The sequence below is a fragment of the Mustela nivalis genome, assembly GCF_964662115.1.
Source record: "Mustela nivalis genome assembly, chromosome: 8".
Lineage (NCBI taxonomy): Eukaryota > Metazoa > Chordata > Mammalia > Carnivora > Mustelidae > Mustela > Mustela nivalis.
In genome coordinates, this window is record NC_139027.1 from 138,654,400 (window position 1) to 138,722,720 (window position 68,321).

The 68,321-nt window shown below is 55.3% G+C and overlaps 2 protein-coding genes and 1 long non-coding RNA gene across 8 annotated transcripts; all 3 read left to right on the forward strand.

Annotated features, from left to right (window-relative positions):
• Positions 1 to 5,190: 5,190 nt before the first annotated feature.
• Positions 5,191 to 25,494, forward strand: RAE1 (ribonucleic acid export 1). 4 transcript variants are annotated; one of them, XM_082742946.1, is made up of 12 exons: positions 5,191 to 5,401; positions 8,107 to 8,203; positions 8,766 to 8,870; positions 11,141 to 11,233; positions 16,037 to 16,123; positions 17,034 to 17,120; positions 17,245 to 17,316; positions 18,152 to 18,259; positions 21,285 to 21,391; positions 21,474 to 21,549; positions 22,093 to 22,287; positions 25,045 to 25,494. In XM_082742946.1, the coding sequence occupies exons 2-12, from the start codon at positions 8,114 to 8,116 to the stop codon at positions 25,129 to 25,131; spliced, it is 1,107 nt and encodes a 368-aa protein (XP_082599072.1). In that variant the 5' UTR covers positions 5,191 to 5,401; positions 8,107 to 8,113; the 3' UTR covers positions 25,132 to 25,494. The 4 variants fall into 4 exon arrangements, with proteins under 4 accessions (XP_082599072.1, XP_082599071.1, XP_082599070.1 ...); XM_082742945.1 differs by lacking the exon at positions 5,191 to 5,401 and adding an exon at positions 5,725 to 5,988; XM_082742944.1 differs by lacking the exon at positions 5,191 to 5,401 and adding an exon at positions 5,725 to 5,943.
• A 12,256-nt stretch (positions 25,495 to 37,750) lies between these two features.
• Positions 37,751 to 60,604, forward strand: RBM38 (RNA binding motif protein 38). Of its 3 annotated transcripts, XM_082742951.1 has the most exons (5): positions 37,751 to 38,187; positions 38,961 to 39,084; positions 39,577 to 39,631; positions 51,386 to 52,455; positions 52,585 to 53,162. In XM_082742951.1, exons 1-4 carry the CDS (start codon positions 37,951 to 37,953, stop codon positions 51,684 to 51,686), a joined length of 717 nt encoding a protein of 238 aa, XP_082599077.1. In that variant the 5' UTR covers positions 37,751 to 37,950; the 3' UTR covers positions 51,687 to 52,455; positions 52,585 to 53,162. The 3 variants fall into 3 exon arrangements, with proteins under 3 accessions (XP_082599077.1, XP_082599078.1, XP_082599079.1); XM_082742952.1 differs by lacking the exon at positions 52,585 to 53,162 and having other exon boundaries at positions 37,764 to 38,187; positions 51,386 to 52,242; XM_082742953.1 differs by lacking the exons at positions 51,386 to 52,455; positions 52,585 to 53,162 and adding an exon at positions 60,401 to 60,604 and having other exon boundaries at positions 37,765 to 38,187.
• LOC309870582 lies at positions 44,721 to 51,384 on the forward strand. The gene is made up of 2 exons (XR_014314714.1): positions 44,721 to 45,949; positions 46,286 to 51,384. It is a non-coding gene; the product is annotated as an uncharacterized lncRNA (long non-coding RNA).
• Positions 60,605 to 68,321: the final 7,717 nt, after the last annotated feature.

Below are 68,321 nucleotides of genomic sequence, written 5' to 3' on the forward strand. Positions count from 1 at the left end.
CACAGATACAACAACAAAGGTACAGAGCTGCTCAGAAACTTGACCCAAGGTCACATAAGTACTAGGCAGTGGAGCTGGGACTCACCCCCAGAGCCTGGCTCCACACCTCGTGCTTTAGCCACGACACTGGTACTTGAGAAGCGTGTTACATGTGGCCAAGGCGGCACACTGCTCCAGAACGGTCTACAGATCTTACTGTTGGCTAGCAGTCAAATCAGGTCCTCCCGATGCCAAGCCTGCAACGTCAACAATGCTGTTACTTCCCCTGGTCACGTCAAAACCAAGTATTTCATTTTGAGAATATTCTGTGAGACTCTCAAATTGACTTGTGAGACTATCCCAAATTGTAAAGACATTTTTATACATCACAAGTGTTTCTTTTTTTGTTGTTTTTTAAAAAGATTATTTGTTTATTTGACAGAAATCACAAGTAGGCGGAGAGGCAGGCAGAGAGAGAGGAGGAAGCAGGCTCCCTGCTGAGCAGAGAGCCCGATGCTGGGCTCAATCCCAGGACCCTGGGATCATGACCTGAGCCAAAGACAGAGGCTTAACCCACTAAGCCACCCAGGTGCCCCCCACAAGTGTTTCTTTAAATTTATACCTTCCTTAACATCTAATATCACTGAGCTTTGACAAGTGAAGGAAAATATCACTAACCCAGAAATACATGGCCAAGCTGCAAGGTGTCTGGATGAGGACATCCTGTCAAAATGGAAAGCAATGAAAAATCTACAGTAGTCACTACGTTTTGAAAATAAATCAAAAATTTTTTGAAAGAAAATTTGAAAGGGGCTTGCAGATACATTCAATTTAGATAAGTACATTCATTTCAAGTTTATGATGGAAACTTCCTTAAAATGATTTTCATTTATTTGGGAAAAGGAAATCGGAGAGCAAAATGCACTGTGTTTTGGCTTTGCTGCCTATCTTTGATGCAGATGAAAACCTAACATTAGTAGCTATTGGGAACCATATAGAATTCTAATTCTCAAGAGTTCTTTCTGAAAAGGATTACTGTAAAATAGATGGCCGTTTAACATGGTAGCTGACAACAGATATCCCCTTGGCCATCATCTACTGTGTTTATTTTTCATATTTTCATAATTTCAATTAAGCAAGAACATTGGTATTGGAATTTGGAATTTTATAATGAAAGTGAATAAAAACTAGTACAACAAAAAGATGATCAGAGAATCTTATTTTTTCCTTAAGAGCTCTTGTAGTATTCCTAGGTTTCTGTCATCACTGATGGTGCTGAGTGACGAGACGTCATGATTTCATGGGGGGAAAAAAAAAAACATTGCAGTTTCTACAAAAAAAAGGCAAAAACATCCCAGGCTTGCCATCTATGACTTCTTTAACTGGAGCATCTTGGTTGAACTGTTTGACAGAGGTACCTGTTTATTGATACTCAAAAGAATGGATGGATGCTAAGATAGACTCTGTCAAAGCTAAACCACACGCACATGTGCACGAAAAAATATTGGCAGCAAAGTGTTTTTGTAGCAAAGTGTTGAGAAACATTACTTCTGTTTGGACTTGGGTTTACCCTTATAAAAGTCTATAACCCAAGGAAACGAATCTTGTAAACGCGAGCCAAAGGCGCCCTCTGCTGGCAAAAGCTCTATTGGTCTCCCAAATCTTCCCACTATTGGGTGGGATTTCTCTCTCTCTCTCTCCCTCTCTCTTAAGATTGATTGACTGATTGATTGATTGATTGATTGATTTATATACATATTTATTTGTCGGGCAGGGGTAGGGGCAGAAGGAGAGAGGGAGCCCTGAAGCAGACTCCCTGCTGAGCGTGGAGCTGGACGTGGGGCTTGATCCCAGAGCCCCAGGTCACGACCTGAGCAGAAATCAGGAGTCGGACACCTAACTGATTGAGCCACCAAGGTCCCTGGGTGGATATTTCTTTAAAATATTTTCAAGTCATTGCTTTTAGGAATGGGGTAGAAGAGTCTGAGACATAGAAAAAGTAGTTGGGTAAAACCATGAGGATTCCTGCGTGGAGCTGAGTATTACTTCTGGACAAAAATCCATTCCTTATCATCAGCTTTGGATTCGCCCAAGCCCTCGTAAAGCTGCACTTCGTGTATGCTTCTTGGCAACCAAGCTCTTTATAAAACCTTAACATAGTAGGACTTTTTAATTAAAACTTCAAAATTAAAAATCACTTTAAATGAAAGATGTATACTAAGCTTACAAGTGTATTTAGTTTCTATTCACCTAGAAATGGAATATAAATATTGCAGAAGTGTTTGCCAATGCAAATGACAGATATATCCGAATTTTAGTTATTTATTTTATATATATTTTTTAAAGATTTTATTTATTTATTTGACAGACAGATCACAAGTAGGCAGAGAGGCAGGCAGAGAGAGAGGAGGAAGCAGGTTCCCTGCTGAGCAGAGAGCCCGATGCGGGGCTCGATCCCAGGGCCCTGGGATCACGACCTGAGCTGAAGGCAGAGGCTTCAATCCACTGAGCCACCCAGGCGCCCCTATTTATTTTATATTTTTTAAGATTTTATTTGAGAGAGACCAGAAGCAAGAGACCAGAAGCAGAAGGAGAGGGAGAAGCAGGCTCCCCCCTAAGCAGGGAGCTAGATGCAGGGATCAATCCCAGGATCCTGACCCAGGCTAAAGGCAGTGGCTTGACAGACTGAGCCACCCAGGCACCCCTAAATATTTTTTATTTTTGCTAATTTTTTGCTTATACTTTTATGGCTTGATAATTCTACCCATGCATACAGATGATTTTGATTCTGTCTTCTTGTTTCTAGAGGGAAGAAGTGGGGAGACTTGCCGCAGCCTGCCATCTGTGGGTGTGGAGTCAGATTGCGGGGGGCGGCTACATGCATCGAGTTCCCCTCTACTCACTGACTCTGTGACTGGAACAAGTTACGACCTGGCCTCGGTTTTGTCCACTGTAAGATGGAAATAACAATAATAATGCCCCCATAGTGTCATTGTGAGGATTAGATGAGATAATCCATGGAAGTGTTTGACTAACTCTGTTCAGGAAAAGTCAAGGAGTGTTAGTTTTTGTTATATATGGCTGCCCATGCTGCTGCTCTCCTTCCCCTGACGGTAAATGCAAAAGGAGCTTGTCCGTTACATGTCCCTCGACGGCAGAAAGATTATTCTAAAGTATGCTGGATAACCAGTATTATATGAGAATCTGTATCATAATAGAGGTTTCTGGAATATTCCTCAGGCATGGAAAATATAACTCAACAAATACTGATCTAACAGCATATGTGTGTAAGAGACACTGTGCTTGGTGCTGCAAAGGGTATGCATAGGAGTAAGGCATAATGTCTAGGAAGCTAGACAAGGTAAATACTTGCATTGTTTTATGAGACGGAATATGATAAGCACTGAGGGGGCTTTGAGAGGTTAAAGAAGAGATCATATGAGATCGTCCATCTGGGAAAGAATGAGAAAAGGTGTCCGTGAGGAGGGAGTACTTGTCAGAGAGGATTCCAAGATTATGCTGGTGGAGATAGGTACCAGATGGACTTCTCTGGCTCTGCGATTTAACAATTAACAGCTAAATCTGTGATTTAACTGACAGGTATGTTATCTCTCTCCACTGAGTTTTCCTTCTTATAAAATGGAGATGACAGGGGTGCCTGAGTGGCCCAGTGGGTTAAGCCTCTGCCTTCAGCCCAGATCATGATCTGGGGGTCCTGGGATCGAGTCCCGCATCGGGCTCTCTGCTGGGTGGGGCGCCTGCTTCCTCTCTCTCTCTCTCTCTCTCTCTCTCTGCCTGCCTCTCTGCCTATTTGTGATCTCTCTCTGTCAAATAAAGAATTGGTCAGCTTCATAAAATAATTTTTTAAAAAATGGAGATGACAGTACCTACTTGATAGGGCTGCCCTGGCTATGACAGGAGGTGGAACATCTAGTGCTCAAGAGAGCTAATATGGGGTGCCTGGATGGCTCAGTGGGTTAAAGCCTCTGCCTTCAGCTCAGGTCATGATCCTGGCGTCCTGGGATCGAGCCCCCGAGTAGAGCTCTCTGCTCAGCGCCCTCTCTGCCTGCCTCTGTGCCTACTTGTGATCTCTGTCAAATAAATAAATAAAATCTTAAAAAAAAAAAGAGAGAGAGCCATTATTACTATCACAACCTGGACTAGAGGTTCTCAGTCTCGTCTACATCTTAGGAGCACTTGGGGGAGCTTATGAAAAACGACTCAGAAACCTCCCTGATCCCAGGCAACAGGGCTTTAAGGAAGTTCCCCCAAATGGTTCCAAATACCTCTAGATTCTTGGGTGGTCTGCTGCCCCGTATGGCGAAGCAAGCTCAGTTGGGAATCTGCTAGAAATGTGGATTCTCGGCCCCTCCCCCGACCTTCTGAATCTGCATTTTTTTTTTAATTTTTAAATTTTATTTATTTGACAGAGATCACAAGTAGGCAGAGAGGGACGCGGTGGGGTGGGGGTGGGGGAGCAGGATCTCAATCTGAGACCTTGGGATCATGACCTACCCACGTGCCCCTGAATCTGCATTTTATACCAAGGCCCTGCGGGTCTGAAAGCTCCCTGCGGATGCCAAGACTCCCGGTTCGCAGACCACACCGACTAGCCAAGAAGATTCAGCGGACCCCTGCCTCTTTTTTTCCTTCAGAAATCCAGCCATCAGCTGAAATATTTGGAGCGGGCACGTGTGTCTGTGTCTGAACAGCCCCTCCCCAGTCTTACGGACTTGGACTTCGCGAGGTCTTTCGCGTATGTGGCTTCACTTGAACCTAACTAAGAAGTCCCCTCGAAGTCAGGCACCATGATGCCAATTTCACGAGGGAAACCGGGGCCCAGGGAGCCCCGGATGGCTTAGGACGCCTCAATCTGCAAACACGAGGTCGGGGTGGGGGCCGGGACCCAGGCTGGCCGACTTCTCCGCCGACCGAGCCAGCGTTCCGTCGGCTTCTCCGAGGATGGCTTCGGACTTAGGTTGGCGGGAATCAGAAATACGCTAGACTTTTCATTCTCAAGAGAAAATACTAACGACCCTCCCTCAGCTGGCTGCGAATGTAGCAAAACGGTTGCTTGGCAACAAGGAGGCGGCCCCACCAACTTTCGACCAATCGGCAAATTGCTGGCTCGGGGACTCCTCGGCGTCACTGGCGCTTCTGCGCATGTGCTGTCGCCTCGTGGGCGGGGGAAGCAGCGTTCTTACCTGCCTTCCGGGCGACACAGGAAGTGGCTCCGAGGCGCCTGCGCGGTGCTTCCGCGGTAATTGGGGGAGTTTCCTCCACCGGCGTGAGGGTATTTCGGCCCTTCGGGTTTCTGTGCCCAGCACCTCGTCTTCTCCTCCTCGGTTCTCCAGCGGTTTCGCAGGCTCCCGAGTCCTCCCCGCTGCCCGTCACCGGCTCTCCGCCGCGGCGTGACTCCCAGGTAGGCCCCGCGCCGCCTTCCTCGCTCCCCGCAGCCATGGCGCTTCCAACGCCGCCCGCCCCCCCTCGGGGGAGTGGGCCGCGCGGCGAGGCACCTGGGCGCGAGCCGGCCGGTTAGCGAGCTTCCTTACTGGCCCCTGGGAGGGGCTCTGGGGTCACCCCGGGTCTAACCCCCTCGTCCTTCTCTTGGGGAAACTGAGGCACCGGGAGGGTCACAGTTGATGGCAGCGTCTGTCGTCTGCGCTCTTCCCGTTAACACGTCTGTCTCCTCGGACGCATGCTCCCACCTCCTCCGAGAAGCCTCCCTTGACCGGTCTTGCGCTAATCTTCGTTGCACTTTCCTCTGAAACCGTTCTGTTGCTTTGTTTCTGCCCTCCTCCGCCAAGTCCTGCCCCCCGCCGCCCCCGTCCGGGGTCTGTTAAATACCAGCCGCCTTGGCCCAGGCGCCTGCCAAGGGCCGGGCGTATCTTAGGAGTCCAGACCGCCCTCTGTTCCTGGAGCTGACGTTTTCCCGGGGAAGAGGTTGATGGCACACAATTCCAGGTCGTGACCGGCGCTACGAAGAAAACAGGGTGGTGGTATGGCAGGGTGGGTATGTTAAATCAGGAAGGCAGGGGAGCCTCTGAGCAGGTGACCTTTTGGAAAAGGTAGGTCTAACAGCTTTATTCACGTACAGCTTACCTGCTGTCACCCACTTAAAACTGGGCCTTTTGATGTGTTTGGGAAGTTGAATACAGTTACGTGAACATCACCCTCAGAGTTTGAGAACATCTCCATCCCTGCCCCCATCCCCCCAGCGTTCTCAGGAGACAACTTTTTGTTGTTGTTGTTAAAGATTTTACTCATTTGACAGACAGAGATCACAAGTAGGCAGAGAGGCAGGCAGAGAGAGGGGGAAGCAGGCTCCCCGCTGAGCAGAGAGCCCGATGCGGGGCTCGATCCCAGGACTCTGGGACCATGACCTGAGCCGAAGGCAGAGGCTTAACCACTGAGCCACCCAGGCGCCCCAGGAGACAACTTCTGAATTGGGATCTGAAGATTCCAACTGAGGCAGCTGGAGGTTTGGGGGAGGGCGAATCATCCAAAGTCATAGGACCAGATAGTAGGAATCCTGCAGGGCAGGGCTGACTTTGCTGTGGTCACAGGCAGAAAGGGTGCCCCCAGAGCAGTAGGGCTGGAATGCAGCAAGCGGGGCAGATTGCTTGGAGATGTCCTCTGAACTTCTTGAGGGTTCCCCATGCCCTGTATAGTGTGTGGTCCACATAGGCTGACTAACACTTGAATGACCCTTGCTCTTTCCCTAAATTCATCCCCAAAAGGGACAGAAGAAAGAATTTTCGGGCACCGGGTGTGCGACTGATCTCACTTGGTTTTCATAATTCCTTGAACCGGATGTCAGAGACTCTTTTTATGGATGAGAAAATCAAGGCTAAATAACCTTCCCAAAGCCACATAGCTAGTTCCTAGACTCTGACTGTCCAAGCCCAGTTATTCCTCTGTTCACTCATGCAGTTAACCAGTGCTTCAAGTGCAGGTTCACATTTGAGGCACAAGTAGCTGTCACATACCACTTCCTCTCACAGAGTTGCTTTCCAAGATACTAACATGCTCAGAGCTGTTGCTTTGGCCAGGATATCAGCACTCATTTTGTTCCTGAAGTTGGGAATCCCAAGTGCATTTCCAAAATCCCTAGCAATTTCCCCATTCTGTGTTGCCCAGAACGTAATACCAGACCTTTTGGTACCCAGTCACACCAGAGTGGATTACTTCTTAAAACTCCTCCTACAGAGAAATCGCTGAATCTTTGCCAGGACCGTTTGGTTTTCTTAGTAACATCATGCAGAGATATTGGCCTAAGCCAGAGTATAGAAATTATTAAGAAGAACGTGAACTCGGGGCGCCTGGGTGGCTCAGTGGATTAAGCCGCTGCCTTCGGCTCAGGTCATGATCTCAGGGTCCTGGGATCGGGTCCCGCGTCGGGCTCTTTGCTCGGCAGGGAGCTTGCTTCCCTCTCTCTCTCTCTCTCTGGCTGCCTCTCTGTCTACTTGTGATTTCTAAAAAAAAAAAAAAAAAGAAGAACGTGAACTCTCACTGAGCGGAGACCTGGAGGAGTGGGGCCTTCTGTGGTTTATTGTTACATTCCTGGTACAAAGCTCAGTGTCTCAAATTATGTAAGAAAGGGGTGAATTTATCTTCTAGCTGGTGATTGAAAAGTACTTTGCTGTAATGTATTGGTTTACTAATGGTGACAAATGTAAAAAGAAAATAAGGAAACGGTATGGGGGTGTATGGGAACTCTATCTGTACAATTTTCTATATGTCAAAAACTCTTCTAAAAGAGTACATATTTAAAAAGCACTTTCTGCATTTCTTTTAATGATTTTATTAATTATTCGACATAGAGAGAGATGGCGTAAGTATGCAGCTGCAGGGAGAGGGAGAAGCAAGCTCCCCACTGAGCAGAGAGCCTCATGTGGGATTCGCTCCCAGGGTCCTGACCTGAGCTGAAGGCAGATGTTTAACCGACTGAGCCACCCAGGTGCTCTGGTGATCATTATTTAGATCACTTTGGAAGAGAAAAACCTGACATCAAGTCATTTAGAGTCTTTTTTTCCCTTCTGTGACCTAATTGGCTTTATATTAGCTCTCAGTGATATTGATTATGGAAGAAAAGACCTATCCTTAACATTTTCTATTATTTTTTAGGGCCAAAATGAGTCTGTTTGGGACAACCTCGGGTTTTGGAACTAGTGGGACCAGCATGTTTGGCAGCACAAGCACAGATAACCACAACCCTATGAAGGTACCTCATGAAGCTTCATGGGACTTGTATGAAATTACAGGCCAGGGTTTCCCACAATGAGAGAGATCCAGATAGCTTGGGAGCCTTCTTTGGGGCAAAAGCTCTGAATCTTTGTCTAGGCCACTTTCTCAAACTTGGAGCACAGAAACAGTGTCTCTTGTGCTAGTGTCCTATCCCCCCGACTTTCTTCACCACTTAAGTTAGCAGGGTGCTTATTAAAATTGTGGATTCCCAGGGCCCGGCCCACAACTGTTAAATCAGAATTTCCTCTGGGGTGGGGTCAGGCCATGACGCTGATTGAACACTTTAGGGCCAGAGTGAACCAGTGGGCCAGCACGTGGAAATCATCCTGGCCATTCATTGAGAGTCGGCTTCCGGTCCCAGCAGTGCTAGCCCTTCCACTAGCTTCTTTATTACTCCTATTTTGGATCAAAGCAAGAGAGGTCTAACTCACTGAGTTCTTAGCACAAGGAAAATCCGCCATGAGTGTTCAGTGAGAAGGAAAACAATTTTGAATGAAATCGATGATGCGTACATTGTAACGTTGACTTTTCCCCCCCAGGATATTGAAGTAACATCCTCTCCTGATGACAGCATTGGTTGTCTGTCTTTTAGCCCACCAACCTTGCCTGGGAACTTCCTTATTGCAGGATCATGGGCTAACGATGTAAGTCTTCCTTACACGCATGTTCTAGAAGACTTATTTCTTTGTATGGGTGAGGTTAGCTTTCCATTTGACTTCATTCTTTCCCAAGTGAATGAAGCAAAGGTAAAGCTTATTCACGGCCATTCTAAAGAAATCAGTTAGAGGGAGTGGCCCTTCTGAGCAGGCGACGTTGCCTGTCACACTGACGTCTGTTATGAAAGCGTGGTCATATGGTCATAGGCCTCACTCAGAACTCCTGCCCTAGTTCAGTGACTTGGCATGGATTTCCAAGTCACATGTAGTGGCATTGAGAATGACTGTTCTCCATGGTGCTATACATAAACTTCCAGGTATCCTGCAAATGTTCTTTAGGTAGATATTAAAGTTTTGCAACTTTGGATATGGCACAAATCCTGCAAAGACGTTACACTTAACCTACTGTGTACAAAAAAGGACAAGAAATCACAGTGCACAGAAGGAAAGATAAAAACTCTGGTAGGGGAAGAAAAAAAAAACCCTGGTGGGAAAGTCAGCAGACATGAAGAGGCACTTCGCAGGAGTGCAGGTGGCCTGTTAGCGTGAACTTGAACCATTCAGCCACACTCATAAGCAGGTAAACTCAGACTTCTGTGATGGACTCTACCAAGTTAACAAAATGAAAAGTTAAAAAAAATAACACTTGGTCCCAGCAAAGAAAAGCTTAGACCTTCCATGTACCGCTGGTAGGTGTGGAAGCACAGCTCTTCTGAAGGTCAGTTGGCAGTATCGATCAGAAATCCTTAAGTTTATACCCTGCCTCTGAGTGCTTCTCCTCTGAGGCAGTATTGTACCTCTCTGGGGTGAAGTATTGTACTTCACGTGCATAACTGAATTAATCTCTTGACAGCGAAAGCACTGTGATCCTGTTGTCCTCTCTTCTGATGCTGAATGTGGAGCTTAGGGTTGTAGAGTAGCTGGCCCAGCTCCTGCATCTGAGGGACTGGCCGTCAGGCTGCGGACCTGGCAGTGTGGGCCCGGATCTGTATTCCTAGCCACTGTCTGCTACTACTTCATTGTATTGCATTGTCTTCCTATTTTATTTAAAAGATTTTATTTATTTGTCAGCGCACACAAGCAAGGGCAGCGGCAGGCAGAGGGAGAAGCAGGCTTCCTGCCACCACTGAGCAAGAGCCCAATGTGGGACTTGATTCCAAGACTCTGGGGTCATGACCCGAGCTGAAGGCTGATGCTTTACTGACTGAGCCACCTGGGTGTCCCAACCTCATTTTAAAAAGTCTTCATGCTAGTGGAAGTTTTGAAAGTTATAATATCAAATAATGTATTTTATGGTATGTTTGTGTGCTGGACTAGCATTTTTAAAATTTTGGGAGATTTTTCTGCAACAGAGGGGCAGTGAGGGGATTGAGGAAAGAACAGCAGGAGAGGAAGGTAGTCATGGTTGAGCAGGTTTGGCTTCTACATGTAGTTCTGGAAAGACTCCACTTGATTTATTGCTGAAAAACATGAATTGTTTATTGGCAATTCATAATGCAAGGGAGGAAAGTTTCAGTTAAAAGAGTGAAGGTACTCTATAATCTAGGTTTTTGATGAAAATATGTGTGTATAGAAACATTGAAAGCGCAACAAACTATTAACTATAGTCTGGTAGGATTAAGGTGATTTTTTAATTTTCTTGTTATATTTACAAAATCTCTTAAGTAAAATGCGTTATGTTTATAATCAGGAAAAACTGTAAAAAACCAGTGTATTCAAAAAAGAAAGGTAAGTTTCCCCTTTGGTCTTGATTCTCTGAATGGTAATGGATGACATTCTCCTTTAGAAGACAAATACATCTCATAAATGTGATAAATTTATCTGCAGTTTTAGGTGTAAGCAAAAGAATTTGTATATTTTGATGGCTTGGAAATACAGGAAAATAGCCACTGGAGTAGACTGTTCAGTTGCTTCATTATTATTATTTTTTTAAGTTTATTTACTTTAGAGAGGGAGCAAGAGCAGGAGGGGCAGAGGGAGGGAGTCTCAAGCAGACTTCGAGATGACAGCGCAGGAGCCCAGCGCAGGGCTGGGTCCCACGATCCTGAGATCGTGACCTGAGCCGAAACCATGAGGCGGACGCTTGATTGACTGTGCCACCCAGGCGGCCCTCAGTAGCTTTATTCTTCAAGTTAGATAATTAGGTTGATATGAGAAGTTTGTGTATATTTAAGTCGCACCCATTAGTTATTAGGTGTTCTGTGCATGTAAGAGGTCACGAGGTGCTGTGTTTGCATTAATTTTTCATGTCACTCTAGGTTCGCTGCTGGGAAGTTCAAGATAGTGGACAGACTATTCCAAAAGCCCAGCAGATGCACACAGGGCCTGTCTTAGATGTCTGCTGGAGCGATGTAAGTGTCATCCCATTTTTCATATTTTCTACAACATAAAATCCCATGTTATCTGGGAGTATGTATATATTTCTACTTTAATATAACCTGAACCATGAATTTTGTGTATTTATACACATTGTTGGAATTCTAAGTTTCTGATTTTCAGTATAATAATGTATTGATATTCGTGATACAGTCAGTTAATGTTAGCATTGGTTTTTTTGAAAGTTCTTCTTGCATAAAAAGCTCATTGTTTTATTGACACATTATCTTAAGCGAATAATTGAATAATTTCTGGAAGCCATTCCTACCTTTCTGCCGTGAATTTATGTCATTTTAAAATGAAAAGTTTTAGTATCCCCAAAAATAAATCCCAGAGGAAAAAAGAATCATTTTCTGTTAATAGGCATTTGAAGTCTTTTGGGTTTTTGGGATTCTCTTTTTCCTCCCAAATCCTGAGCATCAGTAATGTAAACAAATATGTTCAAGTTTATCTGGCTCTGAGCTTTTGTCGTTGATTGGGGAGACTGTAAGGAAGGGACCGTTCACAAGGGGGCAGCAGCAGGGAAGGTGAGTGGGGAGCCACAGCAGGAGGCTGTAAAGGGGCCCATCGCCTTCCTAAAGGAGGAGGCAACATGGTGACAGCCCAGCCTTCCTCCTGCCACCGCGGCCCAGCGGCTGAACCCAGCAGAGGCAAGAAAACGGGCAGACAGATGTACGTTCGTGCTGAGGAAGCTAAGCCTCCAGGCCCCTGTCAGGCCTTCTGTGTAATTTTAGTCAGGTTCATTAGATAAGAATTGCAGACAATAAAATTGAACCTTTTTAGTGCATAATTCTGTCATTTTGAAGAAACACGGAGAGTTGTCACAATACAGAACACCAGCCGCGGATTCCTTCCTGCCCTTCTGTCACATGCTCCTCAGTTCTAGCCGCTGGAAACCACCGATGTGTTTTCTGTCCCTGTGGTTCTGCCTGTCCCAGAGTGTCACGTGAACAGTCCTCTACTGCGTCCCCTTGGCGTCTGGCTTCTTGCGCTCTGCACAGCACGCATGGGACCCACGCAGGTCGTTCTGTCAGTCAGTAGTTTGTCCTTCATGCTGAGCGGTGGCCCGTTGTGTGGCTGTGTCACCGTTTGTTCGCCCAGCCACCAGGAGAAGGACATTTGGACTGATTCCCATTTTGGTCATTACGAATAACACCATTATAAACCGTTGTGTGCTGGGTTTTCTGTGAACAAAAGTTTTCATTTCTCTTGGGTGAATATCTCCTAAAGGGATTGCTGTGTCCTATGTCGATTTTATGTATAACTTTGTGAGAAATTGCCAGACTCCTCTTAGTTTATGTTGTCATTTTCAAATGACACCATTCATTTATGTGATCTTATTTAATTTATAATTAAGAAATTATTTTCCTGTTAATGTTTTGAGGTGGTTTAGGAGCCAGAATTGGTTCCTGTTTTTTTGTTTTGTTTTGTTTAGAATTTATTTGACAGACAGAGCTCACAAGTTGATAGAGAGGCAGACAGAGGGGGGAAGCAGGCTCCCTTCCGAGCAGAGAGCCCGAAGGGGGGCTTGATCCCAGGACCCTGAGATCACAACCTGAGCTGAAGGCAGACACTTAACCCACTGAGCCACCCAGGCGCCCCTAGAATTGGCTCCTGTTTTCATCATGAGCTGTGATATGCTTCTCCGAGCATTTTTGTCATCTGCAAAATGTTTGCTTGACCTATCGGATTGGGTTATTATGAGACTAATAATAGATCTGTGAAAACAGTTTGAAAAGTGATGCATTTATTGCAGATACAACTTGAGCTCCTGGGTGGTTCAGTGGGTTAAAGCCTCTGCCTTTGGCTCAGGTCATGATCCCAGGGTCCTGGGATCAAGCCCACATCGGGCTCTCCGCTCAGTGGGGAGCCTGCTTCCTCCTCTCTCTGCCTGCCTCTCTGCCTACTTGGGATCTCTGTCTGTCAAATAAATAAATAAAAATCTTAAAAAAAGAAGAAGAAGAAGAAGGCCGTGTGCCTGTAACTCTTCGGGCTTTGTGTCATCCAGCCCAGGCCCACGTTCAGATTGGGGCTCCAGCTTCCTGGCATTTTAACTTTGTCAGGTTACTTAATCTCCCTGTATTTGTCTCCTCCTTTGTAAATGAAGATAATAATAATTACGGCAGATGGTATTTAATTACGGAGGTAATTATCAGGCCCTTCTAGGGCGCTAAAGCCCTGGGGATATAGTGAAAAGGGAAGTTGGCAAGGTGGGTGTATACCAACCACATTCATGGAACTCCTGGTCTGTCAGGACAGACAGACAGAACCGCAGATGGTAGAACTCTGTGGCAGCGAGACTGCATCTACATAAAGTGACTGGCACAGGCTTAGTTGACAGACTTGTCGGAGGGAGCGTGGTGAATGTCTGAGTCTAGGCCCAGACCCAGACCTTCCTGGCTCCAGAGCCCAGGTGCTGGACCGCCTCCCTCAGAGGCTTCCAGGAAAGGGAGTGGGCTGGCGTGGGAGGTGGGAAGAGCGGTCGGGAGAGGAAGCTACACCTGTGACAATAGCACAGAAGCACAGAAGAGCCAGATACCTTTGAGGCATAAAACCCAAACTTGGTGGAGATGATTTCTTGGGCGCTGTAGGGACATGGCTTGCTGTGTAGCCGTAGCAAAGGGGCGGGGAGCAGCTGGCTGGAGAGCGCTTGCAAGTACCGTTTCTCTGCCCTGGCCCTTTGACAGATGAGCCTCGGTGTCTGCACCGCCGCGGATCAGGCACGCTGCTGCTCCGTAGTGCCCACTGCGGCTGGTAGGATGGGCATTTTATAATGACATCGAGAGCCAGTGTGTCGCTCAGTCTCAGGGTAGCCCACGACGTACATGGGTATCCTAAGCATTTATGGAGTCAATCCTTACAACTCCCCTGATCAAAAAGCAGATTTTGGGCGCCTGGATGGCTCAGTGGGTTAAGCCGCTGCCTTCAGCTCAGGTCATGATCTAAGGGTCCTGGAATCGAGTCCCACATCGGGCTCTCTGCTCAGCGGGGAGCCTGCTTCCTTCTCTCTCTCTCTGCCTGCCTCTCTGTCTACTTGTGATCTCTATCTGTCAAATAAACAAATCTTAAAAAAACAGATTTTAGCTTTTCTTTTAGTTGGAGAACTGATGAGTTTTATGGGAAGACATTTTTGCTAAGGAAGGATGGCAGTAAATCTTTAAACTTTGAAACCAGAGATGAGATAATTTAGGTCACTGGTCAGCAGACTATGGCCCATGGGCCAGATATGGCCCATTGTGTATTTTTGTAAATCAAATTTTATTGGCACACAGCCATGCTCCTTCATGTAAGTAACGTGTGTGGCTGCTTTCAAGCTATTATGATAGTTATGGAGTTGCAGCAGAGACCTGTAAAGACTAAATACTCAATAGATGTGCCCTTTCCGAAGAAATTTGCTAACCATTGCCCTAGACTTCCATTTAGTTTTTTCTCTTTCTAAAAATGTATGACCGGGGCGCCTGGGTGGCTCAGTTGGTTAAGCAGCTGCCTTTGGCTCAGGTCATGATGCGTCCTGGGATCGAGTCCCACATCGGGCTCCTTGCTCAGCAGGGAGCCTGCTTCTCCCTCTGCCTCTGCCTGCCACTCTGTCTGCCTGTGCTCGCTCTCTCTCCCTCTCTCTCTCTCTGACAAATAAATAAAATCTTAAAAAAAAAATGTATGACCAATTTATGAGTTTTATATTTAAATATTTTTAAGACCACTACACAATGATTGCTAATTTGTTAAGCTGTTCTATAGTTTCCGTAGGACCAGTGACTATTGAAAATTAGTGTAGTTTTATGGTGTGCACTTCAGAAAGCTATTAGAGACCTAGCCAGACAAGCGCATGCTGATAGCAGATGCACGTGCGTGTGCAGAGAGCGCAACACACTAACTGTGGCAGAGTGTTCGCCACCGATGATTCTGGGTGCAAGGTTTATAGCTGGTCGTTGTTTCATTCTTGCAACTTATGGTCAAACAGAGGCTTGAAATTGGGGTGCCTGGGTGACTCGGTTAAGCTTCTGCCTTTGGCTTTGGTCATGGTCCAGGGTCCTGGCATCAAGCATCAGGTTGGGCTTTCTTCTCGGCGGAGGCCCGGCCTCTCCCTTTTCCTCCACCTGCTGCTTTGCCTGCTGGTGTGCTTGTTCCTCCTCTGTTGAGTAAGGAAAAATCTTTTAAAAAAAAAAAAAAGTCTTGGGACGCCTGGGTGGCTCAGTTGGTTGGGCAGCTGCCTTCAGCTTGGGTCGTGATCCTGGCGTCCTGGGATCGAGTCCCATATTGGACTCCTTGCTCAGCAGGGAGCCTGCTTCTCCCCCTGCCTCTGCCTGCCACTCTGTCTGCCTGTCTCTCTCTGACAAATAAGTAAATAAAATCTTTAAAAAGGGGGGGGGGGCTTGGAATTAACCAGAACAAGAAAAAATTGTGTAGGTGGCCCCCGGTACTATATGGGATGCAGGATTTGCAAAAACTACTCTTGGAAGGAAGTCAGTGGCCCTTGAGAACGGAGTGGGTCAGGGACAGGAGTCTTCATTTTCCCTCTGTAACTTCCCATGCTGTTTGATTTTTTTCTTTATCCTGTTAATTTGGTATCTCTTAGAAAAATTAATCAGTAATAAAGAAATAGGGCAAAAAATGTGTTTGTATATGACAGTGGAGTTTATAATACACTGGCCCCCAAATAACTAGAAAAATAAAAATTGCAAAACAAAGCCTGCCTCAAGATGATCAACCTAACAGACAAATAGAAATTGTATATTTTTTTTTTCTTGAATGACAGATTTTCTTGATTTTTCTTTTAGGATGGGAGCAAAGTATTTACAGCATCATGTGATAAAACTGCCAAAATGTGGGACCTCAACAGCAATCAGGCAATACAGATTGCACAGGTAATAAACACTGAGTCTAGAAAGGCTGGTGCCTGGGGTGGTGATGAATTTTAAATTCTAATTCTCTAGTATAGAAAACTGCAGTTGACTCTACCAAATCAGTTAGACTTAAGCTTTCCAGAAACCTCTTTAGCATCAGAGTAACACGAAGGTGATAACCATTCTTACTCCTGCTGGCATTTCACAGGCGGTCTGTCATGGACCTTCCGTATGTGTGTCGGTGAGGGGGGCGTCCTAAGGAGTTAGTGCCGTCAAGGCCTGTAAAAGACAGATGTTCCAGATGGGCCTCAACATTCCTGTGTTTGACGTTCTGACAGCCATGTGTGGCTGGCCTTTTACCAGCTGCATTTGGACACTGGTCCACTGGACGAGTATTGAACGCCTGCTCCGTGCCAGGCACTGCCGTAGGGGTGCACGCCCCCGGAGCTCTTAGTCTACCAGGAGCAGCGGGCACGAAGGGCAGAAGTAATGAAGCTCAGAGAAGCAGGACCCAGAGGGTCCGACCTGGTTGGGAAGGGCCTCTTGACCCAAAACCATTTTCAGAAAGACCTTGCTTACTCTGGGCTCCCAGTAAGTGTGACTGGCTGCCAGAAGCTCCTCTTTGATCTCTTCATTCGCGCCGCCTGAGTCAATAGATAAAACTGTGCTAGTTATTTCTGAGTATTTCCCTGGGGAGGGACTTACTTTGACTCTCATTATAGGTAAAATGAACGTTTGTCAGGATGGAACGTAGCTATACGTTCTCAGGTGAAATTGAGTGTCAGCGGTCTTTAGGAAGGGCTTGGATGTCCTTTGGAGTTTGGTAGGACCTCAGTATTTCAGTGTGTGCCTTCTCTTTGAGTTTCTAGAACTGAAGGTGCTTAGCACGTAGTTACATTTATCTTGACCTGTTTTGATTTTGTCTTGCAAGCACGATGCCCCCGTGAAGACCGTACACTGGATCAAAGCGCCTAACTACAGCTGCGTGATGACCGGGAGTTGGGATAAGACTCTGAAGGTTTGATACACCAGTGAGGGGGGCTGAATGGCCTGGCCGGGAGTGTCGTGAATTCTTCCACTGTTGGGATGATAGCTCTGAAATGGTCACTTACGGGGTGTTTTTTTTATTTCCTAAATTTTAGTTTTGGGATACACGATCATCAAATCCTATGATGGTTCTGCAGCTCCCTGAAAGATGTTACTGTGCCGATGTGGTAAGGAATTTCTAACTTCATATCTGTCCTCTTAAGAGAAATACAGATTTCTTACCTTGTGACATCTTGCAGTTAGCGGGTGATCTAAAAATCCCTCTAACTTGAATAATGAACACACAGAGGATGTAGTTCCAATTTCCTCAGTTACCTTAAATCGGGAGATTTTTGTGCTGCATTTGTCCCCAAATACCAAATACTGATTGTCAAGTTTTTTTTTTCATTTGTTATTTGAAGATATTTGGGAGCCGCGTACCATACGTATATATATAACAGTTACTTTACCTAGGAAAGTGGGTACCGACTGTGTGGTGTGGTGTTGGATCTTTGGGGACTGAGTGGAAGAGAAACTGAAGAACTTTTTCTCTCCATTTGATTATAAGTCTTTTTTTTTTTTTAAGATTTTATTTATTTAAGAGTCAGAGATCACAAGTAGGCAGAGAGGCAGGCAGAAAGAGAGGAGGAAGCAGGCTCCCTGCTGAACAGAGAGCCCGATGTGGGGCTCAATCCCAGGACCCTAGAATCATGACCTGAGCTGAAAGCAGAGGTTTAACCCACTGAGCCACCCAGGCACCCCATATTCCTCCATGTTTTTTAAAAATAATCCTGTGTTTTATAGTTTTAAAAAATTATGCTTTTAAAAATGCATGTTCTACTTTGAAATAATTATTGCCCTGGGTTTTCATGAAGAGTATTGTGGTATCATTGGATTTTTAAACTTAAGAAAATTCAGACTTATTTTTCTGAGTCTAAAAACAAGGATCTGATATTTTGGTATTAAAAGAAAATAACACTTTCCTTCATTTTAAGCATGTCTTTGCTTTCCTCTGTTCCCTAGATCTACCCTATGGCTGTGGTGGCCACTGCAGAGAGAGGACTGATTGTCTACCAGTTAGAGAACCAACCATCCGAGTTCAGGAGGATAGAGTCTCCACTGAAGCATCAGGCGAGTCACCTGTCCGGTTAGGAAGCACGTGCTTACTGGGTGTCGTACGCAGTTCAGGGCCCGTGTGGGCAGTACTGATGTGCTTTCAGACACCAAGAAGTGTTTTCGAAGGGGTCAGTTTAAGGATACAAGTGCACGTATTTTGTGAGCGGATACTGGCCAGCCTTGGAGGAGCCTGACTTCTCTGTCATCTTGCTGCTGTATATAGCTGTGGCCTCCGCGACGGGCTCTGTCGGGTCCTAGCGCCCAGCCTCAGCTCTGCCTCTGTGGGGCCCACACGCCACCAAGCTTCTCCCGGCAGTCTCCTGGCTGCCACGGACTCTTAGATTTTCTTCACTCTCTTCTCACTCCTGGGCTCTCCCTCCTCTGGCCTTTGTCTCAGCAGATCAGCTCTGCTCCTACTCAGAGAACATCATGGTGGGGAACTGCTTATCTTCTTCCTGGGGAATCTAGGAGTCTGCCTGCACCTGTGTCTTTCCCTGCCTTACTCCTGCCAGTTAGGTGAGGTCTGTGCTCTGTGAAGGCCCGTGTTGTGCTGGGGCTCTGTGGTTGACCCCCCACCCCCACCCCCCGGTGTCTGGACACTTGCCACACCCCCCAGCCCTACTAGCACGGACTCGTGCTCCTGTCTCATTCTTGAAAACAAACTCTTGCCCTACACCCTCCGATGCCACCTGGACCTTTTTCCTTTGCAGTGAAGCATCTCACGTGAGCTTTCTTGGTTTCCTTACCTCCCACTCATTTCTCACCCGATTCCGTTGAGGCTTCTGCCCCATGACTCCACTGACATTGTTTTTGCCTTGGCCACCGATGGCTTCCTCATCCATAATTCCAGTGGACGCTGAGCAGCCCTCATCGTAGCTTAGCAGAGCAGCCTTCATGACTGTTCTTATCTCTTCTTAAACACCCTGTTCCTGGCCTCTGTACTGCCCCCCTCTTACCCCCTGCCTCTCCGGTGGCTGCTTTGTCTTCCTTGCCCGTTCTCGCTGCACGTTGGGGTTCCCCAGGCCTCTGCCCTCGCCTGCCGCCTTCTCTCCTGAAGCAGAATCTCATCCCTGTCCTTGCCGTCATGTGGGCCTACCTTGTGGGCAGGGGGACCCAGATCCCCAAAAGACCTCGCCTCTGGGATCCCTAGAGGGACACCCACGGTCTGACAGCTCCTTCGCGTGTCTCCCAGCATCTCAGCCCGGCAGGATCTCACACCAGACCTGGGACCGCTTCCTGCAGGTCTTGAGATGTTACCTCTCGTCAGGCTTCTCCCTGGTTGCTTTCCCTGAGACTCTGTGTGTGTGTGTGTGTGTGTGCGTGTGTGTGTGTGTGTGTCTTAACAGAGCTGCGCATACATGTTTCATATATCCTGTCTCGTGTTGCCCGCTAGAATGTAAATCCAGGGGAGGCGGGGACTTCTGTTTGTTTCCTCCTCATCCCCAGCACCTGGGACCAGATCTGATGCATGGAAGTTTTCAGCAAATGTTTGCTGAGTGAACAAACAGCCTTAACTGCCTGCCGCCCTCAGCAGCCTCTTCTCCATGTGCTCCGCATCTCAGGAGACAGGACGCCCCGGCTCTGGTGTGAGCCGGACATCTGGAGGTCGTCCTTGATCTGCTCCCCTCCTTTTCTCCCGTCTCACTGGTCTCCAGGTTCCCTTCTGCTCTGCGGGCGTTCTGGAATCTGTTCATTTCCCTCTTTCCCTCCTGCTCATCTAATCCGAATCCCTGGTGTGACTAAGAGCTTAGATCTTGGCCCTCCTTTGGTCCGCTTCTCATGCGTGGGTCCGGGAGCTCTTACAATGGCAAATCTGACCTTCCCACAGCTGTGCTTAAAAACCCAGCACGGACTTCTCATTTCCCTTTGGGTAAATCCCAGATTCCTTGACAAAACCTAGTGACTGCCTTCACTTCCTGCTGTCTGCGCCAGGCATCCTGGCCTTTCATTTGCCGAGGCAGGGCCTCAGCATTTGCATAGGGCCACTGTGTGACTGTGTTCTTGGAAACCGTGCCCCCAGGGCAGTGCAGTTCCCTGGTCTCTGTGCTGAGCATGGGAGGCACAGTCATGGTTCCTGGTGACTTACAGGCTTTTGCCTCTTTTCATTAATGTTTTTTCCACTCACAAAAGTAACGGCCTTGTTGTTCAAAAAAAGGCAAATGGTATAGAAACAGAGCTAGCATGTATTTTTCCATTTCCTTAGGAAATTTGTGAGCTTTAGCAAGCGTCGCAATAACAGAAACTGCTCTCTATCTCCATCTTCTGTGGCTTTGTCCCCCGGCTCTGACCTTGCCCCCATGCTTCCTGAACTCCTCATGGAAGATAAGACCTCAGTTTGGGTAGGGTGGGTGTCCTCTGGAGGAGGCCAGGTCATCACACTGGAAGGTAGGAGTGAGCACCCAGGCCCTGGCCTCTGCCCCAGCAGCTGGGTCACGGGCTCTTTTATGGGACCCTCTGTAGAGTTCAGTAGAATCCTCATTTGGGTCCCGAAACTCAGTGTTAGGTCAGGTGCAGCGTGTTGCTTCTGCATAGTGTGGTCTCAGTTTAAAAGGTCCTGGCCACGTCCACTGTCCCATGTGACCTTTGTTTCCCTGTGATCACCAGGCAGATGCTGTTTCCTTTCTCCGTGAGGGGAAGCAGAGGCCCAGAAACATCGGGCGAGTTGCTGCAGGGTGTCCATCTGGTTAGTGGTGGGCTGTGAATTGGGCCAGCGCCGGAATAGGACCTGGCGGGGTTCCGGGGGGCATGTGCACTGCTGGGGGGACAGCAGGGCCCTTGCGGGGACAAAGACCAAGCAGGGGCAGATACAGCGCGTGCTCTGGATTTTGTTCATAAAGTCTCGGGGCTGAGTACAGGTAGTTTCTCAAAAGGTAGAAAATATTGCTTGGTAGGGAACTAGAAATAACATGTCACATTTGTATGTGTTTCTGGTTCTTCTGAAACCCAAAAATGAGGTGGTTATGTACCTTCACTTGGTTATGAAGTCTTGTATCTTACTTTGTGATAACATACTGTGTTGGTTTTTTCTTTTAAATCATAGCATCGATGTGTGGCTATTTTTAAAGACAAACAGAACAAGCCGACTGGTTTCGCCCTGGGAAGCATCGAGGGGAGGGTTGCTATTCACTACATCAACCCCCCAAATCCGTAAGTGGGCTCGGTTCACTTGGCGAATTTCCACTTGAGACTTTTTCAGAATGGAAAACTCATTTGAGCCTTTGCTTTTCAGCGCCAAAGATAACTTTACCTTCAAATGTCACCGCTCGAACGGAACCAATACCTCAGCTCCTCAGGACATCTATGCGGTATGTTTTTAGAAACTTCAGCTTTGAGATTTAGAAACTAGACTTGGAGGTGGGTGGCTGAGTCATTACGGGCCAGGAAAGCTCCCTCTGTCATCGTGCATGTTCACGGGCAGAGACCGGTGGCTTCTACTGTAGGTGCTGGTTTTCTGTTTTTGTGACACATTGGCCGTCTTTGCTGTCTGTGTGCTGCTGCGGAGTGCAAGCGGACGGCTCCCTCAGGAAGGGCCTTCCCTCTCCTCCTGAGCGCTGCCCGGCCGCTCAGACGCTCAGCTGAAACTGAAAAAGAAACGGCGCTTTCCTGAGGTCCACTGCTTGGCGTCCTGGCTGGCTGCGTACTTGTTAACTTCTGCTGCCTTGTGTTCGTAACAAGGGATGCGATTCGGTTCTGGGCTGCCAGGGCATTCCGGGAGCACGGCTGGTTCCTCCGCGCTCCGCGGGCAGTCGGCCCGTTCTGTTTCCGGAGCGGAGCGGGAGGCGCGTCGGTGCAAACCTGGTTTCTCCTCCCTCCTCCACCGCTCATCGTGCGCGTGTGAATCCTTGCAGGTAAATGGGATCGCGTTCCATCCTGTCCACGGCACGCTTGCCACGGTGGGGTCCGATGGCAGATTCAGCTTTTGGGACAAAGATGCCAGGACGAAACTAAAAACTTCCGAACAGCTGGACCAGCCGATAGCGGCTTGCTGCTTCAATCACAACGGAAACATATTCGCCTACGCCTCCAGCTACGACTGGTCAAAGGTGAGCATCCGCGGGCCTGCTGGGCGCACTGAGGCAGCGGCGCCGGCTCTGCAGTCGGAAGGCCTGGGTTTGAGTTGTGACTCTTCTCTGGACCTGCCAAGGTCTCCGTCCCATCCCTGCAAAGGGACATAGCCGGCCTTCCTCACAAGGTGTGGGGACTGGGTCATACCTGTGGAGCCTTTTCCCTGGGAACTGCCCCTGGGAAGGGTCTGGTCATTGCGAGGCGAGAAGCAGAGAGACTCCAGGGAGGCCCAGGGCAGCGGTAAGAGAGTGAGGGGGCGCGGTGGGGCCAGGTGTTGAGGCTTGCGCTGGAAAAATTGCTTCTTGTTTTATTATCTGGGAGAGGGGGTTAGGGGCCGACAGGGTCATGGCTGCATTTTGGGGGCCTCCCGGCGTGGTGGTAAGGGGAGCAGACTCGGGACTGGGGCTCCAGGCCGCTGGCCGACGGCCCCCGCGTTAGCTTCTCAGCAGCGTCTCCTGGATCGTTTGGTCATTTTTCTCGGGCTACCACCAGCCCCCTCTCTGCAGCAGCCTTCCAGACTTTTCCCTGCTCTGCCCTTGCTGCCCAGGTTCCTGACTGGTGAGGTCGCCGGCCTCACCCAGAAAGGCTTTGCCCTCCTCAGTGTCTCCCTTCCATCCGCACACGAGCCCATCTGCCCTGCCATCTCCTTCCGCCCGCCGCCCGCCCCAGACTCCCCGGCGCCCCTCCCTTCTCTCCTCCTGCGAGCACCTTCTCTGCCTGTCCACCAGCTCCTCGTCCGTCTGTAAGACACACCGACACCCGCAGCCATGCCAGGGCTGTAGCTGAGAACCCTTGTTGTCCCCGACCGACAACCACGGCAGCGGGCTTGGCACCTGCCAGCTTCCGTTCCTTTGGCTGCCTCCTGGGGGCCGCCCTTCCTCGTCAGCTCTGAGCTGACTGGTTCGTCTTGGGGTTCTCCCAATGCAAACCAGTGACCCTTCCTTATCTGACTTGGTTCCTGAGCTCGCCCTCCACTTCCCTCCCAGCATCCCGCCTCGGCTGTGTGAACGCGCGGCCTGCCCGGAGCGCCTTCCCTTAGGAGCTGGAAGGCCGGTGACTCGGCCCGCGCGTGCTCTGGCCTCCGGGCTTGCTGCCTCTCCTGGGTCCGCCTTTGAGTCCGTCACTGACCGCTCGATGGGGGTCTCGGCGTCACCTTTGGTTCTTTCTCAGAAGCACAGGGCAGCTGGCCCTGTCTGGTGGCTTTAGCGGCAATACCCCGGCCTGCCCGGCCTCCCCACCTGAGCCCCCTCCCGCCGGGACCGAGCGGATGTGGGCTGGGCAGCGGAGCGGTGTCTCTGGAAGCCGCTTTGCCGAGGTGCCCCGGGGGAGCAGTACTCGTGCCTGGTGGGTGCGTTCGGTGTCTGTCTGTACCCAGCAGACCATCGCCACAGCCCAGATAACCTCCTTGTTTAAGATCACAGTTTTAGCTCCCCCAGAAGTTTCCATGCGTGTTGCCGCCATCCTGCCCCCGACACACACACGACCCTCAACCTGCTTCCTGTCATTGTAGACAAGCTTGCGTCTTCCAGAACTGTATGTCAGAGGAGTCCTGCACCACGTGCTCTCTGTGGCGTGGCTGCTTTCACCCTAAGGATTGTAGCGTCCGCCCCGGCGTTGAGTGGCCCCGCTGCCGGGCGGTCCGTGGGGCCAGTGCGCCACGTGTGCATCCGCCCGCCTGTGGCAGCCGCATGTGTAGTTTTTGCAAAAGACGCCTGGTCCGGTTTTGCCGAGCTGGGGCTGGAGCGGGCTGTGGCCGGGACCTTGGCTCTCCACACGGGGCCTGCCCTAGTCCACGTGCCCAGGCCTCGGCTGCCTGGGGCTGCACCGCCCACCCCCTTCCCTGCCTCCCGTCCGGTGCCGCTCAGGGCGCTGTGTGGTGTGGGCGCTGGCGAACTGGAGTGGGCTGGGAGAGGGGAGAAGGCGCGTAGCTGTGCGCGCCGCTCAGGACGAAGCCGTCCGACCGGTTCATGTCCGCTTACACTTGGAGTTACTCGGAGTTAATTACATCGTGATGTTTTTCACTTAAAAAGAGTTGCTTTGTGAATTTCACACTGTTCCTGGTTTAAGGACAGTTCTCTTGGGCATAAAATCGCAGTCATAGGGGATGAAAGGTCTGAGGTTGCTGCGACGGTCCTCCGACACCTGAGGTGCCCGCTGCTCTGCCGTGCCAACCGCCCCCTCTGCTGTCCTATCCCTGTGGGTGCCCCTTAGAGCCGCTGAGGCCGCTGTTGCTCTTCCCTGGGGGATGATGTTTGAAGGCCTCGGTCCGCCCTTCATGGAACTTCTTAGTCCATCCTGGTCCCGATTTCCAGGCTCCCCAAGACTCGCATGGCTCCCCTCCCGCCTCCCCTGGAGGGCAGACCCACTGACCCCCCACTGTCCCACTGCACTTCTCTCTGGGTCCGTGTGGGCCGGCTTGCTCCTGCAGCGGTCATGTCGGCATCGAAGTGAGGGGTTAACGAGGCCTTAGCTCTGAAAAATATGTAAAAGATCATGCCTCTGCGTGGGTCACCGAAGACAGATTGCCACCGAGTCCTTAACCTTTCCTCTGAAACCAAAGTTTAAATTTGTTTAACGTTTTGGCTTTTCTGTCCCTCCATAAACCTGTTTTGTTCTCCCAGATATATTATATATATGTACATAGCACAGGACTTGGCATATACAAAGTGCCCATAAAATGCTGATTTTTACACTTTAACGATAAGATTGTTGTGTGTGTTTTTCTCGCCCCTTAGGGACACGAATTTTATAATCCCCAAAAGAAAAATTACATTTTCCTGCGTAATGCAGCCGAAGAGCTAAAACCCAGGAATAAGAAATAGTGGCCGGAGACTTCTGGGTTGTCCAGAGTTGTTTCCTCTCCACTCTGCCTCGTCTTTGTACGGATTCGGGTCCCAGTGTTTGGTAGGTTGTCAGCCCTGGATGTGGACTCAAGCCCTGGAGAAAATGTCCTCGATCAGCAGTCAGGAGCCCCCCGGCCACGGTGTCTGTCTGTCCGTTCCACTGCCTGTTACAGATTTCTTCTGTAACTCCGCGGGGACTGAAATGATTCTAGAAGTTAGATTCCTGTGGGCAACTGCCACGTATTTTGCCGTGCTTCATTCAGCCGTGTATGTGTTCGAGAACATTGGGAAACATCCTATGAGCACTGTACTGTATTTTGTAATAAAACATTTTGAAGATTCCCTGCTAAGCTTGCTTTGTGTGTCTCTCCCCCTGCCCCCTAAGCTCTGAGGTGGTCATCCTGTCCCACAGCGTCCTGGGTTTTGATTTGTGATTGGAGCCGTCCTTGGGGACATGCAGTAGCCGTGCCCCTTTGAGAGGGCATCCTGAGCTGTGCCTGCCGCATGGAGCGCCTAGTGGTGGCGGCGAGCATAGGCCGGCAGAGGCTGGATGTGTTTCTCTTGCTTCCGTCGTGCAGTCTTTAACCTCCCTAGTGCTGTTTGGCTCTGCTGGGCAGAGGTCCCCGTGGCCCGAGCGGGGCCTGCCCCATGTGCTGAGGGGCAGGCCTTTGTGAACAAGCCCAAGTGGGTGATGTTTGTGTGGCCTCCAGGTTAGGACCTGAGCCCCCTGTCCCCAGTGCTGTTCAGTTGTGCCCCAGTACTGGTAGCTATTTTTATTCCGTGTCATGGAGAATTCTTGATTGGCAAGTATCCGAAGTGAAATTCAGCTTAACCTTTGACTTTGGAGTCTGTTGTGTTTTTACCCCATGATCCCAAATGCTGCTTAATGCTTGACTCTTCGGGGCTGGTACAGAAACGTAACTTGCTGAGCTTGGAAATCTGCCTTTGACCGTGTTGTAAGTTGTGTCTGCCTTCTCATGAAAAGCAATGAAAATAAAATTTTCTACTGGAAGAGATTGCCTGCACTGAATGGTTTAAATTATTCGGTAGTCCGGTCACAAGTAAAATCAGACTCATTAACTCTTCCGTTCTGTCTTTTCGGATGAAAATGTATTTTTTGAGAGAGAAAGGCGAGTGCACTGGAGAAAAAAAAAAAAGCCTGAATTTTCAAGTTACTTACTTAGACTTCACTCCATGAATCAGCCCTGTGCTTGTGGGGAAGGGAGCGCAAGCGGGACCACTGTTCTGCGAGTCGGGCGCAGGCACCCCCGTAGCCGGCTTTGCTGGAACGGAGGCAGCGTCTGTGCGCACCGGTTTAGCGGGGGCTTCGTAATGCTCTTTACAAGCTAGTGATGTGATGCTCAAAAGGAGACCTCGAAATCACGAGTCTAAACCAGGAGCTTTGCAGTGTTCTTTTCCAAGACTGGGCCTCCACATCACCAAGGGGATAGGTAGTTTGTGCCATTGGCTAATTTAAAACTTGCCGGAGTCCATTTACCAAAGTTACCCGTGTTGGGGTACCGGAAACCAGGAGTGAGGGAGCTCCTTGGTGCCCACAGGGATGTGAACCCTGATAGATGGGGCCAAGGCTCATTTCTCCAGCTGTCCAGAACCTGGAGCATAAAAGCCTGCTATGGGTTTACTCTCAATGAACCGGGAAATATTTGTTGAAATTGCTGAACTTCTTAAGATAATTATTTTCGTGTTTTCTAAAATGTGAAGTCTGAGGAGCTCTCCATCTTAAAGATCACCCCTGCAGGAACCCATACTACATGCTGCTTGTGGATTTGCCAGCATCTTCTGGTTCAGAAAGATACAAGTGTAATATTGACGGCCTTAATAAAAGAGAAGTCACTGTGCCATTAAAGATGGACACCCATGGAGTGCCTGCGTGGCTCAGTTGGTTAAGGGTCTGCCTTGGGTTCAGGTCATGATGTCCGGGTCCTGGGGACCTAGTCCCATATTGGCTTCTCTGCTCACGGGAAGTCTGCTTCTCCCTTTCACTCTCTCTCTATGCACGTGCTCCCTCGCTCGCTCGCTCACTCTCAAATAAAAGCTTAAAAAAGATTTACACCCGGTTAAAACCAGAGGTCCCACTCTCCTGGAAAGAAGGGTTCATAAGCTTCGTGGAGAAGACAGGCTGTCTTGTTCACTTAGGTTTTCCAACATTTTATCACGAAAATTACCGAACGTGTCGGGGAGTGTCTCCAGCTTCACAGTGAACACGTACCCACCAGCCAGATTCTGAAGTTAACAGGTTGCTTTCGCGTGATGCCTCCACTTGGTTTTCCTAGGCCTTTGCTCTGCTCTGCTCGCGACGCCACACTTGGCAGTAACCGTGGACACAGCCTGGCAGCGAGAACTCGCAAGAAAGGAGGCAGAGCTCAGAGGCGGGGCCGAGCAGGTGGGAGCCGCGGGCAGCAAGGCCCACCTCTGTTCCTGCCCTGTTTGGTCTCACCGCGTATTCTGGGAGACAGACCCCAAAATGGCCTGGGAACGTGGTGCTCTGTGTGTGGGTCTGCGAGCTTCTCCAGAGTCCCCTGCCGTCAGAGGGGCCTCTCGAGCCCCGCCTGGCCGACCCGTGGGAGGGACGGCTTGGTCTGTCCTGGGCCTGGATGCGAGGCTGCCACGGGCGGGACCTGGTAGAGCAGCGTGGGCGGCCGGCTCATGCCCTCGCTGGCTCATGCCCTCGCCCTTCCTCCCGCGGGGCGGGATTCTGTCGCGCGAGGAGCTGCTCAGGCGCCTGCTGGGGTGTTTCAGGGCCGGTTCCCATGCAGCTCCCCAAGCATTCATTCGGTCACCATTTTCATCGTGGTTTCCTCATTTTTCTTTATGTCAATCCACTTTTTTTTTTAAGATTTTATTTATTTACTTGACAGAGATCACAAGCAGGCAGAGAGAGAGAGGAGGAAGCAGGCTCCCTGCCAAGCAGAGAGCCCGATGTGGGGCTCGATCCCAGGACCCTGGGATCATGACCTGAGCCAAAGGCAGAGGCTTTAACGCACTGAGCCACCCAGTCACCCCAAGTCAATGCGCTCTTTTTTTTTTTCATTCAACTGAAATGTGATTTTCCTTTGAAGGAAAGGCTCTATGAGAAATTACCAAACACATTAGGAACCCAGAAGTCAGCATTTTCCGGACTAATTAGTGATCATGGTTGTGAAATGACTAGTTGTTGCTACTAGCGTTTTTTTAATGGAGCTGCAGGACTGCATTAAAATATACACGTTTCCCCCCTCACACAGTGATGGTAAGCATCACTGTTTGCTCAACGGGCTACCATTCTGTGTGTCTGTGTGGGTCTACACGTGTATGTGTTACAGACGTTAATCATGTCCTGGACTGAGACTTTCCCCCATCACGTCTTACGTGGCTGAGGACAGGTAACACTGCCATGTGTAAGGGTCCTGACTGCTTCCTTGCACTCCCCCCCAGATGGGAGAAGGACTGTCTATGGACTGTAATAGGACCTTTGAAATACCCGTATAGCATTGTACATAGTTAGGACGTGGACTGCCTGCCTCGCAGTCCTGCCCCGGGACTGTGAGCATGTGATTTCTACTTCTCTGAGCCCCAGGGACCTCATCTGTAGGACAGGAGACATTAAATACATTCGCAAAAGGTGGGTGAGAGTGTTCAGGGTTCAAACCTGCAAAGTGCTTCTGTAGCTGGTCCATAGATAAGAGCTCAAATTCTAGCTGCTACTGCTGTCACTTCCAGGTGGGGTGACGTCCACGGAAGTTCCTCTCCCAAAGGACCAAATTATCCCAAAATACCCACAATGTCCTCCGGGAGGAGGCTTCGGGCAGTCCCAGGCCCTGTTTCCAGGCCGCCAGCAGATGGCGACCACGACCCCTGGGCCGGGCTGCAGGGAGCGTTTGCGGATTCTCCTGCTGGGACTTAGGCTTGTTGGAAGAAGTGAGTGCGGGCTCCCCACGTGGTGGTGTTACCAAGCTTGTAAGATAGTTGGGAAGTGGGGATGAGGAATTATTTATCCTGTTAGAAAAATATCCTTTAAAATTATACACTTTTACCTTTACAAGGATTGATGGCCTCCTTAGAAAATACGAAATTCGGTAATTTTTCAGAGGTCAGATTCCTGATTTTCCTACTTAAGATTTAATGTCCCCCACCACCACTGCCCGGTTTCCTTGTGGAACACGGAAGTTCTGTTGGCTGTGGTGTGGACGACTCTGTCCCCACTCACCATCAGTATTAACCCATCCTGCTTTGGGACAGAAAGAGAAGGAAATGCCAGCCTCATCCCGGATGGGTGCTGGTGGCCAACAGGGCCACTTTGAGGCAAATTTTAGTAACTCTGAACGCTCTAGACGCACATGTGCTGGTCGGGGGACGTCCGTCCTGGCTGCAGGAGCATCCCACCCTTGCGACAGGGGCTGGGCTGGCGCCTGCAGGCGACGAGCATTTCCCAGCTCAGCGGCGGGGTTGCCTGCGAAGTGCGGTGCCCTGATTTCAGAGCTCCAGCTGCACGAGGCGGAGGAGGCAGGAGAACCACGTGGCTGCCGTGCTAAGAGGTGTGTGTGTGTGTGTGTGTGTGTGTGTGTGTGTGACAACAGGTGTGTATCACCGCAGAAGCAGATGTAACCGTCGGCTAGCCCGCTGTGAGTCTGTTGTGAATTTGCATCGATACACGGAGAAATACGGAGATGAGGGCTGTTGCCAAAGCAAAGAAAAGCCTGTTGCAAACTTGCTGAAAACGTGAGGCAGGCCCTAGAGAGACCCGGCGGGCGAGCTCATCCTTGGAGTCTCCTCCTGGGCAGGGGCGGGCAGGGACGGGGTGGACGAAAGGGCTAGAAGCAGCTCAGCCACCAGCACCCGGGGTGCCCTAGCCCACACTGGCCCCTGGGTCGCTGGGGCACCGGCCATGCTGCCTCCTGCTCCGGATTCTTCTCCAAGCGGGGACGGCTCAGAAGCAGGAGGCCCTTCCTCTGCTTTGGAGCCGTGACACTGGTAGCCCGAAGGGCAGTGTCACCGTGACTCCAGTGGCTGGAAGGGCTGCCGTTGCGGGGCCTTCCTCAGCAGGCTGAGCGCCCCCTCCTGACCTTGGGCCTGAGGCACCACGTAAATCTGCATTTCTACTCCGCATCTTTCTGACTCTGGGCTTGACCTTTATTTTTTTAAGATTTTACTTATTTGAGAGAGAGAGAAGCAGACCCCCTGCTGAGCAGGGAGCCGGACATGGGACTTGATCCCAGGAGTCTGTGAATCGGCCTGAACGGGCCAAGACAGACGCTTAACCAACTGAGCCACCCAGGAGTCCTGGGCATGACCTTTAAAGCAAAAAGTGCAACGGAGGCTGAGTTTTGCTGAGGGAATTCTTTAAGGCTTGGGGTTTCCCACTGTCTTCAGGTGTGTGGCATGTCCCCTGGTTCCAGGGGCCACTTCCTCTCTTGAGACCTCCTGTAACATGACCCCAGTCCTCGGCTGCCTCACTGGGACTTTGCAGGAGGGGCCCCGTGGTGACCCACATGGGAGGCCCGAAGCGCAATTCTGTCATTTGTCTACCAAAGCAGAGTAAGTAGATGTTATGGAATAAATTGTGTCCCCCCAAAATCCCTGTGGTTAGTCCCAACCCCCAGTGCGCCAGAATGTGACAACATTGAGGGACAGGGTCTTTACAGACGTGATTAAATTACGCGAGGTCATCAGAATGGGCCCTAATCCAGTGTGGTTGGTGTCCTTCTAGGAAGAGATTAGGACACACACACAGGAGAGACCATGTGAAGCCAAGGACAGGGGCTTCACAAAGAACCAACCCTGCCAACACCTCGATCGTGGTCTTCTGCCTCCAAAACTGTGCGGAAATAAACTTCTGTTTAAGCGCCTCCCCCCCCCCGCCCCCGAGTCTGTGGTCTTTTGCCACAGCAGCCTGAGCTCCCTAGGACAGCGTTCCCAGTAGCTGTTCCTCTTTCAACCGTGTACCATGGTGCCCCCTGCCCCCACCGTGGGGCCAGAACAGACCCATGTCCACGAGGTACCTGCAGGCACCGTCACCAACACACTCCTGGGCTCCCGGGGCAAGTGTCTCTTGCACCTGCTGGGGCAGGCCCCCAGCCTGGCCGTCCCCAGAAGCAGGCCAGCTCCCTCATTCCCATTGCGGGGACAGGCTCAGCCTCTCTCCAGCCTCGGCCCTCACAGAGGTCTCGAAGCTCAGGGATGAGCCACGCACCACACCCGCTAACCTGTAGAGTGGCAGAAGGTGTGCAGCTTCAGAGTGGGAACTGTCGTGCTTATAATCCATGTTTTTAAATCAGCACTGGCCACTTTCCTAAGGGTGACCGAGGCAGTGGCCCATGCTGCCCGCTGACGAAACACCCCCACTAGCCCCGAGATGGCCCCTGCTTTCCATGCTATCTCATATGGCAAAGGGACTTTGCGGATGTGACTGAGGCTCTGGACCTTGAGACGGGGAGATGATCCTTATTATGGGGAGATCATCTTTCAGGTAGCGGTGGGAGTAGAGGCAGAGGGAGACAGTGTCCCCTTCCTGCTGCGTGGGACAGACCACCGAGCAGCAGCGGGCTCTGAGGGCGGGGGCTGCAGGCCAAGGAACCCAGTAGCTGAGAAAGGGCAAGGGGACGGATTGCCCCCCAGAGTCTCTGGAGGGAACCAGCCCTGCCTACACCTTGACTTTGGTCCAGGGAGACCCCTGCGGGGCTCTGACCTCCAGAACAAGGAGGAAGAGAGAGAGCTGTGTTGCTTTAAGCCGTAAAGGGTGGGTCGCTGGAGCAGTAATGCAAAGGAGTTCTTAGCAGGGCCGCAGACCCACCCAGCCCAGGGGCGGAATGCAGGCAGGGTCGTGAACTTGATGGGTAAAGAGTCTTCTTCACAGAGGCGGACACAGGCAATGAGTGCTCTCGCGGCAGCCGCTGTGACCCTGAATCTGGGGCTCCGTGGCACGCAGGGGACGGTGCTGCCGGACATTTTGCTCATCGCTCCTTCACAAGCACCGTTAAAACCACCATTCGCTCTTGTGACTTAACGCGTCAGCAAAAGGGCATACACATGCCTGTATCAGACACTTATTTTTTTTTTTAAATTCTTTTAAAGATTTTTGAAAAAAAAATCTTTATTTGACAGAGATCACAAGTAGGCAGAAAGGCAGGCAGAGAGAGGAGGAAGCAGGCTTCCCACCGAGCAGAGAGCCCGATGTTGGGCTCGATCCCAGGACCCCGAGATCATGACCTGAGCTGAAGGCAGGGGCTTTAACCCACTGAGCCACCCAGGTGCCCCTTAAAAAACGTTTTAATAGCTGTATTTTAAGGTGATTCTTCTCCTTCGCACGGCTAACCAGCTTACTGTTTGAAACCATCCGTCTGAGGAAGCGAGTAAGGTCTCGGCAGACTGCCGGGGATCCCAGGCCCACAAAGAGTTGGGGGCCGCTGAGAGGGCACATTGCTGGGGCAGGCTGGGCCTTTCCACACCGGCTGGGAGTTGGGAAAGCATCTCCAACAGAGGGGTTCGGGACTCTGCCCCACAAGGCGTGGGAACCCCTGAAGGAGCCTGTGTGGGAGGGCTGGCGACGTCCCCCCTCCCCACCGGGCCACAGGTGGCTGTGTAGGCTGCAGACAGAGGCGTGTTGGTAAAACCCAAAAATCGCAGGAGGTGGCATTAACCAAGCTCTTAGCACAGGGATGACCTCAGCACTTTCTGTTTTCCTCCTGCGGCTCACAAGGGCATCTATGAGGAAGCTGCTACCATGATGCCCATTTCAGAGCTGAGGAAACTGAGGCCCAGGGGGCTTGTCGCTGGCCGATGTGTGATGCATGCAGAACAGGAGCGTGGCGCTGTCTGGGCTCTGCCTGCCCTCTGCTCCCCACCCCCCACCGGTGCCCACAAAGAGAGCTGAGTGGCTTTCACCACCCGCGGAGGGGGAGCAGGGAGGCGTCTGCCAAGCCTTTTGCTGGCCAGTCAGACCCACCCAGCCCAAGAAAGTCTGCAAGCCTGAAGTCTCCTGCGCTTCTTCCTTTGTCGCCCTCATGTTTTATTTCAAGGTTCCCTGAGCCTCCAGTTCGGGGGGCGGGTAGGGGGGAGGTCTGCATGCTGCCCTCCCAACCCCCAGCTTGGCTTTGAGGTGAATCCAGCCCGAAGCCACAGAAACCCTGAGTTCTTTGGGGCTCCACGAAGGTGCCTGCACACCCCCACTCCCAGTCTTCTGGAATGGGCTCCTATGTGTGCTCGCTCCCTCACTCAGCGCACACGGACAGAGTGCTTTCCCTGTGCCAGGCCCTGGGGTCACAGCAGCCTGTCCTCTTGGAGCTGGCCTCTGGCAGGGAGACAGTCAGTCCCTAGAGAAGCACATGGAGGTTGGGGGGGGGGGGTGGCTGGGCAGGGACACTAGCTTTTGAGGGATGTTAGAGACCAGACAGTGCCTCTGAGATGCAGGTAGGGATGGTGGGGTCCTAGCCTGGCTGCTTGCAGAGGGGAAGAGACCAGGATCTGGGGACCGCCGGGAGGGGCGCAGGGAAGGCAGGTGCTGGTTCTGTTCCTGGTGGAGCTTGGGTGGGGAGGAGGAGGTTGGTGTAAGTGGAAGAACCCTTACTTGGATTCCCCCCCCAATCCCGGCTGAGCAGCTGAAGCCCAGAGCGGTACAGGACTGCCACCCATGCCTGGGTCCGGGAATGACACCCGGGAGTCCCAGGACCCTTGGTGGGCTCTGAAGGCTGTTCCCAGACCCAAGAGGGACAGGCTGTGGCTGTGGGATTTCATCTACTCAGAGCTCTGTCCTCCTCAGGACCTCCAACTGCGTGAGTCTCCTAGGGCTGCTGCAGCCGACGACAACAGAGTGGGTGGCTTAAAATGACAGAAATGTATTCGCACATGGTTCTGGAGGCCTGAAGTCCATAGTCAAGGTGTCAGGAGGGCTGCATTCCCTCTGAACGCGTGAAGGAGGGAGAGTCTGTTCCATGCGTGCCTTTCCCTCAGCTTCCAGTGCCACCAGCAAGCGTGGTCGGCTTGTAGATGTCTCTCTTCAGCCTCTGCTCTGTTGTCACGTGTATGCCCATCTTCTCATGGGCTTCTTGTAAGGACCACAGTTATTATTATTTTTTTAAAGATTTTATTTATTTGACAGAGAGATCACAAGTAGGCAGAGAGGCAGGCAAAGGAGAAGGAAGCAGGCTCCCTGCTGAGCAGAAAGCCCAATGCGGGACTCGATCCCAGGACCCTGAGATCATGACCTGAGCAGAAGGCAGCGGCTCAACCCACTGAGCCACCCAGGCGCCCAGGACCACAGTTATTGTATTAAGCCCCATATTAATCCAATATGACCTTCTTTTAAATTGATTATATTATAAAAAACCTACCTCCAAATAAGGTCACATTCACGGGTCCAGGGGTTACAACCTGAACATATTCCGGGGGGGGGGGGACACAATTCAACCCACACATGGCCACACCCGGGCACGGTCTCATGCAAGGACCCACGTTTCCAGACTAGCGTTGTGAGTCTGGGCTTTCCCCCCCAAGACTTCTGCTTCACTTAACCTCTCTGTGGTCCCAGCCCTCAAAGTGGGGAGACAAAGTCTTCCTTAAAAGCTATGGGGAGGTGTGCCTGGGTGGCTCAGTCCTTAAGTGTCTGCCTTTGGCTCAGATCATGATCCCCCAGGGCCTGGAATCAGCCCCACATGGGGCTCCCTGTTCTGTGGGAAGCCTGTTGTCCCTCTCCCATTCCCCCTGCTTGTGTTCCCTCCCTCGCTGTGTTTCTGTCAAATTAAAAAAAAAAAAAAAAAAAAAGCTATGGGGAGAATAAATGAGACCATGGATTGGCCATCATTTACAGCCCTCCGTGGCCTTGGGGAAGCCCCCTGGAGCCTCGGTGGCCTCCTCTGTGGCTGTTTTGAGTTAGATCATCTAATATAGGTCAGGTCACCTAGTCAAGGAGCTGGCCCCAAACAAACAATGAACTTTATCATTATTAGTGGTGTGTGCGAGGATCGACCACGTAAAAGTGCCCAGCACTCAAAAATTGTTGGATCGACGTTGGTGGCCCTGCGCCTCTGCATTCTGTTCTCGCTGCTGTTCCCTGTCCTGCAGTGTGGCTCTGGCTCTCCCCGGTTCCCACAGGCCTCTGACTCTGAAGAACACCTACTGCTGTCTTCTCACCGCCCTAGACCCCTAGACCTAACAGTCGCCATTCATTCATGTCTCTCCACTCCTGAAATGCAAGCCCTCGGGGGTGGTGGCGGCCGTGGAGGCTTGTTTTTCCTACCAGCAGCGTCCTGGGGCCTGACCCTGACGGGCCATTCATAAGGATCCGAAGGGGGAAGAGCGGATTCCCAAGTGGAGATGGGGTCACGTGGGCAAGCGGCGCCACCCGACGGGAGCGGTCAGGAATGCAGACACTCAGGGGGCCACAGTGAACGAGCGAAGGAACCCCTACCCAAGCACTGGCGCGTGAGGGCATACACGGCCCCCCGCCCGGGGCGGGGGGGAGGAGGGATCCCCTTCCCGGGGCCAAGGAGCGCGAGGTGCACGCAGCCAGCTCGCCGTGGACAACGCCCCGCTCGAGCCCCGCGCTTTCCGCTTTCCCGAGCCTGTGTCCCCGCCCTGGGCGGCCGCCCCTGGCTGGGGAACCCCGGAACCCCAGAACCCCGCGGCGCCAGCACGTGCTCCGCAGACGCCAGCCGCCCGCGTGCAGCCGCGCTCCACGCCGGCGCTCCTCCCGCGCCAGGTTTTCGCCAGGAGGGGCTCGGGGCGCGGGGCGGGCGGGGCCGCCGCGGGGTGGGCGGGGCAGGGCGCAGGGGGCTCTGGGACTTGTAGGCGGAGAGCCTCGGCTGCCGGCGCCCGCCGCAAAAGCGCCGCCCAACCAGCTCAAGTGCGTCCTGGCCAGCGCTGGGGCAGCCTCCGAGAGGCCCCGTCTGCGACGGAAGGGGAAATTGAGGCCGGGCCGAAGGGACTCAGCTTACCCAAGATCACGCGGTCGAGTGACGGCCGCCTTCCCAGGCCTCTAGGAAACTAGTTTAGGCCACACTTTAATCAAAGTTTCCAAAGGGCGCTCTGAGGGCCCCTTTTCGGGGGGGGGGGGGAGAGCTCTCCTCACCTCCGTTTCATCGTGCATTCACTCAACAAACATTTGCCGGGGGCCCTCTGCATGCCAGGCCTTCGGCTTGAGCAAGACCGAGATCTCACCTAGCATAAGAGGGAGAGCCCCCGGGTGGGCGGGGTCTGGAAACCCGAGGACTTCGAAGGAAATAAAGCAGCAGGATAAAGGAGGCAGGAGTGTGGCCGGGGTGTTGGAGGGACATGAGCCATAGGACTGAGGGAGGAATGAGGTAGGACAGAGGACTGTGTCCTAGGAGGACTGATAAAGATGGGGGCTCCCCTCCCCGAGTCGGGGGGAGGCTCAGGCACAGGTTTGAGGAAGGGAGGGCGAGCAGGGCCAGGGGACCTCGGACTCGAGACAGTCTCGGTCTGGAGTCGAACACAGCCTAGACAGAGAAGGTGCGGGATGAACACCTGAAACACCAGGGCACAAGGCAGGCTGTGCCACTCCCAGTCCGGCAGACCCCGGCCTGTGTTCCACTGTCCCCAAGGCGACAGGCTCCGCCCAAAGTGACCTCACTTAGAGCTGCAGTTCTCGGCGGCGCTAGTGTGTGCACAGCTGCCCCTGGCCATGCGGAGGGTTGGAGGCCCGGAGCAGCCCCCTGCTCTGCCCGAAGTTGTGACCCGCCAGCGGGGAGCGCTGATGCCAGGGCCAGCTTCAACGCCCCGAACTCAGCATCGGTTTATTGCTCTGCTGTTCGATGTGAAATTGCTAATGAGTTTGAACGAGTTCTGTAGCCAGTCCTGCCTGGTGTGGAGCTCACAGAGGCCCTGGCATGGCCTGTTTCTGTGGCTGGGACAGGGACAGAGGGACCGGACCACCCTGAGCTTGCATTTCCCCCAGGGTCGCACATATAGAGGGAGGAATCCGTGATATCAGCTGCGGATGGACTTTTGACGAGGCCAGAACAACTCCCCCTGCCTAGACACCCTCCGGGGGTCTCTGCGATCACTCTAGACCCTCCTGGATGGCAGATGCCAGGTTTCTGTCCCTCCCGGTTGTACACTGTATTTTTGACGTTGACCTGCCTTATTCATAGAACTCCGTGGGGCTAGAGTGTATGTTCCATGCACCCATGCGGCCCCATCCTGGGGTGCCTGTTGCATGAGGGGCCCTGAAAAGGATTCGTCGAAGGAATCATATTTGCACATAAACACAAATCATTTCACTTTCTAATACATGTTGCCGTATCTTACCTCGCCCTCAGATAAATGTTGGCTCAATAAACATGTTACCCATCATCGCTCCCCTCTAGTTCACGGCACGAGGGCAGTGTTGGGAATCCGGCGGGTATGCGGACCGCCCCTCTTGCGGAGGGACAGTGGAGTCGGCCCTCCGCTCCCCCGCCCCGCCCCAGGGTTTCCCGGGCTCGCGGGGCAAGGCGAGGCGAGGCGAGGCGAGGCGAGGCGTGGCGGGGCGGGGCCTGGACTACGCTTCCCGGCGGCCCCTGCGCGCCCGTGGCGGGGCGGGGCCGCGGCTTGGGGGGCGGGGCATCGGCTGGCTGGGGGCGGGGCCGCTTACAAAGCCCGGGGGCGGGCGCCGGGGCGCAGAGTGCCCGCAGCGCCGGCCAGAGCGCAGCGCAGCGCAGCGAGGCGCGCACGGCGCGAGCGGCCCGCGAGTGGACGGGCCCGGCGGCTGGACCGGCGCCGGTGCTGCCCTGGTCGCTCCCCGCCGCCGCCCATGAGCCCAGCGCCGCGCGGCCCGGGTCTGTAGGCGGCGGGGCGCCCCCCCCCATGCTGCTGCAGCCCGCGCCGTGCGCTCCGAGCGCGGGCTTCCCGCGGCCCCCGGCCGCCCCCGGCGCCATGCACGGCTCGCAGAAGGACACCACGTTCACCAAGATCTTCGTGGGCGGCCTGCCCTATCACACCACCGACGCCTCGCTCAGGAAGTACTTCGAGGGCTTCGGGGACATCGAGGAGGCCGTGGTCATCACCGACCGTCAGACGGGCAAGTCCCGCGGCTACGGCTTCGTAAGTGGCTCCGCGGCCGGGCGCGCACTCCGTCCCGCACTTACCGCGCCGGGGGGCGCTGAGTCAACCGGCGGGCGCACGCCCAGCCGCCCCGGCACCTGCCGCCCCCTCCTGGGCTCGGGGGCGGAGGTTCACGCTCCAGCCGGTCGCGCCGCCGCTACCTGGCCCCGGCTCCCTCCCCCACCCCGCTCCCGGTTTAAAAGGCAGAGCCGCTGAGTTCAGTTAGTACTTCTGAGTTTACGGAGAGGGAGCAACAAGCAAGCAGGAGCCGAGGCTTCTCCTCAGGGCGCTTTGGGGGCCTTTAGTACCCCCTCTCCAGTATTTTACAAAAGCTCCCTTAACCGCCCCCAAAGAAACATCAGTTTAAGTAAAAAAGGGCCTGAAGAATTGTCTCCTCCTTCCCTTCTAAGTAGCAGCCCCCAACCTCTCCCATGAGGACGCTCGCACCCCCCCACGGGCAGGCGGGCAGAAAGGGCTGGGGCCGCTGCCTTCCCTGGGGCGGGGGAGGGTGCCCTGTTTCCCCTGGGCATCCTTTCTGTCCTTGAAGGCTGGGTTTCCCAGCACGTGAACTTGGAGGGAGGAGCTGGACTCCAGGGGCGCCTCAGTGGGAGGGCCCCAGGGTGGGAGGCCAGTGGGGATGGGGCCAGAGGTTCTGGGTCACTGTCCCCCACTCCCACCCCCGCAGAGGGGAAGTGAGCGCCTCTTTTGGGAGCAGAACCCTTCGCTCCTCCCACCCAGTAAGGGAAGCCCCTGAACCGTCTGTGTTCCTCCAGGTGACCATGGCGGACCGGGCAGCAGCTGAGAGAGCTTGCAAAGACCCTAATCCCAACATTGACGGCCGCAAGGCCAACGTGAACCTGGCCTATCTGGGTGCCAAGCCGAGGAGCCTCCAGACGGGTGAGAGAGCCTGTGTTTTCCTTCCCCGGCTCGCCTTGATTGCTATATTCAGTGTTGGTATCTGTGGGGTGGAAACGGCCCCCCTCCGCGGCCCTGCCCCAGGAGTGGCTGTCTGCTATCATGTGCTTGCAGAACCGTCACGAGGCCGTCCTCCCCCAGCTTGGGAGCTGGACACCTTGGTCTAGGGGCATGGGAGGCACCCTAGGCGTGGGGCAGGGTGAGGAGGGCACGTCACCCAGTCCTCAGCTGTCTTGGAGGACGGGAGGAAGTTGGTTCCCGGGGCTGGAGAGTGGGAGGACCGACTGCCAGAGGCTGCTGCCACCCTGTCTGGCTTGGGCAGGGCGCTTTGGGCTTGGTGGGATGGTGGCCTGGGAGTGTAGAGGAAGCCCATTATGGGTCCCTTTTGTTGGGGCTGGGGGCAGGGAGTACAGCTGTGTGCTCCTGCTCGCTGGGCTGAGGCCGAGCCCCTGACTGCTGTCTCATTTTATTTAGGCTTTGCCATTGGTGTACAGCAGCTTCACCCCACCTTGATCCAGCGGACTTACGGGTGAGTGGATGTGGCTGCTGGGGGCAGGGTTGGCAGACCACCCGGAGCAGGCCACGGGCGCCCCTCGGTCCAAGGGTGTTTTTTCTCCCCAGGGCTGCTGGCCCCACAGCGATGATTGTGCTGTTCGCCTCCACACTTTCTCTGATTCCCAGAAATGGGATTGTGTTCTGAGGGCGGGCAGGGCGTGGTAGGCTGGGAGAACTAAGAGAAGGCAGACAGTGCTTCTCCACTCCCTGACGGAGGCCACAGTGCGTGGGCACAGGAGCCTGCCAGCCTAGTCTCCAGTCCTGGCTTCCCCCTTGCTAGGTGTGTGGCCTCTAGTGGCTTACGCAGCCATCTGTGCCTCAGTTTCCTCCCTGGGAAACGGACGGTAGCGGCATCTCTGAGTCCTGTAGGTGGAGAGCTTCTGGCTGGGCCCGGCGGGGGCACAGGAGCACTCCAGAAACATGGCCCACGTTCTGTGGGGCTGGCGACTGGGCTCTCCTCAGGGGGCCTGGTGACCTGCTCTGGTGCCTGACAGATGGTGGCAGCAGGTCTCTGCCTCCCAGGGTCTGGTGCCTAGGAGGGCTGCAGCAGGTGAGACAGGCCCCAGGCCAGATGTCCAGCCCAAGGGGGCCGGGTCTGTGGATCTTTTGTCCGCTGTGCTTTGGTGTGGCCCATCCCACTCGCTCCTCACTTTTTTTTTTTTGAACTTCTACTGAGTCTCGGCAGCTGCTTGGGGAAGGGCACACGCACTTCAGGGCCACAAAGGAGCCTGCCCTGTGGTGTGACTTCCCAGCCCTGTGATTGATGTCGGCTGTGTGCCCCAGGGCCAGGAGCAGGTTGATGAGGGTGGCAAGGGCCGTTACCAGACAGTTGGCCCATTGTAGGGTGTCAGCACTTCCTAAGCTCTCAGAGACCAGATTCTGGCCTTGGGTTTTGTGCTTCACGTTGTGTGAGTGTGTGTCTGCGTCTGCCCTAGGAAGGCCAAGCTCAGGGGTGGCCTGGCTCCCGGGCAAGGGTGGGAGCTGGGCTCGGGTGGACTGCGCAGGTCAGACAGATGGCCGAGGACTTGCTCTGTCACCTCCCTTCGGGGGCGACTTGGGGGTGCTTGCCCAGACAGGCAGCATCTGTGTCTGCGTGGTGGCCTTGACGTGGATTGGCGTGTGTGGGAGCTCGGCTCTTGGTCTGTTCTCCGGGAGGGAGCCCGGGGGCGGCCGGGAGCAGGTGGTTCTGGGTTTCCTTCTTGCCCTGGGATCTGCTTCATCAGCGCCTGGAGCTGTCTTGGAAGGTATCTGGGGACACCTGCCATCACCCTAGTCCATCCTCTTTGGGATTCAGGTCACACGGGGAGGGCGTTCTTCAATTTCCATAGCCTTGGCTCTGTTCCCCAGGTCCATCCCACGCGGCTGGGACTGGAGCCGGAGGGGGCGGCCAGGTGCACGAAGCTCAGGGCACAGGCCGGGAGCATCTGCGGCTCCGTCTTGCTTCAGATGAAGCAGTGCCTTCCCCTCTCAAGTTCAAGCTCTTTTCTGATCCATTACAACTGCTCTAAGATTCCAATAACCATCAAGACTCAGCCTCTGGAGCCTACGGAGTTCCAGTCTAGGCTCCGACACGGTCCAGCCGGGCCACTCGGCCGGTGATGGTGCCTCATCTGTTGTTTCCCGGATGGAAATGATAAGCCCTCCCTGCAGTGCCAGCCGCTGGGGCTGGGTGCTCGGTGCCCCTGGCCCCCACTCCCTCCTGTCCTCACAGCAGCCCTCTGAGGTCAGAACCGATGTTATCCTCACTTGCTCGATGAGGAAACTGAGGCAGAGGTTCATGGTCTGCCAGGGTGACCTGAGTGACACGATCTGAAACCAGGCTGGCTGGCTCCGAACCCACAGTCTGCCCCGCCACTCTCTGGGGCAGGCGGCTGGGAAGGGTGCCCCAGCCTTTTTCCTCAGGGCCCCTTGCATGCCATGCACACGAGGGTAGTGGGGGTCAGCATGGATCTTACTGCTGTGTGTTCCTGACTTCAGGTGACAGTGTTTGGTAACTGAATCTCTGGCTGGCATCTGACACCCGTGACATGAGGAGGCCATCAGCTCTATTTGCCGGTTGCCAGGGGGCGGAGACCCAAACAGGGACAAGGGGTCAGAGGGACCGTCCAGCTCTTCGTTTCCAGCGGCTGGTGGACCGAAGCCTCTCAGGGTCACGCCGCCCTCCCACCAGGCCCTGCTGGGCTCTGGGGTGGTGGGAGGGGCCCCTAGGGGTGCTGTCCCCAGAGAGGTGGGGCGGGGCTGCCCGGGGTCAGCTGTCCCCCCTACCCCCCACAGTGCCCCTCAGTCCAGAGAGTTGGGCCGTCAGCGTCCCTTTTGTCTTTTGTCTTTGCGAACGAGAACAATCGGGCGGGAGCGCGGCCGGCCTGACTCAGCAGTGGGCGCTGGGCGCTGGGGCTGGCAGGGAGGCCTGGCCTGCCGCTGGCCGAGGACACGGTGGGAGCCGGAGCCGGGCAGCTCGGGCTTTTGAAAGCAGTTAACCCCTCTCCTGCCTGGCTGAACTTCCCGCAGGCTTCCTGGCTCCGAGCCTGCGGCGTAGACAGTTACAGAGATTCCACAGCCCCGCTTTCGGGCAAGGCTGCGGCACGAGCCTTTTGGCCTGTTGGGTCCTAAACGTCAGCTCTGAAGATCGCCCGGAGCACTTCTTACGTGTTAAAGCTTTTTCCCCCGCCCTGTGTTTTTTAAAGCAGATTGGAGTTTTCAGGGCCTTCCTGGCACTCCATGTCCTGTAACTGAGGGGTGAAGGCCTGAGGTTGGGAGGGTTTTTTCTTGGCAGGTGACAAGTGACTACATCACGGGAGGACACGACTGAGGCCACAGGCCACCCAGCTGAGCGTCTCTTCGCTGCCCGGGTGGGACAGTCCGCAGCCCACAGGCAGGAAAGTTCGGAGCTGTTTGAAGAGGGCACGTGTTGGGGGCAGTTTTGGGTCTGTCCTGGAAGGGACCTCCTGGTGTCAAAGGGTATGTGTCCGGGCCTGGGTCCGAGGCCTACCAGGATCTGAGATTTGTCCCGGGCCTGGCTGCACTTGGAGCCTCTCCTTGGGCTATGTTTGAAGAGCCAGCTGCTTTTCTGGGCACAGCCCCCGCCCCTGTTGTTAAGGGGCCTTGCTGTGGCCTTCGTGCCCCTTCACCACAAGCCCCGCTCCGTGCCAGGGGATTGTGGGGGCGGCCAGGCCTCAGGTCCCAGATAGCTGGGTCGCTGTGTGCTGGAGCAGGGATCCCAGGGTGTGCTCGGGCTCATACTGGGGCCCAGGATGCAGGTACCACGCAGTAAGATTTGGGATTTTTCAGGGACCCATCTCGCGGCAGCGCCCTGACAAGGCCTGCTGACCTAGCTGCCTGTGGAGGCTCTGGGTGAGCTGGGCGGGGAGAAACTTGCCTGAGCTCCGCTGTGTGCGGCTGGGAGGCTCTAGCACCCTCCTTCCTTCCATGAGGCCCCTACACCTCCATCTGGGCCGCTCTTGGACAAACCAGAACCAGACACCCCAGGACAGACGTGCGTCACAGAATCCTCTTCAGACGGGGTGTGCCCTGACTTTGAGAGCGTCCAGTCCCCCTGGGAGGCCCCCACTGCCCTCGCCGTCACTAGGCCACAGGCGTGTGTGCGCTGAGGGGTCTGTGCCCAGTCCCCAGGTCACCAGGGTGGGAGGGGCGTGGGGATGGACAGGAAGGTGGCCGTGTCCTCAGAAGCGTGGCGCACACAGGGCTCAGAGTCCATCTGTCCTTTGTCAGGCCTATAGTGTGCTGGATGCCAGGGCCTGGGCCCGGGATACTTCACAGAAGACAGACACAGTTGGTTCCCCGCCTCAGGGTGCTCGCCTTCCTGCGGGGACACCAGACCATTAAGGACTCTTCCGTGCCCGTGAGGGTCCAGCAGTGGTATTGGGGGGAGCGACCCTGGGTTGGGGGGAGGTCCTCGTGGGGGGTGGTTCTGCCTGGTGCTTGTCACGATGGGCGGGCCATCTGGGCTGGTGACGGAGTGTCCCGGACAGACATGCCAAAAAGGGCTGACATCTGACCAGGGCCTCCAGCTTAGCTAAGAGCCGCCAGCCGGCATCAGGCTCCTGGTGTTGGGAACACGTTGGGTGGTGGTAGCTGTCACCCCTGGGGGCACCGGAGGAGGGCCCACAGGACCTCCCTGACTGTTGTTGCAGCTTCTTGGGGTGGTGGGGGAGTGAGTGGCAAAGCCTTGTGGGGTGGGGGGTGGTTACCATCTTGGGGGTCACGGCAGGAAGTGAGGTCAGAGCCGGAGGCCTTGGGGCCTGGGAGGAAGCTGGTGCCTGCTGTGGCGTCACCCGGCTTGTTTTTACTTTCAGGGTGCCTGGGGTGGCCCTGCTCCCCACACTGTAAGCTTCCTGTTTGGCACCCACTGGAGCGAGGCGTGGGCCGGCGTGTGGCCCTCCCCGTGGCCGCCCGTGCACACCTGTTGTTTGTCCCCTGGCGGCGGTGGCTGTAACAGAAACCAGCCTCCGGGCGGCCCTGGGGTTCCTGGGGAGGAGGAGCTCCTCGCTCCGGCCCACTGCCCCGGCTGGGAGGGCCTTCTGCCGGCCACTGCGTGGGTGTGCCCTGGGGCGGGTGAGGGGGGACCGGGGAGTGTTCCCAGGCTCCCTGCTGCGGAGACCCGAGCCCCAACCCAGGAGGCTGGAGGTCCTTTCACGACTCCTGTGTGCCTCGCCTTGGGCCATGACTTTTCCTTAGCTTCCCCGTCTCCATGGGCAGGATGAGGGCTCTGCGGGGTCGTGGGGGACGTCTGCCATCAGGCTCCCACAGCCTCCTGTGTCGGGGGAGGAGGAGGCTGGAGGGCTTTCACTCAGCCGGGTCGGTCCGCAGGTGCCTGCTTCCTTTGCTGCAGGCCAGGGCTGGGGACGAGGGGGAGCTGTGCCCTGTGAGGGGTGCAGAGGGGCGTGCGCAGGGAGCCCAGGTGGCAGGAGGCACCGTGGGGGGAGAGCAGCGGGGCTGGGGTGCCAGCAGGAGCAGCAGGAGGAAGTGGGGAGTGGGGGGCCCAGGGGCGCGTGTAGATTTTATTCTGACTGATGTGGGATGGAGGGGAGGCAGGGGGTGAGGGCCTCCCTTGGCTGCTGGGCGGGCCCTCCCTGCCGAGGCCAGCAGGGAGGCTCTGGCCGCGCCCACGGCCGCCCCATGGCAGTCCCCGTGCAAGGCCATAGTGGCTGCTGGCTCCGACGCCAGGGTGAGCAGCTGTGGGATTCTGGGTACGTTTTAAAGAATGTGTGAAAGGAGCCCGGGATGATTCCAGAGCTTTGCGCTGAACAAGCGGAGGTTGGATCGACCTTGGGGAAGGGGCGGCAGGTGTGGGGGACGGTTTGGGGGAACAGTGGGAATTCGGGTTCGGACATGTTGGGATGGAGATGCCGCGCCCAGGCCTGTGCTGTCCCACGACTGTACATCTTACCTGCCTTGGTGCCCGCTACCCCCACCCCTTGCCTGCTGGCGGGTGGCCCCGGGAGCCTTCACGTCCCCCTACGGGGATTCCCGGGTGCAGGGCCTGTTTCCTGCCAGTGCTGTCGCCCGGCTCGAGGCCCCTCCCTGCGTCCAGAGCCTTGCACCGCACCCCCAGCGGCTGCCTTGGTGTCCCCAATACAGCAGGCCAAAACCTCTAGGGAGCAGAAAAAAGTGAAATGGGCTCATTTGCCTGTTTTATTTTAGGGGTGGCTTTGCATTCAGAAATGGAAGCCTCTAGGGTTGCAGCGATTCCTTCTGGCTGAGTTTTGCTCTGAGTGTGCGAAGGGTGTGGCCGGTTGTCTGGGCCCTGGCTGCTGGCTGCCCTTGGCCGTGTCAGCACCCCGTCTATCTGGGAGCTCGCCGGCCCTGCGGCTCAGAGCCCCGAGACCTCTGCCTTCTTAAGGGACCTCCAGGGACCCACTGGGTGCTCTGGGCTCAGTGGCACTCTTGGCTGACAGAAGGGGAAACAGATCCAGAGTCCGGATTCTTGCGTCTGGACCCCTGGGCTTCCACTGGGTCAAGTCAGTGGGGGTGCTGTGTGGTTAACATGGGCACCTTGGGTCCTGGCTAACATCACGGCTCCCCGGTGGCCTGCACTGGGGCCGCAAGAGTCCAGTCCCACAGGTCGTCATGGTACCTGGCAGGAGGAACCCTACTGCTGCCTGGACCGGTTCCCCCCTCCAGGGCTCCAAGGCTGCTCTCCTGGGGCTGGGCCAGGGCGGCTGGGACACAGAGATCTGTGTGCCTTGGCTGGCTTGGGGGCTCTTCCTTGCCCTCCCTCAAGCCCGGGGCCCTCAGCCCTTGACAGATGATGTGCTGTGTGCTTGGGTCTCTGGTGCTGCCAGGCTCTCCGGGGCGCACAGAGCATCGAAGCCTCAGGGCGGTCCCATCCCCACAGAGGCAGTGCTGGGGCTGCCAGGCACCTGGCAAACACCAAAGCCAGCCTTGAATTGAGCCAGCAGGTTCAGCCCCCCCCCCCCCCCCACCTGTGACTTGCTGAGCAGAGCTGCTGCAGGCTGGGCTGCTTCTAGAGCCTTCAGAGGAGCTTCAACTGCTGGCCCAGGAAACCGTTGGCAACCTTGGGGGAGGCTTCTCTGCCACCTGGGTGCCAGCCATCCTGGGGCCTGCGTGGGGCCCTCAGCCCTTGACAGATGATGTGCTTGGAACCCAGCAGTCAGCCCAAGCGCCTTCCCTCATAGGGCTTCGGTTTTGTTTTTGTGGAGGAAACAGGAGAACAGAAAGAAAATTACCAGGAGGTTTCAGGTCGTGAGAAGGAAATAAAACTGGTGGTGGGTGGGGTGTGCTGGCATTGGCCTTGGGGGTTGGTCAGGGAAGGCCTCTGAGGAGATGAGGTTTTAGCTGTGGGAAGATGTCTGCAAGCAGAGGCAGTAGCAGGTGCGAAGGTCCTGTGGTAGAGGCGCTCCTTGAGTCTGGTGGGAGTGGGGACAGTGAGTGGAGATAAGTTGGGGAAAGTTGAGGCCTGGTTGTGTGGGGAGCTGTGGGAGAGCAGTTTGGTTCTGGGCGGTGTGGAGGTCACAGGAGAGGTCTGGTCCTGGGGGTGACCTGGTGGTCTCTTGGATTTTTTTTTTTTTTTAAGATTTTATTTTTTTATTTGACAGTGAGAAAGAGATCACAAGTAGGCAGAGAGGCAGGCAGAGAGAGAAGGGGGAAGCAGGCTCCCTGCTGAGCAGAGAGCCCGATGTGGGGCTCGATCCTGGGACCCTGAGATCATGACCTGAGCTGAAGGCAGCGGCTTAACGCACTGAGCCTCCCAGGCGCCCTCTTGGATGTTTTTAAGATGATCCTCTGGCCACCAGATTGGGGTGGGGACTGCGTTGTGTTGTGGTGGATGGAGGCTCAACCTGGAGAGATGTGGTTGGGGGGGCGGTGCGCTAGCGTGGAGAATAGGGAGAATTCTGGGAACCGGGGGTGGGAGTGAGGAGGCTGGGTGGATGCGGTAGAACAGGGCTGTGGCGGAGGGAGAGTGGGCAGGCCCGGCGGACCAGCCTCGGTCAGCACGGAGTGTTGTGAGGGCCGTGCCCTTTTCAGAGGTCTGCAGATCAGGAATGTGGAGGCCGGCGGCGTCCTGATCTCTCTGGGGAATAGTGGGAGCAGCGAGGAACCTGCTGGGCACATCCACCCTGTCCCTAGTGCGCTGGGGCCACGGCCTCCCCCTGCTGCCGCGTGGCCCGGGGAGGGTGTGTGGCTGTCCTCAGACAGGTGGTTTGGCTGGGTGTTCTCTCTCACCCGAGAGCCCGGGGGTCCCCTGTGTGCGTGTATGCCGCTCGCTCGCCCGTGCGTGGGCGCACCCCTCCAGCTCTGCCCATGCCCACCTGGCCTCCTTCCCAGCCCTGGGCGAGGGCATCTGGTCGTGAAAGCACCGAAGAGCCTCGTATCTGCCCTTGGCTTTGTAGTTTGTCTGGCAGGCTCTTTCCACATGGGAGGAGCTGTGATGCCAGAGGATTCTCTGAGCTGAGCTGTCCTGTGCCTGGTGGGGAGCCGGTGGCCTCCTTGGGCTCCACCCATCTGAGGGACCACAGAAATGTTCTGGGTATGGCCTGGTGTCCCTCGAGGGGCAGAGTCGCCTGGGCTGAGATCTGGTGTTCTGGTGGAGGGTCCCGGGTCTCACAGCGGGCCCTGAGGCCAACCTCTGTTAAGTCCCCAGAGGCAGAGCTGTGGGGGCCATCGTGCAGGAGGGAGATGGCGTGGGGCCCGTAACCTGCCTGGGAGGGGGGCGGGGGGTTACTCTGCGGCCCCTTCTGCTCGACTCACCCAGCGCCATCATCTTTCCTGGCTTCACTGTGCAGCAGGACCTGCCGCCATTCCTTCTTTTCCTTTGGATCTGAGTCTGGGGTGCACACACTGTCCAGGGTCCAGTCTCTGGATACACTGAGCTCCTCAGCAGGGACAGAGTCACCGGGGGCTGCCGGGTCGTGGACTGGGGCTGTTCTGCCATCTGCCATCTGGGTGGCTTCCTGGAGACCTGGGCTGGCCCCCGAGGTGAGCCCAGGGTCACAGGCTCCAGCCAGCGCCCATCCTTGCGGGCACAGGTCTCAGGCAGTGTATGGACAAGGAGGCCAGCCCCACTTTGCTGCTCCCTGGCCGTGTGACGGTGCCATCCAGGCCTCTCTGAGCCTCACCGTCCGTCTCTGGGAATGGGGTGACGCTCCTGCTTTGTAAGTTATCTCAGGCTTGTCGCAGAGGGCTGGGGGTGCGGCACCCCAGGGAGGAGGTGAATGCTGCAGAGGTGCGGTCTCCTGATGTGTCCGCAAATGGGGGGTTCTCTTCCTCCCCGACCTAAAACATACTGGCTCACACCACGTCGGTGTGTTCAGGACAGAGGTCCGGTCCTGGCAGGGGAGAGTGTAGAACCTTGTTAAGTGTGGCCACTGCCTCCGCTGGCTGGACCCGGGGGTAGGGGCTGGGATATGACCACAAACCTGTCATTTTTAAAGCCCTGCGTCCTGCTGTGGACAGCACAGCCCGGGTCTAGGCAGTGTGTCTGGCATGTGGTTGTATATCTGAATCCTTGGGGGGCCTGTCCAGTGCAGATTCCCAGACCCTATCTGACTTCTCGGTCTGCGGGGGACCCCTGTTTTTATCAAACATTTGGGTGTGTTATCAATGTTTTATTAAACATTTGGGTGTCTCAGGCAGGGGCATCCCTGCCCATGTTTGGAGAAGTTCTGGGCTTCATGCTTCCGTAGCTGCCAGTTCAGGAATGTTCCTGAGGCTTCTGAAGCCGGATGGGGGCACCGATGGGGCCAGGGACGTTCCAGTGGGCGCTGCACCAAGACACGCTTCCTCATATCTGTAGTTGGCCCCTTTCCTGAGAGGCGTCCCGACCGCAGAGCCCCTCGTGTTTCTCAGCGGGGACACTGGTCCCACAGGTCGTTCGAGCAGCACGGGTGCCCGGTACTCTCCGGAGCTAGGCGCCGGGGCAGAACCCTCCCCGTGGCTCAGCTGAGATGCAGGGGAGGTGAGGGAATGGAGCCAGCCTCGGGTGGGGTCAGAGGACACCCCTGGGATGAGGGCTCCGGGGGAGGCAGTGGCAGGTACGGGCCCAGGTAGGGATGGCCTTGAACATTGACGACACTGCAGGGCGCGTGCAGCTGGGGCGGGGCGGAGGCGTGGAGGGCCGAGGGGTTTGGGGATCTGGTCTCAAGTGGACAGACAGCCTGCCGCCCTTGTCCTGCTCCTCCAGTGCACTTACTTCTTTTTCCTTTCTGTTCCTTTTGCCTGGAAAGCTCTTCCCCGCGGCTAGCTCTGTCTTGTCCTCTGGGCTCAGTGCAGTTGCTGCCTCCTCCGGGAGGCCTTCCCTGCCCACTCCCTGCAGTCCTGCTCCAGTTCATGGGTTGGATTGTTGGTGTGTCTGTCCCCGTCCTGGAATCCAAGCTCTAGGGGTCCGGGGGCTGTGCACTCTGCTCACTGCCATATCCCTGTCCCGAGCAGACATGGGAGAAAGCCGTTGTGCTACTTGGGATGCCAAGTGGGATTTGAACCCTAGCCTGGCTCTGTTCAAGCCTCTTGTTTATGTGGGGGAGGACGGAGGCGGTTGGCAGAGGCTCCTGGGGCAGGGGCAGTGGGTGCTTTGGTCCTGAGCAAGAGTGTGGGGTTCCTGGGGGAAGCTGCCCAGGGCGCCTTGGGAACACTGCAGCAGCTGGGGCGTGGTGGGGGGGGGCAGCCTGTAACCAGCAGGGGCATGTTGCTGCGGTGACCACCGCAGGGGCATGTTGCACCGGTGACCACCGCAGGGGCATGTTGCACCGGTGACCACCGCAGGTCTAGCACGGCAAATGGCAGCAGTAAGGGTGCTGAGGTCGGAGCTGGGGACCTCTCAGGCCCGGGCAGGCGTGGCCAGACGCCCTCTCCTTCCCAGATCCCTTGTGCCCTGCCCGCCCCCACTGGTCCTCGTCCCGGCCCTGGCCGCCCTGGGCCCAGCCGGCTCTCTGCCCTAGCCGGTGGCTCCCCCTCCTGCAGGGTTTGTCCCTCTGGGAGCCGCGCTGTGCTGGTGAGGACGGGTCCCCGACCAGCTCCCCTCTTCGGGCGAGAAAGCATTCACAGACGTGTGCTGCGGCCGCCCTGTCTAACTCAGAGCTTTGTCTTCGGCCCTCAGTGGCCATCCCAGCCCCCTTGTGAAGCCCCTGGCAGTTTGACCGCGTTCCCCCCGGGTTTTGCTCGCAAGCAGGTTGTCTGTTGGTGGGACCCTACCGCGTGTGTCTCACAGCTTTCCCTCAGCAAGCGTTCAGGGGTCATCCACACCGGCGTGTGTCCAACGTGGCTTGTTGTGGCGTGGACAGACCACGCTGGTCTCTGTCCTTGGGGGGCTGAGCCGAAGCCCCTGGTCTCGCAGCCGCCACATGTGGCGTGCTCTGGAGGGACATTGGCTGCTGCTCTCTCCCCTGCAGGGGACACTCGAGCTCCTCTGGTTTGTCACCCGTCCCGTAGATGCTGCTGTGGTCCACTCAGCTGTGGGGCCCTGGGCAGGTCACTGAAGCCCTGAGCTCTGTTCTCTGTTGTGAAACAAGACGATGCCATGAAGGGCAGCCTGAGGGCCCGTGTGACTGTCACCGTGTGAGGGCGTGGGCACTGGGGCCTCGTTCCCAGGGCCTCTCCTTGTCCTTCCCATCTTCATCGATGTCCTTACTGCATCGCTCACAGAGCGGCTCAGCACATGTTTGCTGAGCTGCTCTGGGCCCGGCCCTGGGCTGCCAGTGACAGAGTGGGGGAGAGCCCGTACTTCATGCAGGATGTCACTTGGCGGATCGCAGATGTTGGGAAGATGAGCGGGGAGGTGGAGGGGTGGGGTGTGACCTGGGCAGTCACGCAGTGACCTGTGCTGGGGTGTGACCTGGGCAGTCTCGCAGTGACCTGTGCTCAGAAGGCCCACACCGGGTTTGATGCTCTGCTGTCACTGTCTGAAAATTGTCAATCTTTTTTAAGTCTGCCCACCACTCCCCCACTCATAGCTGGCCCTACGGGGGATAGCAGGAGTGAGGAGCATAGGGTTGGGCTGGGGGTGCCTGGGAAGGGCTCGCGGAGCAGGGGGAGCTCTGCGGATAGCTGCGGGAAGTGCGTTGCAGGCAGTGGAAACAGCCAGTGCAAAGGCCCTGGGATAGGAGCCCATCTGGTGTGTTCAGAGAAGGTGGGTTATGGCCGCACCCGTTTCACAAACGAGAAATAGACCAGGGTCAGGGAACACAGCCTCCCCCCGCAGCCGCCCTCCCCAGCCCTGCCTCCTCGCCCTGACCCTCTGTGTTTGGCCCCACAGGCTGACCCCCCACTACATCTATCCGCAAGCCATCGTGCAGCCCAGTGTGGTGATCCCGGCCGCCCCCGTCCCGTCGCTGTCCTCGCCCTACATCGAGTACACGCCAGCCAGCCCGGCCTATGCCCAGTACCCGCCGGCCACCTTCGACCAGTACCCGTACGCCGCCTCACCCGCCACGGCCGCCAGCTTCGTGGGCTACGGCTACCCGGCCGCCCTGCCTCAGGCGCTGTCGGCCGCGGCCCCCGCCGCCGCCTTCGTGCAGTATCAGCCGCCGCAGCTGCAGCCCGACCGGATGCAGTGAGGGGGGCCGCGGACCCGCACCCCCACGCTGGCCAGCGGCTCCGGGGCCACCAGACACCCTTTGGGACGCCCGCCTGAGCCCAGCCGGACTGGAGGCCGCGTCTCCTTCGATCCAGGCCCCGCGGCGTCTTGGGGGAGGACCTTGGGGGACGAGGCTGACCGAACGCTGTCCGGAGATGCACCCGGGACCCATCTCCCCGGACCTCGCCCCACCGCCGCCCTTCCTCCCGTGTCTCGCGCCCCTCCCCGCCCCCCAGCACCGCCAGGACCTGCCCCCTCTGCGGACCAGCTGCCCGGCAGGCTGTGCAGACTCTGTCCCGCTCCAGATGCCTTAGTCCAGCGCCGCCCAAGGGCGTGGGGGCGGGGGTGAGCTGCAGGTGCATCCATGGGGCCCTGAGCTGCAGGGGCGGGGGGCACCGGCCTCCGGAATTCACACCTTCTAGAGCACGGCCTGCCCCCTGCCCAGGCTCCCCGCCGCAGCAGGGCCACTGGCAATGTCCCTTTTTGTCGAAGCTGCAACTCTTTTTCTTACCGTCGATGTTTTGCTACTAAGATGATTTCAGAATGTCCGTCTATTTTTTCAACCGGAACTCCCACCACCAAGAATCCAGATCCTATTTTTGACTCTGAGAATCTCGCTTGGGTCACCGGCCCCGCCCGAGGACACGGTGACAGTACTTCCATGTGATGAGGCGTCTGCCAGCTGGAGGGCACGGAGCCCCTTGGAGGGCGGCCGTCTCCGGGCTGGTCTCACTCGGCGACAGCAGATCGTCTCGGCCGTCTCCGGGCTGGTCTCACTCGGCGACAGCAGATCGTCTCGGCCGTCTCCGGGCTGGTCTCACTCGGCGACAGCAGATCGTCTCGGCCGTCTCCGGGCTGGTCTCACTCGGCGACAGCAGATCGTCTCAGCGCTTGTCCCCGTCCTCGGCCTCAGAGAGTGGGAGAGAGGGGGGCCCGAGGTGATGCTGGCCGAGGGGGGGTTTGAGTGGCAAAAGCCTGCGAGTGCCGAACCCCACGGCCTTGCCCATCCACACTCCCTTGTGCTATCACCTGCTGTGCACCAGCCTGGGCGGCGGGACTGAGCCGAGACACATCCCACCTTCCTTGGGGGCACAGTTCATGGTGGGGGGGCTTCCAACAGGCCATCGGGGAATTCCCGGGTGGGATACCGGGCTGTGTGGTGGCTCATGGCTCAGAGGGGGAGGGGAGGGGAGTGAGCCAAGAGGCAGCCTGGCAGAAGAGATGGGCAGAGGCATCTGGGGAGGGCGGGCCGCAGAGTCGGGGGCACTGGGGGCATTCCTTCCGACTACCTCAGGGAAGTGGGAGGCCTCAGGGGGCTGACCGACGTGGGCAAGCACTTCGCGGCACGCCTGGTACAGAGCCAAGGCCCAGAAAATACAGGTAGCTAATATTATAATAATATTTTTATTAGAACGTTCTGATTATAAAAATAAAACTTGTTTTCTTTAAAGAAAAAGTGGGTCTGTGATTTCTCTCTCGAAGTGGGGGCCTTCGACACCACCCCCGACCCCTGCCACAGTGATCGTGGGCCAGTTGCTCTCAGGTCAGCCCATGTCAGGGCTGGGGAGCCGGCGGCTGTAATTGGCTGTTTCTTGAGCTCCTGCCCTGCACCAGCCTAGGGGCATCCAGAGTGATGGGGCACCCACGGCCCACCTCATCGCCACCCACCTTCCCACTGATGTAGGGAAGGAGCAGACGCTCCCCAACGACCCTGGGCGCCTGCTTCCCCACAGTCTGCTTCAAGTGCAGGGGAGGGCTGACGGGCTGAGCATCAGTGACATGCTCTGGGCTGCGTCCTGGGACCGATGGCTTGGACCGATGGCTGGGGCCGGGGGCAGGCATAGTGTGATTGGTGGCTCCCAGTATCCCATGGAATGGGGGGCACTTCCCCAAGACAAGGGCCAGAGTTTCTAGAAGAGCCTGAGTAATGGCTGCCGAGGGGACAGCACAGGTGTCTGCCAGCTGCCCAACAAGTGCTGGTAGGCAGGGTGCAAGGTCACAGGAAGAGAAGTCTCGGTGTGCGGCTGAGGGGGCCCAGGCCAGAGGTAGTCCTGGCATTTCACAGAACTCTGCTAGAGCCACAGCTCCATGCTGGAGAAATCATGGGGGACTCATGGAGGAGGTGTTAAGGCTGGAGAGGAGATTAACTCACTCATTCATTCAATTTAAGAAATGTACCTGGTATAGAAGCAAAGCACTAGGGAGAGTCATAAACCAAGCAGACGTGATGCTACCCATTGGGGTTTATAATCTAGTGGGGGAGACCTAACAAACATATATATGGGGTCATTTTAGATACTGATTGGCATTATGAAGGAGGTATCGCAGGGTGTTGGAGAATGACAGTTCTAGGCAGATGGCAGCAAGTGCAAAGGCCCTGGGGTAGGTGCTTGGAGCAAGGAGGCCAGTGTGGCTGTGGAGAAGGGGTAGTGAGGAGAAAGTGGCAGGTGATGGGTTTAGAGAAGTGATGGAACTGGAAGCTGGGGGACCCAGGGATGGTCCTGCTGTGGTGTGCAGTCTGCGGAGGGATAGTGGCGCACAGACGGCCCAGCAAACTTAGCACAGTGTGGTCTGATTGATGCTGTCAATGGGGAGGCCCCTGAGCCTGGAGGGGATGGGGTGGGGGAGACGCCCCAGCTGGGCTGCACAGAATGGAGGGACTCCTGGAAATTTAGGGGCAAATGGAATGGGTGCCCCTGGTGAGGGGGCCAGTTGGAGCAAAGGCTTGGAAATCGTGGTTTTGGCCTACTTGGGGCCAGGTGTATGCCAGGCACCAGGCTTATCATCCCCTGACCCCGCAGAGCAGAGCTGAGCCCCATACCCTGCAATCTGTCCCCATCTCCTTCTGTCACCTCCCTCTCTGACTGAGCCAGAGAATCCAGGTCCTTTCAACTCTCTCCCTCATCTTTACATCTAACTTGTCTCCATGTCCAGAAGTTTCTGCCAGCTAAACTGCCCCCCAACCCAGGTACCACACTCTTTCCTGGATCCTCCCCATGGCCCCTTTGCTGCTTCTGTCCTTGTCTTCCTACAGTCCATGCTCCATGTGCAACCAGGATTTAGGATTATGATATGTTGATCAGAATTCAGCGTAAGTGAGACTGCGTTTCCCAGCTCAGAGCCCTCTGTGGCTCCTGGTGGTCCTAGAGGGAAAAGCCAATGCTATCACTGTGAACTATGAGACCCAGACTAGCCTCCTCCCTGTCGGCTGGACACACCAGTTACAGCCCACCACAGGCCCTTTGCATGTGCTATGGAGTCTTCTAGCTTCTACCAGCTGAGTCCCACCTTCGGCTCTCAGCCCAGAAGTTTGAGTTCAGGGAACCTGGAGCCTGCAAGCATTCTGAACCTGATTCAGCTGATGATAAGCAAGGATCAGAGACCTCTGGCAGGGGTTTTGGGACCATCCATTCAGGGTGGAGCATGCAGGGCAGACTTGAGCCGGGGGAGGCTGGGCCAGAGGAATAGAGGGCGGGACAGAGACCAGTGACTGCAGTGTCCACGTGGACTGGGGCAGAAGGAAGTATGGTGAGCCGAGCGCCTGGATCTGACCCCAGGACACACTCGCTACTCCATGTGGTCTGCCCTGGGCTTTGAAGTGAGATGGGGTCGCCCTGATGTGGGGAGGGGGCTTGGGGTGGACTTGGGGCCGCCTTCTCTGCATCTTCCCTGGGGGTCCCCAAGGGATCTCCTTGGGCCTTTTCCAGTGACTTTGACTTGGAGATTTACAAATCCCCTTTTTCTGTGGCCCAGGACCTCTGGTCTCTGGTTGAGGAAGGGTCAGGTTTCCCAGGGTGAAGCTGGGTGAGATCCTGCCAGACGTGTTGGCTTTTCTTACCAGGGACCCGGACCTGTCCCCCCGCCTCCCGGCCTGCTGGGTCTTAGTTTGCAAACACTGGCAAGGGGTCAGGGAGGTCAGCGTGGGGCTCCCAGTTCAGGGGAGACATTTGCTGCAGCTGATAAAGGCTTAGGGGCCCGGCAGGGGCTTGCGGGTGCTGTCAGGGTTATCTGGAGGGCCACTTGCTGCCAGCCCATTTCCTGTCACTATCGGCTTGTGGCAGCCTCTGGGACAGGCCTCTGGGCCTTGAAAACACCCTCTGGGTCCCAGGCCCAAGGGCTCTGGATGGTGGCAAACCGGAGAGAGTTTCCAAAGTCGCCGGCGCGGAGTGGAAGGCAGGTCAGGCTGCTGTGGAGCCTGGGTGGCTGTGACCATGGCCGCCAGCCTCGGCCACAGGGACTGTAAATAATGACCATCCCCCAGCTGCTAACCTCCACTGCGCTGCCCCAGGTCAGGCCCAGCGCCGACCGCCGTTCACCAGTGGTCTCAGTCACCCTGGGGGTGGACATTCTGGAAGGGGTCTGCCCTGGAGGGGAGGGGCCCTGGCCCCACCCAGCCCAGCCGAGAGAGTGTGGCTTGCCTCCACCTCCCTCTGCATCTTAGAGAAAGGGGCTGCAACCACCCTCCAAGGGTAGGTCTCTGTCCCCTTAGCCTGTGTCCCTAACAGCCAGCCTAGGGGGCGTGGGCTCAAGGAGGGGGTCCAGGGTCCCCAGTTCCTTCCTCATCTGCATCTGTCCCATCATCCCTGGTCCCACACACCCAGAGGGCCAGGCACGCGCACACACACGAGTGCTTATGCACGCATACACACACTTTCTCCTTTTCTCCCCGATCCCTACAGACACGCATCTAGACACACAGCGACACAGACATGCACACTCATAGATGTGCACACATAGATAGGCACTGCACAAGTCACACACCCACACACATACGTCTTTATGCTACACACGGACACACACACACACCCATGTATATACAGGCAAGCACACTCCCCTGTGCCCATGTATACAGGCACACATTCACTCACACATGCGCACCCACAAGCCCAGAGCCGCTGCCGGGGTCTGGGGTCCACGTTAAGTGTGTCAGCAACATCCAGGGTTTGGAAGGACTCACAGGTCGGACCCACCTGGGAGGAGGGACGTGGGCGGTGAGCCAGGCCCCGTGGCTCACAGGGTGCCGGTGGGAGGGTGGGGGGTGGGCTGGCTGAGGTCCCCAAGAAGGGAGTGAGGGTTTGCCCTGGAGGCAGAAAGGGAAGTGCGGGGAAGTGTCTGGGGCTGCGGCTGCAGACAGGACATCACCGACCCTCCACATCCTCCTGGCTCACCAGAAGGCTGCTGACTGCCCCCGCTAGCCCCCCTGCTCTTGTCCTCTGGCCTTGGGGAAATGAGCCTCTGGGAGTGGCCCCAAACACAGCTGGGTGGGGGTTGGGCAAGCACCCCCTTCCTCACCCTTGGGGGTGGGGAATAACTTGGGGTGCGTGTTCCCCTGTGGGATGCAGCTCCAGTGGCCCACAGCGACGATCGGCTCCATGAGACCCCCTGCCCGTCCCCTCCCAGCACATCCCTGCCCTGTGCTGAGCTTCCTGGGGTCGCGTCCCTAGCAAACTGTGGCTTGCAGGGCACCTGCCCAGCCAGCCAAGCGTGATCACAGACCCCGCAATGGGGATCAATGCACCCTGTGCCCAGGCCTGGGCAGTGCTGAAAATCTGTCGGCTCTCTGTTCCCCATGGGCCCTTCGGGCAGGTCCTGTTTCCCCCCTTTCCACAGGTGGAGGCAGGTGCACAGAGGGTCCCCCTATCCCCCGCCAGTTTGTGGGTAGGTGTCTGAGCCGGCAGGGACACGAGGCCAGGGCAGGATGCTGTAGTGGGGAGAGGCCCCCCTGGACTTCAGGGACTGTGGCTGCCACGGGAGCTGGGTGGGGTTCCAGCCGCGGGGGTGGGAGGCATTTCCTTTACTTGTTGGAGCCTCATTATCCCACTTTCCAGTTGAGCAAACTGAGGGCCAAAGAGTAGAGAAGGAGAAAAGGGTTTCTCTGAGACTGCTGGGTTGTTGCTCCTGCTCCGGTGTTATAATCCCGAAGGGACAGGCTGGGTATGGGGCCACACGTCACCTCCATGCTACTCTGCAGTGGGGGCGGGGCTCCCCTGGCCCCTGGCCTGTCTGCTCCTCAGTTGCTTGCACAGATGAGATGATCCCTAGGGACATCTGCAGGTGCCACCCCCTTCCTCAGCAAACATGCTCTGGTTTTTCCTTAGAGGAGCTGGCCACCCCCGCCCCCATCTCCACTCCATAGCTCATACCATCAGCATGTTCTACTTCCCTGGCCCCAGTGATTGGCTCCTAGGGATAGGCATGTGACGAAGTTTGGGTCAATGAGAGTCAGTCCTGAACTTCTACGAGAACGTCTGGGGAAGGAAGCTCTTTCTGCTGGGAAGCCAAGCTGGGAGCAGATAAGTCAGGCGCTGCTGGGAGGGAGGGGGTGATGGGGAGGGAAGATTTGAGCTTATGGAGACACTTCCTGAGAAGGAAGCCAGGACAAGGGCAAGTAGAGGTGAGGAGTTAAGAAGAAATAGGGTCTTAGTGACACCATTGGGAACCCCTTGATCCAGCTATGCCTGCAGCTAGATCCTGGGCTTTTCTCTTATAAGAGCTAATAAATTCCTCCTTTTCCGTAAGCCTATTTCATTTTGTTCTTCTGTCCCTTGCAACCAAGACTCTGGACATACATAGTCTCAATGGGCCTGCATTACTTAGAATTAGATTGAGTGACATACATGGAAAACACAAAATAACAGTGCTTCTTAGTTAGCTACAAGTTGTTTTCCCCATGTTTAAAAAAAAAATCTGAAGTAGGCAGTACAGAGTTTCAATGACAACTTCACAGTCATCAGGAACTCATGCTCCTTCTAACTTCCCATTATACTATTTCAGAGCATGGCTTCCTTTCTCAAGACTGTCTCGTGGTACAGAATTGCTGTGGTAGCTCCAGCCCTCATTTCCAAGTCCCAAGCAGCAAAAGGAAGAAGAGGAATGTGAAAAGTGTACCTCAAGCTGAGACTTCCTTCAGAGACTTCCCAGAATGTTCTTCTGTTCAGAACTTAGTCACTTGAGCATCCCTAGCTGCAAGGGAGGCTAGGTGTTCGGCTGGGTGTAGAGCTACCTCGATACAAGAAGCCTTCTGTTATTAAGGAAGAAAACCGAATGTCCCTTAGGTAGTAGACAACTTGTAGTTTGTGTTGGGCTCTTCCAGCAATAACGCTGGACGTCCAGGAAATAACGGTCACGTGGGGATTTGTGAAGACTGTCACCGACTCAGCCTGTTTCCTTTCTCCACCTTCACGCCAGCCCGCGGAGCTAAGTCTACTATCATTTTGTGCCCATTTCACACATGTGGAAACTGAGGCTGGGAATGCTCACGGAACTTCGTCCCCTGACTCCCGGGGGTGGCTCAGGGGTGACAGCTGAACTTCTTCCTCTCTGATGTATTCATGTTTGGTGAACAGTCCTCCTAGGACATGTCAGGCTCAAGTGGGACTTGAGACCCAAAGTGCTTTCACATGGGGAGCCCTCGAGTGGGGTTCTCGGTCTAGCACTCCCTAGAGGTATGGTTTGATATTCTCCCATGTGCTGGCTCATTTCCTCATTGCCAGAACCCTCCCCCAAGGAATGGGTTACTAGTCCCATTTTACAGAAGGGAAGACTGAGGCTCGGAGGGGCAAGGTGACGTGGTTGGAAATGGCTGCTCCAAGCTCAGATTGGTGTGCCTGGCCCCAGGGCCGTGTTGCTGGCCTGTGGCCTCTAGGAGCTTACAGTGGAACGTCTTGGCCAGGTCTCCCACTGTTCCCCCTGCCCCGCACCCCTCCTCCCAGGGCCATTATCACGCAGCGCAAAGGGCCAGCTGCTTGGGGCTCCCCCATCTCTGCTGCTGCCTTACCACTGCCTGTCCTGGGGTGAAGGCTGGGTCACGGTTATATCACCTGCATGTGGGGTAATCACCATGGCCACCCTGCCCGGGCCATGGCAAGGATGAAAGACCACGCGCTGCAGGCGTAGCAGGGGGTAGGCAAAGCGTGCGGGGGACACTCGTGGAACCCCCAGCCCCCACGCCCGCAGGGAGGCTAGGCGAGCTGTGGAGTCTGGAGGGGAGAAGACCACCCTAATTCCTATAAACCCCGCCCCCTGCCTCTCAGCATCCTGCCTGTGGACATGGACCCGTGTTGGCAGTCCCGTGAGACAGCCACCCCCAGGCGGGGAATGAGGGTTGTCCTTGGAGCCCCAGGACTGATGAGAACTGATGAGAACTGACAGGGATTGAACACTTCCTATGGCTTTGTGTCTCTCCTTTCCCTGAACACTCCCAGCTGCCTGGGGGAGCTTGACTGCGCCCTGTTCACAGATGGGAAAACCAAGGCCGGGAAGGCGGGTGCACGCCGCCACTTGCCCAGGCAGGAAAGCTGGTGCATGGCAGAGGCAGGATTCCGGCCCAAGAATCCTGCCTCTGGAGGCCACATACCGCCCTGCCCGAGGTCCCCGCCCCATTCTTTCACGTCCTCACCCCACAGCCAGCTTGGGCGTGTGACCCTCCGCAGTCCCTGCCCTGGTGGCTGAGTCCACTTGTGTTTGTGCTCCAGAGATGGAAACACCAAACTGGGAGCCCCTGGGCCGGGACCATCCAAACACAGCCAGAATGGAAGGGGCAGCTGCCCAGAACGCCCTGGGGCTGGGTGTCTGCGCAGGGCACGGCGTGGAGTGGGCACCTGGCCCTCCAGATACCTCCCGGGCCTCCTGCGGAGGCTGATAAGTGCCCGGCTCCGCTTATCAGCCCCGTTCCCCTGCCCACTCTCCCCGCAGCCTGGAGTACGCGTCGGGGTGCGCAGCGGCCTGGCCGTCGATGATGGGGAGAACCTCCCCAAGCCCGGCCCCCGAGCTCGGAGCGTCAGAGACAAGTGAGCTGCTGTCTCCCACTGCTTCCGGGTGCCGCCTGCTGGCTTCCCCGCTCCCGTGATGGGGGCATTTTTGGAGAAATTAAAAATAAAGTTGTTTTTTTTTTCTAAATTATGAAATGAACATGGTTGGGGGGGTTTCTAAAATAAACGTATTAAGATACTCTGCCGACAGGCGTGCGCCCGGGAGCAAGGACATGGAGCTGATGTGAGTGGCAGCCGGACCGCAGGCAGCCTTACTCGAGCTCTGCGCTCCTCCCGGCTGAGTCATAAAAATCAGAAAACGAAGTGTGAGCGCACGGACTCCGGATACTGACGGGGAGGGGTTCTTTCCGCGGCTGTCGGCTTGCTCCCACTGACCCGGGTGCCCCCGACCAGCCCGAGCCAGTGGGGGTCCAGCAGCTGCTCTTACACCCTCCTGTCTCTTTTCTATGACAACCCCCTTGATTTTCTAAGCAGGTAACTCACAGAATGGCTTAGAGCCCTCTCTGGCTCCCTACTGCCCGGGAATGAAATCCCAGCTCCTGGTCTCAGCCTCCCTGGCTGGTGTGAGCCGGCCCTGGCCGCTCTCAGGAGCCACTCTCCCACCAGATGTCCTGCTGGGCTCCTTCTTGCCCCTTAGTCCTAGTTCCAAAGTCACTGGGTGTCCGCTGAGATGTCACCCCTGCTCCCCAGCCCCCAGATAGCTTCCCGGGTCTCCTTGTCTAAGCTTCCCCACCCCTATCCCTGTTTTCTCTCATTTTTCTTTTCTTTTCTTTACTTTTTTTTTTTCTTTTTTTCTGAGCAGCTGTTTCTTTTACTGTCGCCAGCATCAGGGCCAAGGGCCTGAGCGCGGCCTTCGCACGTCCTAGGAGTGAATCTGGGCAGCCTCTTGCTCCTCCTGGGAGCTGACTGGGGTTTCTGGGCTGCGTTCCCCCAATGTAGCCACTCTCAGAGGGTAGGCCTCGCCCCTGCCCGACCCTACGGCTCCCACTGCCCAGGAGCCCCACCCCCACACCAGCGGGACCCAGTCGCTGACCAGCGGACATCCTGAACTCTGCTGGGCCAAGGCAGAGGAAAACATTGCAGGAGGCTGCTTGGCTCCCGTGAGCTGAGGCTGAGGTGATGGCTTGTGAAAAAGGCCACCGTCCTGAATCTCAAGCCGAGGTTTAAGAGAAACCTCCGGGGTGACGAGGGGTGTGGGGCAGCTGTGCTCCTCCTCCTGGGCCGGGCAGGTCAGAGACGCCGGCCCTGACGGAGCACCTAGCTTGTGCCAGGTCCTGTGCCTGCCGCTCTGTGGTATCCGCTCGTTGAATCCCACATCGCTCTGCAAGATGCGTGTACACTGTCCTTATTTTGCAGACGCAGAAACTGAGGTTCAAGGTAGCTAGGGAGCTTGCCAGAGGCCACATAGCCAGTAGCTGGCAGACCCCAAAGCCAGCCCCTTAACCTGCGGCTAGGCTCTCCACTGGAGGGAGCAGGGATGTGAAGTAGGATGCAGCCCCGATGAGCCATGAGGTGCGCGGGTGTATTTCCTGGCGCGGAGAGATGCTCTCAGGACTCTGGGGAAGGAAAGAGCAGCCACCAACCGGAGCTTCTCTGGCAGCCCTGGGCCCGCCTGCCCCTACAGCAATGATGAAACACGCGCTCCAGTTCACTACTGTCCCCGGCCGGCCTTACTGGGCCTCTCACCAAGCTCTGGGGAGGCATTTTAGTTTGTTGGTAGGAGCCACGGGCGAGAGTCAAGTGGGGACCATGGCAGGGGCCACATCAGGCACACATACGTTTTCCCGGCCCGATGTCTAACTAGAGGACATTCAGGCAGTTTAAGCCCTGAATGGGCAGAGAGAGGGACAGCTGCGTGGATGGAAGAAAGGACAGAGTCGGGGAAGGAGCGACGGATTCAGAGGTCGAGGGATGGGAAGACAGACAGATGGAGGGTTGGATAGACTGCCAGCCCCCGCTCCCACTCCGCAAAGTCAACTTTGCCTGAGAAGAGCGTTTAGTGCAAGGGTTCATGATGCAGCGGTTTGGAATCAGACAGACTCAAGCTTGAATTTGAGTCCTTACAAGCTGCGTGACCTCAGGCAAGTCACTCACCCTCTCTGACCCTCAGTTTTCCTATCAGTAAAGCGATGGAGAGTGATGGCTCGTAGCACCTCACAAGACACACTTGGGAAGAGCACTTAGGGCCAGGGAGAGGCACGAGCCCTGGGGTGTGGGGGGCAGTGCCTTGTCGCTACCCATGCTGCTCCTGCTGCTCTGCCTGCCCGTCCCGTCCCGAGAAAACACGTCCGTCTCTGAGGAGGCTCAGGGTTCCCCACCCCTCCAGTTCCAAGGAGCTCAGGAGCTCAGGGGACCCACACGGGTAGCATCGCTTGCTGCTGGCCCAACCCCCGCGGGGCAGGGGTCAGCCACCCCGGGCTCGGTCTGTGCTCCGTGGTAGAAGCAGAAGGCCCTCGCCGCCCCGCCCAGAGCAATCCCTGTTATCGGGGCTCCGGTCCTCACTGCGCCTCGAAACCTGCCTCTGGGAGTTTCTCAAAACAGCCCTGCCCAGGCCCCACCCAGGATCCCCATCTCCGGGGGTAAGGGCCAGGGCATGGCTATGTTTTCAAGAGCTTCTAGATGATTCTAGGGTGAGGCTTGACCTGAGAACTGTCATGTTCAGTCCTTTTCAATTTTTTTATGTTTCCCCCTGGCCGTTATTTTTTTTTTCTGTTTTTCTCTTTAGTTCCTTCAGAGATCGGAAAGGACTCTGCTCTCTGCGCTTAGAGGAAGAACTCAAATTTGTTTCCTTTTTAGGGTCTTCATGGTTCAGTTTAAAAAATATTTTTTGGTGAATCCTCTTGGAGTACAGCTGGTTAGAGCAGGGGAGCTGGGGGCCTCCATCTTTTTCCTTTACATGGGCTCTGAGGTCCTCCCTGAGTGTAGCAGGGGGCTGACTTTCAGGACAACTTAAACTGGGTTAAAGAATAACATTAGTGCCGGGGCGCCCGGGGGGCTCGGTTGGTTAAGCTTCTGACTCTTGATTTCGCCTCAGGACAGGATCTCAGGGTCGTGAGTTTGAGCCCGGTGTCAGGCTCCCCACTCAACATGGAGTCTGCTTGAGATTCTCTCTCCTTCTGCCCCTCCCCCCGCTTGTGTGCTCTCTCTCTAAAATAAATAAAATCTTTAAAAAAAAAAAAAAAAGAATAACACTGCTTACAAATCAAAGCAAAAATGTAAGATTCTACTTCCCACCCTTAGAATAGCTAGAGTGAGAAGCCAGTCAATACCATGTGCTGGCAGGTGCTGGCAGGTCATTGATGGGTGTGTGTAGGTATTGTGGGAATTGATAGGTTTGTGGGTGTTGTTGAGTGTTCATAAGTTGGTAGGCATTTGTGAGCGTTGTTGGATGTTGGTAAGATGGTAGGTATTAGTAGGCATTCGTGGGTATTGGTAAGTTGGTGGGTGTTGGTCGGGGTTGGTGGGTGTTGGTGGATGTTGGTACGTTGGTAGGTGTTGGTGGTTGTTGGTGGATGTTGGTAAGTTGGTGGGTGTTGGTAAGCTGGTGGGTGTTGGTGGATGTTGGTGGATGTTGGTGGGTGCTGGTGGGTGTTGGTGGATGTTGGTAAGTTGGTGGGTATAGGTGGGTGTTGGTGGGTGTTGGTGGATGTTGGTAGGTGTTGGGTGTTGGTGGGTGTTGGTGGATGTCAATAAGTTGGTGGGTGTAGGTGGGTGTTTGTGGGTGTTGATGGGTGTTGGTGGATGTTGGTAGGTGTTGGTGCATGTTGGTGGATGTTGGTGGGTGTTGATGGGTGTTGGTGGATGTTGGTAGGTGTTGGTGCATGTTGGTGGATGTTGGTGGATGTTGGTGGGTGTTGGTGGATGTTGGTAAGTTGGTAAGTGTTGTGGGTGTTGGTAGGTGTTGGTGGGTGTTGGTGGGTGTTGGTGGGTGTTGGTTGGTTTTGGTAGGTGTCGGTAAGTTGGTGGGTGTTGGTGGGTAAGAATGTGGAGGGGTTGGAATTCTACTGGTAGAATGTGCGGCAGAAAACAGCCCAGTGGGGCTTCAGATGATTAAACAGAGAGCTACCTCAGGACCCAGAAATGCCACCCCTAGGTGTCTACCCGAGACGAGTAAAAGTAAACAGCCACACACAGTCTTGTCCATGAGTGCTGGCTGCAGCTCTGTTCATAGTAGCCAGAAAGTGGAAACATCCCAAATGTCCATCAGTTGAAAAATGAGTGAAAAAATATGGTCTCTTCATACGACAAGAATATTATTCAGCCATAAAAAGGAAGGAAATGCTGAGAGATGCTGCAACACAGATGAACCTTGAGGATGAGATGCTGAGGGAAAGAAGCTGTTGTGGGGGCCCGTCTTTTGTGCTCCCCTTCCCACGATGTGTCCGGGATAGGCCAGTCCGTACAGGCAGCGAGTGTACTGAGACAGTGTAGTGGTTGCCAGGGGCTGGGGGGCACCAGGGCTGAGGGCATGGGGGACAGGGGCACCGGGGTTGGGGACATGAGGGACAGGGGGGCACTGGGGCTGGGGCGCGGGGGAGGTGGGGGGTGCCCACCGCTCACCGGGCACACCTCACCAAGCAGCTCTTCAGAAACCAGCAAGGCAGCAATTCTGGAGAAATGAGGAAAGACTGAAAGAATATTCCAGAAGAGAGCAACAGAAATCACCGTGGGAAAACCCAGAACTCTGGGGGCCCTCCCTGCCCGATGGATGCGTGCATGTCACTTCTGTTTTGAATGATGTGTTGGAGAGTTACCTCTTCCTTCTCGTTTGCACCCGGAGTCTCTGCTTAGCCGGCCCCGCGGGGTAGAGCTCCTGATCAGGGGCAGGGGTGGCCCTCAACAGGGAAAGGGTTACTGTGGGGGGCTGTGTCCCCAGGTCGCACAGGGAGGGAGGCGGCCAGCTTCCTGGCACTGGGGAGGGGCCAGAGGGGCCCAGCCCTCTCCCTGACCTCCACCTACACTCGCCCCCGAGCCCCAACCTCTGGCCCTACGGCCTGTGTGTGGACACGGGGACCAGCTCCTCCCCAACCATGAGGTGTGACCCTGGGGGTCGGGGGCTGGGATGACAGGTGCACTCAGGGAATTCAGGGCAGGCCGAGGGGCTGTGCCTGGTGAACATGAACTTTTCTCTTTGAACATGGAGCCACAAATGCATACTGCTCCTGTAGATGCTAAAACAACAACAACGACAACAACAATCAGATTAAAAATAAATATAATCTCACAGTAAAACGCTGGAAGGCAGCAGAAGCCTGCCAAGTACAATGAGAAATTACATCCGAGGCCACCCGCTGGAGATAACATTGGTGTGTGTCCCTCCAGATTTCTCTCCTAGGACAGGGTGACACAGACATAAACACTCTTCAGAGGACCTCGCTGTTTTTTGGCTTTTCTGCTCGGTTTTGTAGAGCACAGCGCACTCATGGGTTCTGCGTTCCGTGAACGGCGCTGACGCGTCAGCTCCTGCGGTACAGACTTTATTCTAGGCTCTGCTGATAGTACCGGGAGCCAAGTGGACAGACTCCTGCCCCCAGGGGGCTTTCTAGCTCCCTGGGAGAGATGGGCAATCAGCAAGGAAACAACCAACCAACATCATCCCAGGGCACGCCTGGGTGGCTCAGTCAGTTGAGCCTCTGCCTTCGGCTCAGGCCATGACGTCAGGGTCCTGGGATCGAGTCCCATGTCGGGCTCCCTGCTCAGCATGGAGTCTGTTTCTCCCTCTGCCTCTCCTCCCTGCTCATGCTGTCTCTCTCTCTCTCTCTCAAATAAATAAATTAATTAAAAACAAACAAACAAACAAACAATAACCAAGATCATTGCAGAACCAGAGAGGAGCTGGGAAGGAAGGAGATCACAGGGCCTTTGCACGGGCAGGTTCCTCTGCCCTGGAGTGTGTTTCCCACAGAGGCTCATGGGTTGTGCCCATCCCTTCCCTACTCCCTCCCCTCACTCTGCGCCCTGCTTGCCTTCCCCCTCCGGAGCACCCTTCGGGGTTGGGCATCTCAGTGTGTTTCTTTGTTTGCTCATTTAATGCATGTCTCCCATCTTGGACTGGGCGCTGGGGTGGATCAGGAGCGTGTCTGACCCATCTCTGAATCAGCCGCGGTGCCAGGGCCAGGCCCATGGAACATATGGATTCTAAAGAATGTAAAGGAAATAATCTTTCAAGCTGAGAAGTCACCTGAGGCAGCGTGGGGCGTGTCTTCATGAGAAATTTCATGGGGGACATGGGTACCTGCCCCGGGCACGGGACCCGCCAGCAGCAGACCTGCAAAAGGCCCTCAGAAATCCAGACCCCGGGGAAAGGAGCAGAGCTGCCTCATCTGGGGGCCATGGGGACAAGGAGAATCGACCCCTTCCCCGCCTCCAGACTCTCCTGGGTGATCAGGGGCGTCCATGGGAGTGTGGGATGTGGACGTCTCCCACCAAGCTCCTCTGGGGACAGCCTCGCTCTTCTCCGAGGCCGTCCGCACTCAGTTTTGACCATATTTGCCTCAGAGCCAAGTGGCCACCCGGTGGGGCCGTGGTATAAATATCAGTTTATTTACTCTGTGTCCCAGTTAAGCATGCTTCCCAGTAACCGAAAGGCTTCCCTGTTTTTCTTGCATAAGTTTGGAAATGCGGCCCCCGGGGTAGGAGATAGTAGCATGGGGCTCAGCTGGGGAGAAGTTTGCTGGAGGTTCTAAATCACCTTTGCTGGTGCGGAGTGGCCTGGGAGGAAGAGTCCCAGGCCACTCTGCACCAGCTTCCCTACCGGAAAGGAAAACAGCCAATTCTCTGTGAGGTCGGACCTCCCACCTGCCCCCTTGTGCTCAGGCCGCTGTGGGCATTTGCCAACTTTCTGTAACTGTGCCCTCGCTTTCCTCTGGGGAATCCGCCCTGGGCCCCGGCTGGTTCCAGATCCTTCTGCCCTTTCTACAAATGCTCATGCCTCTTCTGGCCCAGGCACTGGGGGTGCAGCATTAAAAAGATAGGTGTAGCTACTGCCCTAATAGGAGCTCGCCTTCTCAGGAGAACAAGCCAAGAAATCACTGAGTTACAAATTTGTGAAGGAAACAAACAGGGAAGTGGCTGGAGAAGAATCAGGAAGGTCCAGGTCAGAGGTGGGTCCAGCAGACAACTCACTAGACAGAGGTCATACACAGAGGCAACAGTGGGAAGAGCGGTTCGAAACAGTCACAGCATGTGCAAAGGCCCTGAGGTTGGATGTACCCAGCCAGGATGGAGGGTAGGGAGGCCTGCACAGCAAGAGCATGGTCTGGGACCAGAGGCCGAGGTTGGGACAGCGGCTAGGGAACTGGGTAGGGATGAATGCATTAAGCCACTCCCCCCAGCCCCCCACCAAAACAAAAGCGGGCGCCCAGCGTGGCTTTGGCACAGCTTCCTACGGGTTGGGGTTGGGAGCATGGGGCCTGACGAGGAGCGCTCCCTGGCGTCTTTGCTCTCCCCCGCCTCCACCCAATGGGGTGCCATTCCCCCAGCATCTCCATGTTTGCTATGATGGAGCCCAAGATGGTCGCCAGCATGACTTCCGCTCTTGCTTCCGCCTGGCCGCCCAGAATAGCGTTTGACATCTCCCTGAGGTCCCCACCTGCCACCCCCAGCTGTCTCCGCCTTCCCTTCCTCCCTGAAGAGGAGGGGAAGCGCTGCTGGTCTTCGGCGGGGACGGGCTGCGGGGGTGGTTGGTTTAGTGGATAGGAGGGCACACACGGGTCGCAAGGAGCAGCAAGCCCCAGCGCCCCAGCCTCCTTTATACCCTGGGCCAACTGCGGGCCGGCACCTTCCTGCTGGGAATAGTGGCGTTTTCATCAGGATAGTTGCACAGCTTCTGTCCCCCAATGTCT

Bases quoted from the DNA above. Each gene is read 5' to 3' on its own strand.
- RAE1 (XM_082742943.1), top strand. From the start codon at position 5,995: ATGTTAAATCAGGAAGGCAGGGGAGCCTCTGAGCAGGTGACCTTTTGG. The intron at 8,871-11,140 runs GTAAGTCTTCCT...ATGTCACTCTAG, and splicing joins CAGGATCATGGGCTAACGAT to GTTCGCTGCTGGGAAGTTCA. The intron at 17,317-18,151 runs GTAAGGAATTTC...TCTGTTCCCTAG, and splicing joins GATGTTACTGTGCCGATGTG to ATCTACCCTATGGCTGTGGT.
- RBM38 (XM_082742951.1), top strand. From the start codon at position 37,951: ATGCTGCTGCAGCCCGCGCCGTGCGCTCCGAGCGCGGGCTTCCCGCGG. The intron at 38,188-38,960 runs GTAAGTGGCTCC...GTGTTCCTCCAG, and splicing joins AGTCCCGCGGCTACGGCTTC to GTGACCATGGCGGACCGGGC. The intron at 39,632-51,385 runs GTGAGTGGATGT...TTGGCCCCACAG, and splicing joins TTGATCCAGCGGACTTACGG to GCTGACCCCCCACTACATCT.